The 72,089-nt window shown below is 44.7% G+C and overlaps 2 protein-coding genes and 1 long non-coding RNA gene across 5 annotated transcripts in view; all 3 read right to left on the bottom strand.

The window, feature by feature from the left end:
- Nucleotides 1–1,143, bottom strand: part of LOC121577259 (apoptosis-associated speck-like protein containing a CARD) — a 2,251-nt gene extending 1,108 nt beyond the window's left edge. Inside the window, exons 1-3 of the mRNA XM_041891024.1 lie at nucleotides 1,056–1,143; nucleotides 654–936; nucleotides 173–235 (exon numbers count right to left, since the gene is read on the bottom strand). Of these exons, the coding sequence (XP_041746958.1) occupies nucleotides 173–235; nucleotides 654–927 (337 nt within the window). The 5' untranslated portion in view covers nucleotides 928–936; nucleotides 1,056–1,143. The remainder of the gene's footprint in view (nucleotides 1–172; nucleotides 236–653; nucleotides 937–1,055) is intronic.
- A 29,432-nt stretch (nucleotides 1,144–30,575) lies between these two features.
- LOC121577258 lies at nucleotides 30,576–32,645 on the bottom strand. Its single transcript, XR_006002592.1, has 3 exons — nucleotides 32,502–32,645; nucleotides 31,279–31,447; nucleotides 30,576–31,089 (listed from the first exon to the last, which is right to left on the bottom strand). It is a non-coding gene; the product is annotated as an uncharacterized LOC121577258 (long non-coding RNA).
- A 4,391-nt stretch (nucleotides 32,646–37,036) lies between these two features.
- On the bottom strand, nucleotides 37,037–66,364 carry LOC121576585 (protein FAM107B). Of its 3 annotated transcripts, XM_041889831.2 has the most exons (5): nucleotides 66,196–66,364; nucleotides 57,378–57,496; nucleotides 53,538–53,712; nucleotides 51,060–51,216; nucleotides 37,037–38,090 (listed from the first exon to the last, which is right to left on the bottom strand). In XM_041889831.2, the coding sequence occupies exons 3-5, from the start codon at nucleotides 53,663–53,665 to the stop codon at nucleotides 37,971–37,973; spliced, it is 405 nt and encodes a 134-aa protein (XP_041745765.1). In that variant the 5' UTR covers nucleotides 53,666–53,712; nucleotides 57,378–57,496; nucleotides 66,196–66,364; the 3' UTR covers nucleotides 37,037–37,970. The 3 variants fall into 3 exon arrangements, with proteins under 3 accessions (XP_041745765.1, XP_041745764.1, XP_041745763.1); XM_041889830.2 differs by lacking the exon at nucleotides 57,378–57,496 and having other exon boundaries at nucleotides 66,196–66,363; XM_041889829.2 differs by lacking the exons at nucleotides 57,378–57,496; nucleotides 66,196–66,364 and adding an exon at nucleotides 57,231–57,370.
- Nucleotides 66,365–72,089: the final 5,725 nt, after the last annotated feature.

Genomic DNA, 72,089 nt, shown 5'->3' with positions numbered 1-72,089 from the left:
CATACTTTTGTCTTGCAGATGTACCTTTAGGTCATCTATTTATCATGCCTCTCAGTGTGAATCTGGTCAATTACATAAATTATTTAATCCCATTATTTTGTAATAACTTCTCAAAACACTAGTTAAGTAATATTTCTGCATTTATCCCATGCAAACAAGGCAGGTACATTACCATACTGCTTTGTCTCCATGTCTGAAGATTGAACCTGGCTAGACTGGGGAGTAGCAGCTTGACCTGGTGAGAGAGAGAGAGACTCTCCATGACATGGTTTGTAAAGAATCAACAGGTTCTGTATTTGTAGCCTGAGTTGAATAAAGCGCAAATTGATGTATGGCATGCTGAATTTCCTGCTTTTACTTCCTGGCAAAACTAGGCCTACACTCAGGGGCAGCTTCCTGAACACAGATAAAAAGCCTACACCTGGACTAAAAAGCAAGATCAATGGAGAATCTCCATTTAAAAATTCATTTTAGTCCAGGAGTAGCTTAATTATCTGTGTCCAGGAAACTGCCTCTCAATGTTCAACTATCAACAATAGACAAATACATATTTACTATTATTAACTTTACAGTATGTGAACAAACGATTAAAATGCACATATGAAAGTACATTTGTTGCATACAGTATTTGTTTTCAGTGAGTTATGAATTACCTTTTTCACTGTCTGTCTTTAACTTATCTGCTAGAGCAAACATTCCCATGACTTCCAGGATCTTCCGTGTGATCTTCACAGCACCTTCGTTCATATAGGCCTGCACCATCTTAGTCACTGTGTCTTGCCTCTTAGCATCCTCTAGATTGGCGATTGACATGGGAGTGAAGCCTTCCAGTGTTTCCTGCATCAGGTGCCACTGGAAGGTCTGAAACGTAGCCTTGTCTAGTTTTTCTAGGGTAGCCAGCAGCCGCTGTGGAACGGGTGTGCCCATTGTAGATCACTAGAATAGGTCAGAAATTAATATATTAATTCACAAAACTTTACTACAAGCAAAAAATTGACTCAACCATATTGACACGTTGACAATCTTTATTTTACCCATTACACCCAGGTACTTACAATGTGTCTGTGCTGGACAGATTGCACCCCGTAACTCCTTTGTCTCCAAAACGTGTTCTTCAGTTTTTTACTTTCAGTTATATCTTTACATTCTCCACCCCTTTTTAGTTGAGTCAGAGGGGGTGGAGTTCCAAGTACACAGTCAAGACTTTATATACAGAAATGTAATGGCATATTGGTTTTGCATTACTTGGTTTTGTAGTGTTTGAGACCTGATGAACTATCAGTATGATAAACTATTTTATTCAGAGCAAATCAACTTCTACAAAACAAAACACACACAGATTAGCTTTCTAAATAAACCAGAAAATGTATAGTTATTTACGTTTTTTTATCAAAGATAGCTGGCTGACACATTGTAGTCTACCCCACTGGTCTCAGGTCTACAGGCTTCACCAAATACAACAGATCGATTCAATACCAAATGCACATTTACTTTTCTGGATGGAAATGTTATTCTACATAATCTGGTCAGTGACTGCCATCTAGTGGTGATCATAACCAGCCATAAAATTAAGCAATATATGTCACAACAGGTGTAAATATAGGGGTCATCACAGTGTTATGACCATATTATGACAAGTTATGTCAGCTGTTATGACATATTATGATATGGTTATGACTGTGTCATAACGCGTTATGACGCTGGGTATCAAGTAAAGTGTTACCACATTTTTTGATAATAAAACATTTGATGTTTCCATTGCGTGAACGATGGAGGATTGGCTGATTTCCAGTTTTATATACTGAACAAAATATAAACGCAACATGCAACAATTTCAACGATTTTACTTAGTTACAGTTCATATAAAGAAATCAGTCAATTGAAATAAATCCAATAGGCCCTAATCTATGGATTTCACATGACATGGCAAGGCCGCAGCCATGGGTGGGCCTGGGAAGGCGTAGGCCCACCCACTTGAGAGCCAGGCCCACCCACTAGGGAGCCAGGCCCAGCCAATCAGAATGAGTTTTTCCCCACTAAAGGGCTTTATTACAGACAATAAAGGGCTTTATTACAGACAAAAAAGTTCACTGCTTCAGTGTTATGAGATATTTTTGTCAGATGTTACTACGGTATACTGAAGTATAATTACAAGCAATCCATGCTCCGAATGGCGCCGGAGAAGATTGCTGCCGTTTTACAGCCCTCTAACCAATTGTACCATTATGTGTGTTTTTCCGCATTATTTGTAATTTATTCTGTACATAATGTTTCTGCCATCGTCTCTTATAACCAAAAGGAGCTTCTGGATATCAGGACAGCGATTACTCACCTCGTATTGGACGAAGATTTTTTCTTCAACAAGTCGGACGCGAAGGATATCCTACAGACACCCGACAAGGCCTAAATCCCCGTCATTCGCATGAGAAAGAGACTGAGATATTGTGGACGTAGGTCGGGGTGCCTTGTAAGGATCCGACGGCGAGCGAGTAAACTGCCTCTTCCATCAATCCTATTAGCCAATGTTCAATCATTTGAGAATAAATTAGATTACGGTTATCCTACCAACGGGACATTAAAAACTGTAATATATTATGTTTCACCGAGTCGTGGCTGAACGACGACATGGACAACATACAGCTAGCGGGCTATACGCTACATCGGCAGGATAGAACGGCTGACTCCGGCAAGACAAGGGGTGGTGGTCTGTTTATATTTGTAAACAACAGCTGGTGCACAAAATCAAATACTAAGGAAGTCTCGAGGTTTTGCTCGCCTGAGGTAGAGTATCTTATGATAAGCTGTAGACCACACTATTACCAAGAGAGTTTTCATTTATATTTTTCATAGCTGTCTATTTACCACCACAAATCAATGCTGGCATTAAGATTGCACTGAATGAGCTGTATAAGGCCATAAGTGAACCGGAAAACGCTCATCCAGAGGCAGCGCTCCTAGTGTCCGGGGACTTTAATGCAGGGAAACTTAATCAGTTCTACCTAATTTCTACCAGCATGTTAAATGTGCAACCAGAGGGAAAAAAAACTCTAGACCACCTTTACTCCACACACAGAGACACATACAAAGCTCTCCCTCGCCCTCCATTTGGCAAATCTGACCATAACTCTATCCTCCTGATTCCTGCTTATAAGCAAAAACTAAAGCAGGAAGCACCAGTGACTCAGTCAATAAAAAAGTGGTTAGATGAAGCAGATGCTAAGCAACAGGACTGTTTTGCTAGCACAGACGGGAACATGATCTGGGATTCTTCAGATAGCATTGAGGAGTACACCACATCAGTCACTGGCTTCATCAATAAGTGCATCGATGATGTCGTCCCCACAGTGACCGTATGTACATACCCCAACCAGAAGCCATGGATTACAGGCAACATCCGCACTGAGCTAAAGGGTAGAGCTGCCGCTTTCAAGGAGCGGGACTCTAATCCGGACGCTTATAAGAAATCCCGCTATGCCCTCCGACGAACCATCAAACAGGCAAAGAGTCAATACAGGACTAAGATTGAATCGTACTACACCGGCTCTGATGCTCGTCGGATGTGGCAGGGCTTGAAAACTATTACAGACTACAAAGGGAACAAAGTGTCAGTACACAAGACTTCCAACGATTATTCTAGAGCATGCATGAGAGCACAGCGTGGATAACTATCTTTACATCCTCACAGACGTGTACTCCGAGCATGTGCTGACCAACTGGCAAGTGTCTTCACTGACATTTTCAACATGTCCCTGACTGAGTCTGTAATACCAACATGTTTCAAGCAGACCACCTGCTTAGTGCCCAATGACACTAAGATAACCTGCCTAAATGACTACCGACCCGTAGCACTGACGTCTGTGGCCATGAAGTGCTTTGAAAGGCTGGTCATGGCTCACATCAACACCATTATCCCAGAAACCCTAGACCCACTCCAATTTGCATACCGCCTCAACAGATCCACAGATGATGCAATCTCTATTGCACTCCACACTGCCCTTTCCCACCTGGACAAGAGGAACACCTACGTGAGAATGCTATTCCTTGACTACAGCTCAGAATTCAACACCATAGTGCCCTCAAAGCTCAGCACTAAGCTAAGGATCCAGGGACTAAACACCTCCCTCTGCAACTGGATCCTGGACGTCCTGACGGGCCGCCCCCAGGAGGTAAGGGTATGTAACAACACATCTGCCACACTGATCCTCAACGCGGGGGCCCCTCAGGGGTGCATGCTCAGTCCCCTCCTGTACTCCCTGTTCACCCATGACTGCATGGCCAGGCACAAACTATCATGGTCCAAACACACCAAGACAGTCGTGAAGAGGGCACGACAAAGCCTATTCCCCCTTGGCATGGGTCCTCAGATCCACAAAAAATTATACAGCTGCACCATCGAGAGCATCCTGACTGGTTGCATCACCGTTTGGTATGGCAACTGCTCAGCCTCAAACCGCAAGGCACTACAGAGTGTAGTGCGTACGGCCCAGTACATCACTGGGGCCAAGCTTCCTGCCATCCAGGACCTCTATACCAGGCGGTGTCAGAGGAAGACCCTCAAAATTGTCAAAGACTCCAGCCACCCTAGTCTTAGACTGTTCGCTCTGCTACCGCACTGCAAGCGGTACCGGATTGCCAAGTCTAGGTCCAAAAGACTTCTCAACAGCTTCTACCCCCAAGCCATAAGACTCCTGAACAGCTAATCATGGCTACCCGGACTATTTGCACTGCCCCCCCCACCCCCAACCCCACCCCATCTTTTTACGCTGCTGCTACTCTGTTCATTATTTATGCATAGTCACTTTAACTCTACCCACATGTACATATTACCTCAACTACCTCAACTAGCCGGTGCCCCCGCACATTGACTCTGCACCGGTACCCCCCTGTATATATAGCCTCCCTACTGTTATTTTATTTTAACTTCTGCTCTTTTTTTCTCAACACTTTTTTGTTGTTGTTTTATTTTACTTTTTTATAAAAATAAATAAATGCATTGTTTGTTAAGGGCTGTAAGTAAGCATTTCACTGTAATGTCTACACCTGTTGTATTCGGCACATGTGGCCAATAAAATTTATTTTGATTTGATTTGAAATACTCCTCAGTTTCATCAGCTGTCCTGGTGGCTGGTCTCAGACGATCTCTCAGGTGAAGGAGCCGGATGTGGAGGTCCTGGACTGGCGTGGTTACACGTGGTCTACGGTTGTAGGGCCGGTTGGACATACTGCCAAATTCTCTAAAAGGTAGAGAAATTAATATTAAATTATCTGGCAACAGCTCTGGTAGACATTCCTGCAGTCAGCATGCCAATTGCACCCTCCTTCAAAACTTGAGACATCTGTGGTACTGGGTTGTGTGACAAACTGCACATTTTAGTGTAGCCTTTTATTGTCCCCAGCACAAGGTGCACCTGTGTAATGATTATGCTATTTAACAGATTCTTGATATGCCACACCTGTCTTGTGGATGGATTATCTTGGCAAAGGAGAAATGCTCACTAAAAGGGATGTAAACAAATGTGTGCACCAAATTTGAGAGAAATAAGCTTTTTGTGCGTATGGAAAACTTCTGGGATCTTTTATTTCAGCTCATGAAACATGAGACCAACACTTTGCATGTTCTGTTTATATTTTTGTTCAGTATACGTTTAAAGATAATTGATGAGAAGAGTATTGTCCAACCCATTGGGTATCTCACTGCACCCTCATATGTAATGTCTTGAAATATACAGACAGACAAATTAAAAGTACATTTACATTGCAATACCTTTGATATTCATCTTTCCAACTCCGACCATAACTTTAGATTTTAAGTAGCATTCCCAGAAGTCATGAGTTATTGAGTCATTAGTAGTTTTATACTTCAGACATGACTCTGCTGTTGTGCTGTAGAATTTGTGAATTTTGTCTCTTGTATTATAAATTCTATACATTCATTTATACTGGATTAAGTGTAAATTTTTGTTAACTGTAATCTCGTTAGTTATGTTCCAACATTTTCAATCTTGGTTCCAATAGATTATATTTTTTCTAAGAAATTGACAGTTGTATATTTGGGTTTTGTATAGCTTACCTATCATATGAATATCATTTTCTGACTCAAATAGGAGTCCCTCAAGATTGCTCTGAAGTCCAAAAGATTTCAAATTTGAATTTTGTTATATAACACTTTTAAGTTGGATGTTTTGAAAATATCTACATTGGTCAACACAAAATTGCTTTTTAAAACTGTCATTGAAATAAATGTATTTCCTATTACCAAGTCATTTACGGTTTCTATGCCTTTAGTTTACCATATGGGACAATTTATTGATGAATTCTGAAAAGCTATCCAAGGATTGTTCCATAAGGTTATGTTTCTAGGGAGTGATATTGGTTCTTGTAAAATACATTACATTTTCTTCCAAATCATTATAGTGTTCTTAACTATGAAGTTGTTAATGTTCTGAGCTTTATCCTTTGAAAATGCTGGGGTTGAGCATGCGCATCTTCAATATGTACCCATTGTTCCTCTTTAGTGCATTTAACTATATGTCACAAGTAGAGAGTTGATACAATTCCAAGTCTGGAAGGTTAAATCCACCCTCAGATTTAGGAAGATGTCAAACTTTCCTTTTTATACTAAGAATTTTATTTCCCTGTATAAAGTCTGTTATGACCGAGTATACATTTTTAAAGAATGTCTTCAGTGGGGTAATTGGTATTACCCATGCCATTCTAAACAGGTGTATTGTACCTGTAAGATTTATGGGAAGATTATTCCATTTAATTAGATCTGCTTTCATATTGTTGAGAAATTGAATAAAGTTATATTTATATTTGTTGTTAAGCATCCTGAATATTGAAAATGTATTGTGGTCCACTTAAAGGATTGCTGTAGATCATGAGTTATTATTTATATTTTTCCTATTGCCATTATTTATATTTTCCTCATTGATTTTATAACCTGAGATGTTTAGCAAAGGGGGCATTGAGTTTTAAATATTGCTCAGGTATATCAGGAGATCATCTGCAAATAAGTTTAGTTTATATTCATGTTTACCAATACTGATAAATGTTATGTTTGGGTGCTGTCTAATTCTTTCTGCAAGTGTTCAATTGCCAGTGCAAACAGGAGGGGGGAGAGGGGGGCATCTTTGTCTAGTGCCCCTTTCGAAAGCAATTTCATCAGATAATGTATTATTTGTGTACATTTTTGCTTTAGGACATTTATACAATATATACATTCATTATTTCAGCTGGAAAGTTGAATAGAAAAGGCCAATCAAGACAATCATTTAGCAGACGCTCTTATCCAGAGCAACTTACAGTTAGTGCATACATTATTTTTTCATACTGGCCCCCCGTGGGAATCGAACCCACAACCCTGGCGTTGCAAACGCCATGCTCTACCAACTGAGCTACATCCCTGCCGGCCATTCCCTCCCCTACCCTGAGCCAATTGTGCGCCGCCCCATGGGTCTCCTGGTCGCGGCCGGCTACGACAGAGCCTGGATTCGAACCAGGATCTCTAGTGGCACAGCTAGCACTGCGATGCAGTGCCTTAGACCACTGCGTTAGACCACTGCACCACTCGAGACAATCAAAAGCCTTTTCGGCATCAACAGCCATTATTGATCAATCTGTATCTTGTTTTTTTGCGCATTTACTAAAACATGTTCTTGTATTTGTTGGTAAGTGTCTATTTTTAATAAACCCTGTTTGATTGATATTTATCAAGACTGGTAAGACTTTTACCATTCTATTGCTTATAAGCTTTGTTATTATTTTATTGTGACATTTTATTAAACATATGTGTCTATAATCAGCAGGGGACTCTCCAGATGTTAACTGAAATAACTGTTTGACACATGGAACTAGGAAGTACAGAATTAAATTAAATGTGTGTTGTCAGTTGTGTAAATAGGGGGGCTACTTTGTCCCAAAATGTTGAATGGGAAAGCTATCCATTTCTGGTGCTTTTCTCCGTGCTAATGTTTTAAGTGTATCTAATACAGTGGGGGGAAAAAGTATTTAGTCAGTCACCAATTGTGCAAGTTCTCCCACTTAAAAAGATGAGAGAGGCCTGTAATTTTCATCATAGGTACACGTCAACTATGACAGACCAAATTAGATGAAAAAAACAGAAAATCACATTGTAGGATATTTTTTTTTTTTTTTTTTTTTGAATTCATTTGCAAATTATGGTGGAAAATAAGTATTTGGTCAATAACAAAAGCTCAATACTTTGTTATATACCCTTTGTTGGCAATGACACAGGTCAAACTTTTTCTTTAAGTCTTCACAAGGTTTTCACACACTGTTGCTGGTATTTTGACCCATTCCTCCATGCAGATCTCCTCTAGAGCAGTGATGTTTTGGGGCTGTCGCTGGGCAACACGGACTTTCAACTCCCTCCAAAGATTTTCTATGGGGTTGAGATCTGGAGACTGGCTAGGCCACTCCAGGACCTTGAAATGCTTCTTACGAAGCCACTCCTTCGTTGCCCGGGCGGTGTGTTTGGGATCATTGTCATGCTGAAAGACCCAGCCACGTTTCATCTTCAATGGCCTTGCTGATGGAAGGAGGTTTTCACTCAAAATCTCACGATACATGGCCCCATTCATTCTTTCCTTTACACGGATCAGTCGTCCTGGTCCCTTTGCAGAAAAACAGCCCCAAAGCATGATGTTTCCACCCCCATGCTTCACAGTAGGTATGGTGTTCTTTGGATGCAACTCAGCATTCTTTGTCCTCCAAACACGACGAGTTGAGTTTTTACCAAAAAGTTCTATTTTGGTTTCATCTGACCATATGACATTCTCCCAATCCTCTTCTGGATCATCCAAATGCACTCTAGCAAACTTCAGACGGGCCTGGACATGTACTGGCTTAAGCAGGGGGACACGTCTGGCACTGCAGGATTTGAGTCCCTGGCGGCGAAGTGTGTTACTGATGGTAGGCTTTGTTACTTTCGTCCCAGCTCTCACCAGCATTACGACCAGGAATACGACTTTCCCGAAGTGGATCCTTAGTTTGCTCTCCCCAGGGCAACTGAACTGATTCCAGCGGCTGACCCACAACATTGCCGGCGGAGGAGAGGCACTCAGAGCGGCCTGCTGGTTCGACTTAGGAGGCGCGCACACCACCCACTGCTTCCAAGTATACTACTTGATAATGTTCAGTCTCTGGTTAACTTGGTCAACGAGCTCCGGGCAAGGATTTCTTTCCAGTGAGACATCAATGCCTGTTACATACTTTGTTTCACGGAAACAAGGGTCTCTTGAGATATTCTGTCGAAATCGGTCCAGCCAGATTAGTTCTCAGTTCATCGCGCAGACAGGAATAAATATCTCTCCGGGAAGCAGAAGGGCGGAGGTGTGTGTTTCATGATTAACGACTCATGGTGTAATTGTAGTAACAGACAGGAACTCGAGTCCTTTTGTTCTCCCGACCTAGAATATCTCACAATCAAATGCCGACCGTATTATCTCCCATGAGAATTTTCTTCGGTTATAGTCACGGCCGTGTATATCCCCCCTCAAGCCGATACCACGACAGCCCTCAAAGAACTTCACTGGACTTTATGCAAACTGGAAACCACATATCCTGAGGCTGCATTTATTGTAGCCGTGTATTTTAACAAAGCAAATTTGAGGACTAGGCTGCCGAAGTTCTATCAACATATCGACTGTTGTACTCGCGCTGCTAAAACCCTCGACCATTGCTATTCGAACTTCCGGGATGGTTATAAGGCCCTCCCCCGCCCTCCTTTTGGCAAATCTGACCACGACTCCATTTTGCTCCTCCCTTCCTATAGGCAGAAACTCAAACAAGAAATACCCGTGCTAAGGACTATTCAACGCTGGTCTGACCAATCGGAATCCACGCTTCAAGATTGTTTTGATAACGCGGACTGGGATATGTTCCAGGTAGCTTCTGAAAATAATTTAGACAAATGCACTGAAACGGTGACTGAGTTTATCAGGAAGTGTATAGGTGATGTTGTGCCCACTGTGACTATTAAAACCTACCCTGACCAGAAACCGTGGATCGATGGCAGCATTCACGCAAATTTGAAAGCGCGAACCACCGCATTTAACGATGGCAAGGTGGCTGGGAATATGGCAGAATACAAACAGTGTAGCTACTCACTCCGCAAGGCAATTAAATTGGCAGAACATCAGTATAGAGACAAAGTGGAGTCGCAATTCAACAGCTCAGACACAAGACATATGTGGCAGTGTCTACAGACAATCACGGACTACAAATGGAAAACCAGCCACGTCGCCGACACTGACGTCTCGCTTCCAAACAAGCGAAACACCTTCTTCGCCCGCTTTGAGGATAACACAGTGCCACTGATGATGCCCACTACCAAGGACTGTGTCCTCTCCTTCTCCGTGGCCAACGTGAGTAAGACATTTAAGCATGTTAATCCCCCGCAAGGCTGCCGGCCCAGACGGCATCCCTAGCCGCGTCCAGCTGGCTGGTGTGTATGGACATATTTAATCTCTCCCTTTCACAGTCTGCTGTTCCCACATGCTTCAAGATGGCCACCATTGTTCCTGTACCCAAGAAAGCAAAGGTAACTGAACTAAATGACTATCGCCCCGTAGCACTCACCTCTGTCATCATGAAGTGCTTTGAGAGACTAGTCAAGGATCATATCACCTCTACCTTACCTGTCACCCTAGACCCACTTTGCTTACCGCCCCAATAGTTACACAGACGATGCAATCGCCATCACACTGCACACTGCCCTATCCCATCTGGACAAGAGGAATATCTATGTAAGAATGCTGTTCATTGACTATAGCTCAGCATTCAACACCATAGTACCCTCCAAGCTCATCATTAAGCATCGAGCCCTGGGTCTGAACCCCGCCCTGTGCAACTGGGTCCTGGACTTCCTGACGGGCCACCCCCAGGTGGTGAAGGTAGGAAACAACATCTCCACTTCGCTGATCCTCAACACTGGGGCCCTACAAGGGTGTGTGCTCAGCCCCCTCCTGTACTCCTTGTTCACCCATGACTGTGTGGCCAAGCACGCCTCCAACTCAATCATCAAGTTTGCAGACGACACAACAGTAGTAGGCTTGATTACCAACAATGACGAGACTGCCTACAGGGAGGAGGTGAGGGCTCTGGGAGTGTGGTGCCAGGAAATTAACCTCTCACTCAACGTCAACAAAACAAAGGAGATCATCGTGGACTTCAGGAAACAGCAGAGGGTGCACCCCCCTATCCACATCGACAGGACCGCAGTGGAGAAGGATTTGATTTGATTAATTTGTAAATCGGGCGGTGCCGGTACAAAAAGAAGTGAGCACAAGAGGGGGGTGACATTGGGAGCTCTTAGGTACCGGAATGCATGAGAACCTTTATAATAAAGCATTGCATACATATCATTGCATTTGCATAGTTGCATAGAGAAGTAGAGTAGAGGCACTTACAGAAGGTGCACACATGAGGAACATTTTTAGTAGCCTAGGGTATGGGAAACATTTTGCCTTTTTTAAACGCATTTCATGCAATCTATGTCATTTTACATGACTGGAGACCAGCAGAATATTTATTTCTACCACACAAATGATCTAAATGACAGGCTACTTTGACACTGACAAACTGAGCATCGGAGATCAATAAAAACAACCTTCTTGAATACATAAATTACCTAGGTGTGGAGACACATATTGTAGGATACAATATGAGTAGGAAATTATAGTCCTAAAAATGCTTTCCAGTTTCACTGACTTACCCAATGATGCACAGCTCACTTGCCGGTGATGGCCAATGCGTTCGTAAAAAACAACTCACTCTCTTGTATTACTTTGTAAAATAATATTTGGAAGTTGGTCAAATATTTTGGTAGTTGCAGTTTCATGTCTATCAGAGCAGAGAGATGTAGAGAGATCATAGAAAGTGAATGTCATTCTACTTCTGTGACAGATACAGGCGTGCGTCTCACACAGCAACGCGTTGGTCTCAAATATACAGTACCAGTCAAAAGTTTGGAAACACCTACTCATTCCAGGGTTTTTCTTTATTTTTACCATTTTCTACATTGTAGAATAATAGTGAAAACATCAAAACTATGAAATAACACATATGGAATCATGTAGTAAGCAAAAAAGTGTTAAACAAATCAAAATATATTTTAAATTTGAGATTGTTCAAAGTAGCCACCCTTTGCCTTGACGACAGCTTTGCACACTCTTGGCATTCTCTCAAACAGCTTCACCTGGAATGCATACGCCCAACCAACCTCCTAACTTTAGTTTCTGTCTTAACCCCCTAGAGTCGATTGACATACTGGTGCATCAATCTAAGTAACATAATAATAATAAAATAAAAAAACTCCATCAGTTTTAGCTAGATATATTTTTATATTTTTTATTGGATGCGTCTCAATCCACCGCAACCACGGATGTCGCACTTCCACATCTTTGGTGAAAGGTGGCAGAGCTAGAGAGGTATTTGTCAGACCATGAGACATCCCGAAAATTGGTCTTCTCATGAAAACGTCTGTAGCGTCTACAAACTATACTGTACAAAAATATGAACTCAACATGCAACAATTTCAACGATTTTACTGAGTTACAGTTCATATAAGGAAATGTCAATTAAAATAAATAAATTAGGCCATAATCTATGGACTGCACATTACTGGGAAGGGACGCAGCCATGGGTGGGCGTAGGCCCACCCACTTGGGAGCCAGGCCCAAAGGTATTCAGACCCTTTACTCAGTACTTTGTTGAAGCAACTTTGGCAGCGATTACAGCCTTGAGTCTTCTTGGGTATGACGCTACGAGCTTGGCACACCTGCATTTGGGGAGTTTTTCCCCATTCTTCTCTGCAGATCCTCTCAAGCTCTGTCAGGATGGATGGGGAGCGTCGCTGCACAAATATTTTCAGGTCTCTCCAGAGATGTTCGATCGAGTTCAAGCTGGGCCACTCAAGGACATTCAGAGACTTGTCCCGAAGCCATTCCTGCGATGTCTTGGCTGTGTGCTTAGGATCATTGTCCTGTTGTAAGGTGAACCTTCGCCCCAGTCTGAGGTCCTGAGCGCTCTGGAGCAGGTCTTCAACAAGGATCTCTCTGTACTTTGCTCGGTTCATCTTTCCCTCGATCCTGACTAGTCTCACAGTCCCTGCCGCTGAAAAACATCCCCACATCATGATGATGCCACCACCATGCTTCACCGTAGGGATGGTGCCAGATTTCCTCCATACGTGACGCTTGTCATTCAGGCCAGAGTTCAATCTTGGTTTCATCAGACCACAGAATCTTGTTTCTTATGGTCTGAGAGTCTTTAGTTGCCTTTTGGCAAACACATGTGGGCTGTCATGTGCCTTTTACTGAGGAGTGGCTTCTGTCTGGCCACTCTACCATAAAGGCCTGATTGGTGGAGTGCTGCAGAGATGTTTGTCCTTCTGGAAGGTTCTCCCATCTCCACAGAAGAACTTTGGTGCTCTGTCAGATTGACCATCGGGTTCTTGGTCTCCTCCTTGATCAAGGCCCTTCTCCCCCGATTGCTCAGTTTGGCCGGGTGGCCAGCTCTAGGAAGATTCTTCGTGGTTCTAAACTTCTTCCATTTAAGAATGATGGAGGCCACTGTGTTCTTGGGGACCTTCAATGCTGCAGAAATGTTTTGGTACCCCTCCCCAGATCTGTGCCTCGACACAATCCTGTCTCGGAGCTCTACGGACAATTCCTTCGACCTCATGGCTTGGTTTTTGCTCTGACATTCACTGTAAACTGTGAGACCTTATATAGACAGGTGTGTGCATTCCAAATCATGTCCAATCAATTGCATTTACCACAGGTGGACTCTAGTCAAATTGTAGAAAAGTCAAGGGGTCTGAATACTTTCCAAATGCACTGTAGGAGTACTGTATCTCTGATTGGCTATGGAGCACCGGTCTGCATAGACTCCGGTCCTGGATGAGACAGATGTTTTTATTATGTTTTATTTACGGCATTGTCTATTAATTGTTCAAACGCGTGGTCACTTTCCCACTCTATATTGCTATTGAAGTGTAATATTCTTCCTGGGGGTGTATGGAACAGATTTTAATACAATTTCCTGTTGATAAAATGCTGTCAGTTCCACTTTAAATTAGCAGAGGATATTCTAAATGGGCTGCTTGTAAAAATGTCAGGTCTGTATGGGTTGCTGGTCTCTAAGCGGAGACAGTTATAATGTGTTTGATACCATTCCATTTACTCCATTCCAGTCCTTATTATGAGCCGTCCTCTCCTCACCAGCCTCCTGTGATTCCCACACGCTATTTTTCAAAATCTTATATTGCAAAACCATTAAAGATTCAGATGTCATGGTTTTTGTATGACTTCTCTTGTCTGGTGCTAAATCCCAGTCCAGGTCCTAGTTCGCTGTCTTCTGTATACAATCTGAACAATGAAGCAACCAGGAAAAGACATGATCTGATTCCAAAAAATATATTTTTTTTCAAATTGTTGTTTGACAACAGTGGTGTGATAGGGACAATATTTCTGAGGTAATGTGTGAGATTTAAACATATACATGTTTGAGAGACAACAGTAAGATTTGAAAAAAAGTGAGTAGAGGGCCAGCACGTTTCTAGAAGTTCAGACCATGACTGTAGAAGCCGCTCGTTATGACTTTATATCTGGCCAACCCCACCTGGAGTCATGTGGGAAAAGAAAGAGAGATAATCAGTTGTGTGCATGGTTCAAATAACAGAGGGGCTAGGAACTTTGCAGCCCAATAACAAACCATCACCTTTTCCAATCAAACTCGTCATATACAGTGGGGAAAAAAAGTATTTAGTCAGCCACCAATTGTGCAAGTTCTCCCACTTAAAAAGATGAGAGAGGCCTGTAATTTTCATCATAGGTACACGTTACTATGACAGACAAATTGAGGGAAAAAAATCCAGAAAATCACATTGTAGGATTTTTAATGAATTTATTTGCAAATTATGGTGGAAAATAAGTATTTGGTCACCTACAAACAAGCAAGATTTCTGGCTCTCACAGACCTGTAACTTCTTCTTTAAGAGGCTCCTCTGTCCTCCACTCGTTACCTGTATTAATGGCACCTGTTTGAACTTGTTATCAGTATAAAAGACACCTGTCCACAACCTCAAACAGTCACACTCCAAACTCCACTATGGCCAAGACCAAAGAGCTGTCAAAGGACACCAGAAACAAAATTGTAGACCTGCACCAGGCTGGGAAGACTGAATCTGCAATAGGTAAGCAGCTTGGTATGAAGAAATCAACTGTGGGAGCAATTATTAGGAAATGGAAGACATACAAGACCACTGATAATCTCCCTCGATCTGGGGGCTCCACGCAAGATCTCACCCCGTGGGGTCAAAATGATCACAAGAACGGTGAGCAAAAATCCCAGAACCACACGGGGGGACCTAGTGAATGACCTGCAGAGAGCTGGGACCAAAGTAACAAAGCCTACCATCAGTAACACACTACGCCGCCAGGGACTCAAATCCTGCAGTGCCAGACGTGTCCCCCTGCTTAAGCCAGTACATGTCCAGGCCCGTCTGAAGTTTGCTAGAGTGCATTTGGATGATCCAGAAGAGGATTGGGAGAATGTCATATGGTCAGATGAAACCAAAATATAACTTTTTGGTAAAAACTCAACTCGTCGTGTTTGGAGGACAAAGAATGCTGAGTTGCATCCAAAGAACACCATACCTACTGTGAAGCATGGGGTGGAAACATCATGCTTTGGGGCTGTTTTTGTGCAAAGGGACCAGGACGACTGATCCGTGTAAAGGAAAGAATGAATGGGGCCATGTATTGTGAGATTTTGAGTGAAAACCTCCTTCCATCAGCAAGGGCATTGAAGATTAAACGTGGCTGGGTCTTTCAGCATGACAATGATCCCAAACACACCGCCCGGGCAACGAAGGAGTGGCTTCGTAAGAAGCATTTCAAGGTCCTGGGTGGCCTAGCCAGTCTCCAGATCTCAACCCCATTGAAAATCTTTGGAGGGGAGTTGAAAGTCCGTGTTGCTCAGCGACAGCCCCAAAACATCACTGCTCTAGAGGAGATCTGCATGGAGTAATGGGCCAAAATACCAGCAACAGTGTGTGAAAACCTTGTGAAGACTTACAGAAAACATTTGACCTGTGTCATTGCCAACAAAGGGTATATAACAAAGTATTGAGAAACTTTTGTTATTGACCAAATACTTATTTTCCACCATAATTTGCAAATAAATTCATAAAAAATCCTACAATGTGATTTTCTGGATTTTCTTTCCTCATTTTGTCTGTCATAGTTGACGTGTACCTATGATGAAAATTACAGGCCTCTCTCATCTTTTTAAGTGGGAGAACTTGCACAATTGGTGGCTGACTAAATACTTTTTTCCCCCACTGTATAGTCAACATACCAGCTGATTCCAGGGGAGCAGGGAGAGTAATACACATACAGTGGGGAAAAAAAGTATTTAGCCAGCCACCCATTGTGCAAGTTCTCCCACTTAAAAAGATGAGAGAGGCCTGTAATTTTCATCATAGGTACACGTCAACTATGACAGACAAATTGAGAAAAAAATTTCCAGAAAATCACATTGTAGGATTTTTTATGAATTTATTTGCAAATTATGGTGGAAAATAAGTATTTGGTCACCTACAAACAAGCAAGATGTCTGGCTCTCACAGACCTGTAACTTCTTCTTTAAGAGGCTCCTCTGTCCTCCACTCGTTACCTGTATTAATGGCACCTGTTTGAACTTGTTATCAGTATAAAAGACACCTGTCCACAACCTCAAACAGTCACACTCCAAACTCCACTATGGCCAAGACCAAAGAGCTGTCAAAGGACACCAGAAACAAAATTGTAGACCTGCACTAGGCTGGGAATACTGAATCTGCAATAGGTAAGCAGCTTGGTTTGAAGAAATCAACTGTGGGAGCAATTATTAGGAAATGGAAGACATACAAGACCACTGATAATCTCCCTCGATCTGGGGCTCCACGCAAGATCTCACCCCGTGGGGTCAAAATTATCACAAGAACGGTGAGCAAAAATCCCAGAACCACACGGGGGGACCTAGTGAATGACCTGCAGAGAGCTGGGACCAAAGTAACAAAGCCTACCATCAGTAACACACTACGCCGCTAGGGACTCAAATCCTGCAGTGCAAGACGTGTCCCCCTGCTTAAGCCAGTACATGTCCAGGCCCGTCTGAAGTTTGCTAGAGTGCATTTGGATGATCCAGAAGAGGATTGGGAGAATGTCATATGGTCAGATGAAACCAAAATATAACTTTTTGGTAAAAACTTCACTGATATATTTTCTTCTGGAATAGGCTATCTGCTATTTGCAATACCATGTTAACCCTCTGAATGTTATCATGCACAAACTGCACACCTGAGCGTCCACCTTCATAAGAGTAAATACATTTCGATTTAAAAAACAATTCTAATAAAACATGGAAACTATTACTGGAGATCTCATATGGAAAAATACTTATCATTTCGTATTAAAACTAGTATTATTTCTGAGCTTAACCCACATCAATGCCACATTACCATGCTCCTTTGTAAAATCTTTGGTTGTAGACTCGGCCATGCTAGAGCGGGAAGTTGCAGGATTATCTGGTGAGAGAGAGAGAGAGAGAGAGAGAGAGAGAGAGAGAGAGAGAGAGAGAGAGAGAGAGAGAGAGAGAGAGAGAGAGAGAGAGAGACAGAGAGATCTCCATCAGAAATGACTGTCTGTCTTTCTGCACAACAAAACAAACAAATAAACAAAACAAAATCATATCAAGTGATATTTCACAGACAATACTTGGGTTGTCAGACAGGACAGACAGATAGGAGAACACATAATAACAAATGGGCATAAGCTGCAATTGTCTTTCGGGAGGTGACCATATACATGTAGGATAAATTATATTTTGTTTCTATTCGGATCACATCCTGTCTAAGGTTATAAAAAGTGTCCAGACTTTTTTCCGTCTATTGACCAAAATGTTGGTTTAAGATAAATGAGTATGCAAGACTGCACATTCACTTACCAATATTGAAGTTTTTCTTATGTACCTGGAGCAATATAAGGAGTGCAAATTACTCTGTTTTTAATATCTGATCTATTTGACAAGCTATTCTCTCACACTCTTATGCGTGGAAGTTAAGAGAAGTGAGAGATATAGAGAGTAAGGGTAGAGCAGAGAGAGAGAGAGGTGGAGAGAAGATAATGAAAATATTATTTTACCTTTGTCAATCAGTTTTGAGGTAAAGCTATCAGCCATATCCTACAGCAGTAAGCAGAAAGTCAATGTCACGTTCGTTGTGTAAAAGATCGGACCAAGGTGCAGCGTGATATGTGTACATAGTAGTTTATTATATAAACACCGACAAAATAACAAATCCAACAGAATGTGAAGTTCAAAAGGCTAAGCATCCAACAAGCCAAACAGAAACAAGATCCCACAACTAAGGTAGGCAACATGGCTGCCTAAGTATGATCCCCAATCAGAGACAACGATGGACAGCTGCCTCTGATTGGGAACCACACCCAGCCAACATAGAAATAGATAACATAGATCTACACATAGATATTCACACCCTGACCAAACCAACTAGAGATCTCTATGTCAGGGACTCATTAGGGGAGGGTCCGGGTGGGCATTTAGCCTCAGTGGCGGCTCCGGCTCCGGGCGCGACGTCAACCTTACTGTCCTCTCCTTTTCTGGCTCCTCGTTGCACACCTGGTCCGGTCTGATCCCTGGCGCAATGCTTCCCCTCTCAGTCCTCCCACGATGCACCAAGCCCTGTCTGGACCCTGGTGTGGGAGGCCCCGACCCTGAAGAGGGGTTGACATCTGGTTCTGGCTCTGCAGTCCTCCCGCGATGCACCAAGTCCTGTCTTGTCCCTGATGTGGGAGAGTAGACGACCGGACCCGGACTAGGCACCGGTGGAGCGGACTGCTCTGGCACTGGAGTGGAACCGCTGACCGGAGCTGAACTGGACCCCGGTGGAGCGGACTGCTCTGGCTCTGGACTGGAGCAGCTGACCGGGGATGGACTAGGACTGGTGGAGCGGACTGCTCTGGCATTGGACTGGAGCAGCTCACCGGATCAGGTCTAGGCACCGGTGGAGCGGACTGCTCTGGCACTGGAGTGGAGCAGCTGACCGGAGCTAGTCTAGGCACCGGTGGAGCGGACTGCTCTGGCACTGGAGTGGAGCAGCTGACCGGAGCTGGACTATGCACCGGTGGAGAGGACTGCTCTGGCACTGGAGTGGAGCAGCTGACTGGAGCTGGACTAGGCACCGGTGGAGCGGACTGCTCTGATCCCGGACTGGACCGTACCGGGTTGGGGACACGCACCACTAGTCTGGTGCGAGGAGCAGGCACGGGCCGTACCGGGCTGGGGACACGCACCACTGGTTTGGTGCGAGGAGCAGGTACGGGGCGCACTGGGCTGGCGACACACACCACTGGTTTGGTGCGAGGAGCAGGTACGTGCGTACAGGACTGGAGACACGCACCACAAGTTTGGTGCGGGGAACAGGTACGGGGCGTACCGGGCTGGCGACACGCACCTCTGGTTTGGTACGAGGAGCAGGTGGGGGCCGTACAGGTCTGGAGACATGCACCACTAGTTTGGTCATATTTCATATTGTCCATATTGATTACTCTTGAGGCATTTAGTGATGTACCTGTAGATGTCAAAGGCACGGATGGGTTTGTATGACAAACATTCCAAACTCAGGGGGCATGTAACTAGATGTGCCCCCGGCCTTCCCAGGGTACTCTTTGCTCATCTTGGAAACACTGTGGGACACCTTGGCCAGGCCAAAATCTGAGAGAGAGAGAGAGAGAGAGAGAGAGAGAGAGAGAGAGAGAGAGAGAGAGAGAGAGAGAGAGAGAGCTCAAAGACATTGCTCCTGCATTTTTAACAAAAAAATATAGATTTAGAGTTAGATAAAGTAGGATTTTTTGGCAGGGACATATACAGGATGCTACCCTCCACAACATAACCTTCATTCCAAACCAAAACTCCAAACCTACAACCTGATTTTGGACGGAATTACCTGGAAGGCTTTCTACTACCAAGGATTACTATTCCCAAACTATACAGCAAATGCTCTGGCAAACAAACAGAAACCTGAAAACACCATCCAACCTGGAACTGAGTGAGTAATGTTTAGTATGAACCTATTTTTCACTTTCAAAAACCAAGAAGAAAAATACATTACAATGATATATTTTACTTTATAAGGACTGAATGCTAAGGCTACCAAGCTTGCTAGTACAAAGAGATACAATTTCAATTAGCACTGACATGTGAAGTGAGAGGTGTCAAAGCCCTTGAGCCCAACAATGGCAGGAGAGTCGCACAGTCTACCCCAACCAAATGGAGAGGCCTTAGAAGCACCCCCCCGCTGTTCAGAGGTCATTCAAATACAGTACCCTCTGAATGTAAAAAACGACAAGACACGGAAAGAGTAGAAAATTAAACTTCTTTTGGGGAATCAGGAGACAGTTTTTGCTGATTTTTATAAAAATGGGAACATAAGCAACCTTATCTTCCACACAGACCATCCCCTGGCATGGCACAGTGCTATACTAGGTGGGGGGGTGTTAGCGATGGGTGGAAACTCAGGATACTGGACAACGAGGACTCTGAGTTGTCTGATATTAATCTCTATAAATCTGGAACCGTTCTGGTTCAAGGCAGCACCAGTTCCAGCTGGACTTTCACCTAATCAAAGAAACAGCTCAGCAGGAGAAGCTCTCCCTTGAGAAAGATACCCCCACCCCGAGCGGGTCAGACCAGACCTCTTAATTAAATAACCCCACAGAGCAACCCTAAGCAGAAAGTCAACTTCCCAGCACAGAGTACTACTCCCTCATTGAAATGAAGGATACATTCACCCAGCTGGAGGTAAGGCAGGTGGAGCTGGAACAGCAGGTGAACACACTCCAGTCAGCACAGACGCAGACAACAGTCCAGCACAACAACACCCCCTTAACTAGACCTGGAGAGCTGGAGGTAGAGAGAGACATGTCTGCACTCTGGACTGTGGTGAGACAACATCAACAGGAGAAAGAGCAGGAGCAGGAGAAGAACAGAGCACTAGAGGAGAGGATCAGAGTGCTGGAGGAGAAGATGAGAATGATGACGGGTGACATAGAACAACCCATTAGAGAGCTGGCCACCCCCGCAGAGAAGCCAGCAGAACAGCCCACCTCAGATCCTGGCCAAAGTCTCGACACCGCATCAGAACAGTACACCCTAGACCCTGACCATAGCCTTGACATCACAGCCAGACAAACAAATGAAGAACCCCAAGCCCTGGGGACCCCAACCCCTCTGAGCAACCCCTCTGTCAGACACCCTGATAGCCCTCATGACGACCCCCCCACACCCACTGAGGACATACACAAGCCACAGATTGTACTCCTTATGGACTCAAACGGGAAATACATACAAGAAAATAAACTTTTTCCAAAACACACAGTGTCTAAACTCTGGTGTCCAAACACCCAGTGCGCCCTAGACCTTCTGTCTGACTAGGATCACCCAGCCACATAATAATACACACAGGCACAAATGACCTGAGAACACAGCAGGAAAGGGTGGCCACAGCACTCAAGGGAGTGATAGAAAAAGCTTCTTCTACTTTCCCCAACGCACAAGTGGTTACCACGAAAATACTTCCACCTTCCTACCATACAGCGGGTAAACGCAAGTATTTCCCGTGACTGTGCATCAAAACCAAATGTCTACCTGGCCCACCACTCCACCCTGGACGTGAACAGCCTTTATGACCAGGTCCACCTACACAAGGCAGCAGTGCCCACCTTTGCCCGGACCCTAAAGGATATCACCCTCAACCGCAGACCCAACACCTCACACAGGAGCAACAGATCAACAGACACCCCGCCCAGACCAGCGAGACCCCCCCAGGACCTACACATAGAGGACCCCCGCAGAGAGACCTACATCCAGACCACAGCACCATCAGCCACATCTACACCCCCACCCCCACCAATTAACTACCCCCCGAAGTCAACCATGCCCACACCCCATTTAGGCCACCTCAGATCAGACCTATGCCCCTCCTACCCACCCCAAGCCCCCCACTCCCACAAAGAGGACCTCAACATGAAAGTCACACATACGCCCAGGCCGTGAGCAGGCAAATAGGCCCACCACCCACTCTTAAACTAGCCCAAGCCAATGGCATGTACCAGATGCTCAGCAGGCTCTGCTCACAATTACTGGCCTGAGGCCAAACCACACAACCAACAACATTAGACACTTTATGGAACACAAAGCCTTCACTATTTCATCCTGGAATATCCAAGGCCTGAGGTCATCTGCCTTTGGCCTAAAGAGCAGGAATCTGGACTTCACCAAAGAAATCGGAAATACAGACATTGTCATCCTACAAGAAACATGGTATAGAGGAGACGGACCCACTGGTTGCCCTCTAGGTTACAGAGAGCTGGTAGTCCCATCCACCAAACTACCAGGTGTGAAACAGGGAAGGGACTCAGGTAGTATGCTAATTTGGTATAGAGCAGACCTAACTCACTCTATTAAATTAATCAAACAGGAACGTTTTACATTTGGTTAGAAATTCAAAAGGAAATTATCTCAACAGAGAAAAATGTCCTCCTGTGTGCTACCTATATCCCCCCACTAGAATCCCCATACTTTAATGAAGACAGCTTCTCCATCCTGGAGGGGGAAATCAATCATTTCCAGACCCAGGGACATGTACTAGTCTGTGGCGACCTAAATGCCAGAACTGGACAAGAACCTGACACCCTCAGCACACAGGGGGACAAAAACCTACCTGGAGGTGACAGCATTCCCTCCCCCATATGCCCCGCTAGGCACAACTACGACAACATAACCAACAAAAACGGGTCACTACTCCTGCAGCTCTGTCGCACACTGGGTATGTACATAGTCAATGGTAGGCTTCGAGGGGACTCCTATGGTAGGTACACCTATAGCTCATCTCTTGGCAGTAGTACTTTATCACTGACCTCAACCCAGAGTTTCTCAGAGCGTTCACAGTCAGCCCACTGAGACCCCTATCAGACCACAGCAAAATCACAGTCTACTTGAACAGAGCAATACTCAATCATGAGGCATCAAAGCCAAAGGAACTGAATAATATTAAGAAATGCTATAGATGGAAGGAAAGTAGTGTTGAAACCTACCAAAAAACAATTAGGCAACAACAAATTCAATCCATTCTAGACAACTTCCTGGACAAAACGTTCCACTGTAATAGTGAAGGTGTAAACTTGGCAGTAGAAAACCTAAACAGTATATTTGACCTCTCAGCTTCCCTATCAAATCTAAAAATCTCTAACAGAAAACCAAAGAAAAGTAACAACAGTGATAAATGGTTTGATGAAGAATGCAAAAACCTAAGAAAGAAATTGAGAAACCTATCCAACCAAAAACATAGAGACCCAGAAAACCTGAGCCTATGCTTTCACTATGTCACACCCTGGCTCTGGGGACTCTATATGTTGAGCCAGGGTGTGTAGTTTCTATGTGTTTTGTTCTATGTTTACAGTCTAGTTCTTGTATTTCTATGTTGGCCAGAATGGTTCCCAATCAGAGGCAACGAGTGTCAGCTGTTGCTGGTTGTCTCTGATTGGGAGCCATATTTAAACAGTCTGTTTTCCCTTAGTGTTAATGGGATCTTGTTCCAGTTGGTTTTGTGTTTGTACCGTGGACTTCACGTATTGTTTGTTGTTTGGTTTATTGTGTGTGCACTTAATTAAATAAGATGTACAAATCTCACGCTGCGCCTTGGTCTACTCTCTCTAACGATCGCGACAGAAGATCCCACCATACCAGGACCAAGCAGCGTGTCCAGGAGCAGGCAGCCTGGACGTGGGAGCAGATAATGGACGGGCAGGGGTCCTGGACCTGGGAGGAAATCCAGGCCGGGATGGATCGCCGTCCATGGAGGGAGACGGTAGAGGCTCGACGGAGAGAGGAGCAATGGCGTCAACAGGGTCGTCGTCGGACGGACGAGAGGCAACCCCCAAAAAAAATTAGGGGGGGGCACACGGCATGGGCGACGGGGCAGCAGGAGGCAGCTACAGGGCGTATTAGGAGGTTAGGTGAGGAGGCCACCAGGTTAAGGGGGCAATTGGTGCAGAGGGAGCAGGAGTTAGTGGTGCAGAGGGTGGAGCTACTGGAGGCGATAAGGGAGAAGGTGAGAGTAGAGGCACGGCGAGAGGATCTGTGTAGGCAGCTGAGGGAGCGGAGGGTTATGACGAAACCCAGTCCCGCTCCTCACACCAACCAAGCCAAGGGTGCGCGTCGCCAGCCCGGCCCGGCCTGTTCCTGCTCCTCGCACCAAGCCTACGGTGCGCGACGCCAGCCCAGCCAGGCCTGTTCCTGCCCCTCGCACCAAGCCTACGGTGCGCGTCGCCAACCCGGCCCGGCCTGTTCCTGCTCTTCGCACCAAGCCTACGGTGCGCGTCGCCAGCCCGGCCTGTTCCTGCCCCTCGCACCAAGCCTACGGTGTGCGTCGCCAGCCCGGCCCGGCCTGTTCCTGCCACTCGCACCAAGCCTACGGTGCGCGTCGCCAGCCCGGCCTGTTCCTGCCACTCGCACCAAGCCTACGGTGTGCGTCGCCAGCCCGGCCCGGCCTGTTCCTGCCACTCGCACCAAGCCTACGGTGCGCGTCGCCAGCCCGGCCCGGCCTGTTCCTGCCACTCGCACCAAGCCTACGGTGTGCGTCGCCAGCCCGGCCCGGCCTGTTCCTGCCACTCGCACCAAGCCTACGGTGCGCGTCGCCAGCCCGGCCCGGCCTGTTCCTGCCACTCGCACCAAGCCTACGGTGCGCGTCACCAGCCCGGCCCGGCCTATTCCTGCCACTCGCACCAAGCCAGGGGTGCGAGTCGTCAGCCTGGTAACGCCCGTTTCTTCTTCACGCACCAAGCCAGGGGTGCGACGCCAGCCCGGCCGGGCCTGTTCCTGCCACTCGCACCAAGCCTACGGTGCGCGTCGCCAGCCCGGCCCGGCCTGTTCCTGCCACTCGCACCAAGCCAGGGGTGCGAGTCGTCAGCCTGGTCCGGCCTGTTCCTGCCACTCGCACCAAGCCTACGGTGTGCGTCGCCAGCCCGGCCCGGCCTGTTCCTGCCACTCGCACCAAGCCTACGGTGCGCGTCGCCAGCCCGGCCTGGCCTGTTCCTGCCACTCGCACCAAGCCTACGGTGTGCGTCGCCAGCCCGGCCCGGCCTGTTCCTGCCACTCGCACCAAGCCTACGGTGCGCGTCGCCAGCCCGGCCCGGCCTGTTCCTGCCACTCGCACCAAGCCTACGGTGCGCGTCGCCAGCCCGGCCCGGCCTGTTCCTGCCACTCGCACCAAGCCAGGGGTGCGAGTCGTCAGCCTGGTAAGGCCCGTTCCTGCTCCACGCACCAAGCCAGGGGTGCGACGCCAGCCCGGCCGGGCCTGTTCCTGCCACTCGCACCAACCCTACGGTGCGCGTCGCCAGCCCGGCCCGGCCTGTTCCTGCCACTCGCACCAAGCCAGGGGTGTGAGTCGTCAGCCTGGTCCGGCCTGTTCCTGCCACTCGCACCAAGCCTACGGTGTGCGTCGCCAGCCCGGCCCGGCCTGTTCCTGCCACTCGCACCAAGCCTACGGTGCGCGTCGCCAGCCCGGCCTGGCCTGTTCCTGCCACTCGCACCAAGCCTACGGTGTGCGTCGCCAGCCCGGCCCGGCCTGTTCCTGCCACTCGCACCAAGCCTACGGTGCGCGTCGCCAGCCCGGCCCGGCCTGTTCCTGCCACTCGCACCAAGCCTACGGTGCGCGTCGCCAGCCCGGCCCGGCCTGTTCCTGCCACTCGCACCAAGCCAGGGTGCGAGTCGTCAGCCTGGTAAGGCCCGTTCCTGCTCCACGCACCAAGCCAGGGGTGCGACGCCAGCCCGGCCGGGCCTGTTCCTGCCACTCGCATCAAGCCTACGGTGTGCGTCGCCAGCCCGGCCTGTTCCTGCCACTCGCACCAAGCCAGGGGTGCGAGTCGTCAGCCTGGTCCGGCCTGTTCCTGCCACTCGCACCAAGCCTACGGTGTGCGTCGCCAGCCCGGCCCGGCCTGTTCCTGCCACTCGCACCAAGCCTACGGTGCGCGTCGCCAGCCCGGCCCGGCCTGTTCCTGCCACTCGCACCAAGCCTACGGTGCGCGTCGCCAGCCCGGCCCGGCCTGTTCCTGCCACTCGCACCAAGCCAGGCGTGCGAGTCGTCAGCCTGGTAAGGCCCGTTCCTGCTCCACGCACCAAGCCAGGGGTGCGACGTCAGCCCGGCCGGCCCGTTCCTGCCCACTCGCACCAAACCACGGTGCGCGTCGCCAGCCCGGCCCGGCCTGTTCCTGCCACTCGCACCAAGCCAGGGGTGCGAGTCGTCAGCCTGGTCCGGCCTGTTCCTGCCACTCGCACCAAGCCTACGGTGTGCGTCGCCAGCCCGGCCCGGCCTGTTCCTGCCACTCTCACCAAGCCTACGGTGCGCGTCGCCAGCCCGGCCTGGCCTGTTCCTGCCACTCGCACCAAGCCTACGGTGTGCGTCGCCAGCCCGGCCCGGCCTGTTCCTGCCACTCGCACCAAGCCTACGGTGCGCGTCGCCAGCCCGGCCCGGCCTGTTCCTGCCACTCGCACCAAGCCTACGGTGCGCGTCGCCAGCCCGGCCCGGCCTGTTCCTGCCACTCGCACCAAGCCAGGGGTGCGAGTCGTCAGCCTGGTAAGGCCCGTTCCTGCTCCACGCGCCAAGCCAGGGGTGCGAATCGCCAGCCCGGCCGGGCCCGTTCCTGCTCCATGCACCAAGCCTACGGTGTGCGTCGCCAGCCCGGCCTGTTCCTGCCACTCGCACCAAGCCAGGGGGTGCGAGTCGTCAGCCTGGTCCGGCCCGTTCCTGCTCCATGCACCAAGCCACGGTGTGCGTCGCCAGCCCGGCCCGTCCTGTTGCTGCCACGCGCACCAAGCCAACGGTGCGCATCGCCAGCCCGGCCCGGCCTGTTCCTGCTCCACTTGCACCAAGCCTAGGGTGCGCGTCGCCAGCCCGGTCCGGCCTGTTCCTGCTCCACCGCACCAAGCCAGGCGTGCGCGTCGTCAGCCCGGCACAACCCGTTCCTGCTCCACGCACCAAGCCAGGGGTGCGCGTCGTCAGCCCGGTCCGGCCCGTTGCTGCTCACGCGCAAACCAGGGGTGCGCATCGTCAGCCCGGTCCGGCCCGTTCCTGCTCCACGCACCAAGCCAGGGGTGCGCGTCGTCAGCCCGGTCCGGCCCGTTGCTGCTCCACGCACCAAGCCAGGGGTGCGCGTCGTCAGTCCGGCACAACCCATGCCTGCTCCACGCACCAAGCCAGGGGTGCGCGTCGTCAGTCCGGCACAACCCGTGCCTGGGTCACCGGTGCCTGAGCAGGTACCGGTCAGCTGCTCCACACCGGAGCTTAAGCAATCCGCTCCTTCGATGTCCAGTCCAGCTCCAGCTAGCGGGGCCAGACCGGACCAGGGGCGTTACGGGGGGATTATTGGAGGGTGGTGGGCAAGCCCGGAGCCGGAACCGCCTCTGAGGAGGAATGCCCACCCAGCCCTCCCCTGTTTGGTTTATGTTGAGGGGGGGTACTGTCACACCCTGGCTCTGGGGACTCTATTTGTTGAGCCAGGGTGTGTAGATTCTATGTGGTTTTGTTCTATGTTCACTGTCTATGTATTGTATTTCTATGTTGGCCAGAGTGGTTCCCAATCAGAGGCAACGAGTTTCAGCTGTTGCTGGTTGTCTCTGATTGGGAGCCATAGTTATACAGGCTGTTTTCCCACAATAGTTGTGGGATCTTGTTCCAGTTGGTTTTGTGTTTGTACCGTGGACTTCACGTATCGTTTGTTGTTTTGTTTATTGTGTGTGCACTTAATTAAATAAGATGTACAAATCTCACGCTGCGCCTTGGTCCACTCACTCTAACGAGCGTGACACACTATGGTGAATCACTAAAACAATACAGAAATACACTACGGAAAAAGAAGGAACAGCATGTCAGAAATCAGCTCAATGTAATTGAAGAATCCATAGACTCTAACCACTTCTGGGAAAATTGGAAAACACTAAACAAACAACAACACGAATAGCTATCTATCCAAACCGGAGATGTATGGGTAAACCACTTCTCCAATCTTTTTGGCCCTATAACAGAGAACAAACAGCAAAAAATATATACATGATCAAATGCAAATCTTAGAATCAACTATTAAAGACAACCAGAACCCACTGGATTCTCCAATTACATTGAATGAACTACAGGACAAAATACAAACCCTCCAACCCAAAAAGGCCTGTGGTATTGATGGTATCCTCAATGAAATGATAAAATATACAGACCACAAATTTCAATTAGCTATACTTAAACTCTTTAACATCATCCTTAGCTCTGGCATCTTCTCCAATATTTGGAAGAAGAGGACTGATCACCCCAATCCACAAAAGTGAAGACAAATTTGACCCCAATAACTACCGTGGGATATGAGTCAACAGCAACCTTGGGAAAATCCTCTGCATTATCATTTACAGCAGACTAGTTCATTTCTTCAGTGAAAACAATGTACTGAGCAAATGTCAAATTGGCTTTTTACCAAATTACCGTACGACAGACCACGTATTCACCCTGCACACCCTAATTGACAAACAAACAAACCAAAACAAAGGCAAAGTCTTCTCATGCTTTGTTGATTTCAAAAAAGCTTTTGACTCAATTTGGCATGAGGGTCTGCTATACAAATTGATGGAAAGTGGGGTTGGGGGAAAAACATACGACATTATAAAATCCATGTACACAAACAACAAGTGTGCGGTTAAAATTGGCAAAAAACACACACATTTCTTTCCACAGGGCCGTGGGGTGAGACAGGGATGCAGTTTAAGCCCCACCCTCTTCAACATATATATAAACGAATTGGCGAGGGCGCTAGAACATTCTGCAGCACCCGACCTCACCCTACTAGAATCTGAAGTCAAATGTCTACTGTTTGCTGATGATCTGGTACAGCAGCACCTATATCTTCTGCACAGATTCTGTCAGACCTGGGCCCTGACAGTAAATCTCAGTAAGACAAAAATAATGGTGTTCCAAAAAAGGTCCAGTTGCCAGGACCACAAATACAAATTCCATCTAGACACCGTTGCCCTAGAGCACACAAAAAAACTATACATACCTCGGCCTAAACATCAGCGCCATAGGTAACTTCCACAAAGCTGTGAATGATCTGAGAGACAAGGCAAGAAGGGCCTTCTATGCCATCAAAAGGAACATAAAATTTGACATATCAATTAGGATCTGGCTAAAAATACTTGAATCAGTTATAGAACCCATTGCCCTTTATGGTTGTGAGGTCTGGGGTCCGCTCACCAACCAAGAATTCACAAAATGGGACAAACACCAAATTGAGACACTGCATGCAGAATTCTGCAAAAACATCCTCCGTGTACAACGTAAAACACCAAATAATGCATGCAGAGCAGAATTAGGCCAATACCCGCAAATTATCAAAATCCAGAAAAGAGCCGTTAAATTCTATAACCACTTAAAAGGAAGCGATTCCCAAACCTTCCATAACAAAGCCATCACCTACAGAGAGATTAACTTGGAGAAGAGTCCCCTAAGTAAGCTGGTCCTGGGACTCTGTTTACAAACACAAACAGACCCCACAGAGCCCCAGGACAACAACAACAACAACAAAAACAACACAATTAGACCCAACCAAATCATGAGAAAAGAAAAAGAGAATTACTTGACACATTGGAAAGAACAAACAAAAAAACAGAGCAAACTAGAATGCTATTTGGCCCTAAACAGAGAGTACACAGTGGCAGAATACCTGACCACTGTGACTGACCCAACATTAAGGAAAGCTTTGACTATGTACAGACTCAGTGAGCATAGCCTTGCTATTGAGAAAGGCCGCCGTAGGCAGACCTGGCTCTCAAGAGAAGACAGGCTATGTGCACACTGCCCACAAAATGAGGTGGAAACTGAGCTGCACTTCCTAACCTCCTGCCAAATGTATGACCATATTAGAGACACATATTTCCCTCAGATTACAGCGATCCACAAAAAATTTGAAAACAAACCCAATTTTGATAAACTCCCTTATCTACTGGGTGAATAACCACAGTGTGCCATCACAGCTGTAAGATTTGGGACCTGTTGCCACAAGAAAGGGGCAACCAGTGAAGAACAAACACCATTGTAAATACAACCCATATTTATGTTTATTTATTTTCCCATTTGTTTATTTATACTATTTGCACATTGTTACAACACTGTATATATACATAATATGACATTTGAAATGTCTTTATTCTTTTGAAACTTCTGAGTGTAATGTTTACTGTTAATATTTATTGTTTATTTCACTTTTGTTTACTATCTACTTCACTTGCTTTGGCAATGTTAACATACAATAAAGCCCTTAAATTGAAATTGAATTGAACTGAATTGAATTGAATTGAATTGAATTGAATTGAGAGAGAGAGAGAGAGAGAGAGAGAGAGAGAGAGAGAGAGAGAGAGAGAGAGAGAGAGAGAGAGAGAGAGAGTCTTCAGTTTGTGTTCGGTTTATACATTTCAATTACTAGCAATATAACTCATGTCATCTAACTATATGTGGTAAATATCAATAATGATAATTATAATAATGCCTCAATAATACACTCCAACAAGCAATAATACTATTGAACCTCAGTTCAGGCTCGTGTTCCAACCAGTTAAAACCTAGTCAGAACCAGGAGCCTGGAACTTGCCTTGTCATTAAGGCTGACATCCAGCAGCACATTATTGGGCTTCAGATCTTGATGTAGAAGGGGTGGGATGAGGCAATGCAGGAAGTTCATGCTCAGAGCGATCTGGTGGGCCAAGCGGGAGGCAAGGGTGGATGGACAGAGAGGGTGTCCAGGAGGGATTCCAGTGTTCCCCTCTCCATGAACCATCACAAAACCCAGCTGGATTGAAAGGCCGCAACTGGGGGGACAATCCTTGTACACTCCAAGAATCCTTATCACATGGAGGCTTGCACCCTTGCGCATAATATCTGCCTCATTATGCAGGGAAGCGCTAGAGCTGGGGTAAAGTTAGGGGTGGGAAGGAGAGGACACGGGAGGGGGTGGACAGTGAGAGCGAGGGCAACACAGGAATATTGTCTTAACTTAAATGGTTGACATAATTATGAAAGACAAATCAGTTTATAATGAAATTTAAAAAGCATTCAACTTACATACAATCAAGTGTTTAAAGTATAGACATTTTTACCCATCATCATAATGTAGCAACTTGATGGTCACATCCAATCCTCAGTCCACATGTCTGGCTTTGTGGACTTGTCCAACCCCCCCTGCACCAATCACTTTCCATTTCTCCAGACTGTTGTTTCCAATTACTGGTGCCGGGCTGGACAGGTCCATCTGTCAATCAAGATGATCTGTAATGGCATTCAGTGTTTGCGTAAAATAAATTCCACATCAAGTCAAGTTGCATAAAATCCCATCAAGTCACATGGTATTGGTTCTCCTTTTTGAGACACTACTGTAGCTAACACTGTCCTTTATAAGATTGTTCCATACACTCTTAGAAAAACAATGTGCTATCAAGAACATAAAAGTGTTCTTCTGCTGTCCCGATAGGAGAACCCTTTCAATAATCAATTAAATGTATTTATAAAGCCCTTTTTACATCAGCAGATGTCACAAAGGGCTATACAGAAAACCAGCCTAAAACCCCAAACAGCAAGCAATGCCGATGAAGAAGCACGGTGGCTAGGAAAAACTCCCTAGAAAGGCAGGAACTTATGAAGAAATCTAGAGAGGAACCAGGCTCTGAGGGGTGGCCAGTCCTCTTCTGGCTGTGCTGGGTGAAGATTATAAGAGTACATGGCCATTTAAGGCCAGATTGTTCTTCAAGGTAGAACCATTTTCTGTTCCATGTAAAATCCTTTCCACAGAGGGTTCTACATGGAACCCAACAGAGTTCTACCTGGAACCAAAACGGGTTCGACCTAAAACCAAAAAGGGTTCTCCTATGGGTGCAACCAAAGAACCCTTTTGGAACCCTTTTTTCTAAGAGTGTACCTTAACAGTGCAAGTCATCCAGGTTTATCCTATCCTCTGATAAAGCAGTTTACTGGATTGCACATCATCAGTCATATTCAACATTTGCCCTGGACTACCAGTTTGTGTGATATGATAATAGCTGACTTATGTCCTGCCTCTCTAAAGCTCACATTGTCCCTGAAATAACCATTTCAGAAATCAGCAAACACAAATCAGATGTATGATTCAAGCATGTTACTCAGCTTCATATTACACTACATATCAATGTTGAGTTATCATTTAGTTTACCCTGGCACGGTCTCTCACCATGTTACTGTGCAGCAACTTACCTCCTGATAATGACAACATTCTTATTATGTGTATAAGATTAGGTAGTAGCTGAGTATCCATTGCTTTTTGTATTCATTATACTCTGGACGTACTTACCATATGACCGTGCTTGAGAAAATTATCTTCACAGTAGCTCTATTGTATTTAAAATGGAATCTTCACTTAAATTATTTTACTTTCACTGCAGTATCTGAGTTGTTTCCACCTCCTTTTGTTTATTTACATTTTACGTTTTTGTCATTTATCCAGAGTGACTTACAGTTAGTGAGTGCATACATTTTTTTCATACTTTATCAGAGGAGGGTGGAGTCAGAAGGGTTGGAGTTGTGCAGTCAGGACTTGTCTAATCTTCTCCACCAGATGGTTCTCTCTCCGGTATGAATTGAGCCTGGGGTGTTAGCATTGAATGCAGTGGCATGTTGTAGCATGCATATTTGTGTAATATTTGACACTACACGAGCCATCCATTTTTATTTGAAAAGTATCCGATTTATTGATTGTGCTATATAAGCTAGGTTTCCATCAAAATTGATTTTCATGTGAATATTCCATAATCCGGATAAAGAAAATATGCCCATTTTCCCACCAGTGGTGTTTCCACCAAACATACTTGTTTTGCGGATAAAAATCGGTGCGTGATGACTGAAAAAAATCAAAAGTTTCCATTGTATTTTCGACTCTGGTCTTGGCACGCGTGCTCTAGCCAACTGCTCGCAGACAGAAACAGTGTGGGTTGTCTTTGCAGGTAGGCTAGTGTACATGATGAGATTATTAAGAGTGAGAGTATTTTTATTTGTCAAATGGCAGTCAAGCATCGATCATCATGTCACCAGAATAAGACCCTCAATAGTTTTTGAAAAGGAGCATCAAGGTTGGCGTACACTTTCACCACCCTATACCTGTTCATCATAAGTTATTTCATCTGTAGCGTAATAAACTTTATGGTTTCCCAAGTTGTATGGACCACACACCATATCATCACATGACTCCAAGTTTACTTCGATATGATGGTTATTATATCAATATTTGCGCATTAAGGGTTTTTCAATGACATTTCTCGCATACTAATATTTACCAATACAAAAAGATCCCACCAAATCGAATGAACAAATTATCTGTCGGCAAAGTGGTCCTCTGTAGCTCAATTGGTAGAGCATGGCACTTGTAACGCCAGGGTAGTGGGTTTGATCCCCGGGACCACCCATACGTAAAAATGTATGCACACATGACTGTAAGTCGCTTTGGATAAAAGCGTCTGCTAAATGGCATATTATTATTATTTTCTAGAATTGTACCGAAATAGTTGTGATTTTTTAAATATGGGATGACTACTCCCATAAAAACTGTGGATGGAAACGTGGTTAACAATCACCATAGATGCATTAAAAAAAATCTGATCTGCCTGTACAGTACAAGTACAGAGCAGATTAAAATGATGGTTCACTAAAGTCTATAAAGTCGCTGTACAGGTTGTTTAACACTTTTTGGAACATACAAATTGCTGTCCCCCATTGATCACATTAACTTCTGGTCGGCTAAGCATTCTTTTGGAAGTAACAACATAACCTGTTTATGCACATAACACCTCTCTGGTTAAATCAGCAACAACATAAACAAATGCAAAACCATAAAACATTTGGACTATTAAATGTGGATGAACTATCCCTTAAAGGGAAACATTGTGAAAATAAGAGATTTTGATAAACAACACATAAACAGTTAAAATTCCTACCGACAAATATATATATATACACACACACACAGTCGGGAAAGAAAGTATTTACTCAGCCACCAATTGTGCAAGTTCTCCCACTTAAAAAGATGAGAGAGGCCTGTAATTTTCAGCATAGGTACACGTCAACTATGACAGACAAAATGAGAAAAAAAAATCCAGAAAATCCCATTGTAGGATTTTTTATGAATTTATTTGCAAATTATGGCGGAAAATAAGTATTTGGTCAATAACAAAAGTTTCTCAATACTTTGTTATATACCCTTTGTTGGCAATGACACAGGTCAAACGTTTTCTGTAAGTCTTCACAAGGTTTTCACACACTGTTGCTGTTATTTTGGCCCATTCCTCCATGCAGATCTCCTCTAGAGCAGTGATGTTTTGGGGCTGTCGCTGGGCAACACGGACTTTCAACTCCCTCCAAAGATTTTCTATGGGGTTGAGATCTGGAGACTGGCTAGGCCACTCCAGGACCTTGAAATGCTTCTTACGAAGCCACTCCTTCGTTGCCCGTGCAGTGTGTTTGGGATCATTGTCATGCTGAAAGACCCAGCCACGTTTCATCTTCAATGCCCTTGCTGATGGAAGGAGGTTTTCACTCAAAATCTCACGATACATGGCCCCATTCATTCTTTCCTTTACACGGATCAGTCGTCCTGGTCCCTTTGCAGAAAAACAGCCCCAAAGCATGATGTTTCCACCCCCATGCTTCACAGTAGGTATGGTGTTCTTTGGATGCAACTCAGCATTCTTTGTCCTCCAAACACGACGAGTTGAGTTTTTACCAAAAAAGTTATATTTTGGTTTCATCTGACCATATGACATTCTCCCAATCCTCTTCTGGATCATCCAAATGCACTCTAGCAAACTTCAGACAGGCCTGGACATGTACTGGCTTAAGCAGGGGGACACGTCTGGCACTGCACGATTTGAGTCCCTGGCGGCGTAGTGTGTTACTGATGGTAGGCTTTGTTACTTTGGTCCCAGCTCTCTGCAGGTCATTCACTAGGTCCCCCCGTGTGGTTCTGGGATTTTTGCTCACCGTTCTTGTGATCATTTTGACCCCACGGGGTGAGATCTTGCGTGGAGCCCCAGATCGAGGGAGATTATCAGTGGTCTTGTATGTCTTCCATTTCCTAATAATTGCTCCCACAGTTGATTTCTTCAAACCAAGCTGCTTACCTATTGCAGATTCAGTCTTCCAGCCTGGTGCAGGTCTAGAATTTTGTTTCTGGTGTCCTTTGACAGCTATTTGGTCTTGGCCATAGTGGAGTTTGGAGTGTGACTGTTTGAGGTTATGGACAGGTGTCTTTTATACTGATAACAAGTTCAAACAGGTGCCATTAATACAGGTAACGAGTGGAGGACAGAGTAGCCTCTTAAAGAAGAAGTTACAGGTCTGTGAGAGCCAGACATCTTGCTTGTTTGTAGGTGACCAAATACTTATTTTCCACCATAATTAGCAAATAAATTCATTAAAAAATCCTACAATGTGATTTTCTGGAGAAAAAAAATCTCAATTTGTCTGTCATAGTTGACGTGTACCTTTGATGAAAATTACAGGCCTCTTTCATCTTTTTAAGTGGGGAGAACTTGCACAATTGGTGGCTGACTAAATACTTTTTTCCCCCACTGTACTTATGTCATGCAATAAAATGCAAATTAATTACTTAAAAATCATACAATGTGAATTTCTTTAGATTCCATCTCTCACAGTTGTACCCATGATAAAAATTACAGACCTCTACATGCTTTGTAAGTAGGGAAACCTGCAAAATCGGCAGTGTATCAAACACTTGTTCTCCCCACTGTAGATGGTCTCGCTGCACTGGTGGTGGCGGTGGTCACACTTGTGGATGACGTAGATGGTCTCGCTGCACTGGTGGTGGAGGTGGTCACACTTGTGGATGACGTAGAGGGTCTGGCTGTAAAATTGCCACTTGTTGCCCTAGGCACAATGAATGGATCCAGAAAAGAAAGATAGGCCGCTGGCCTAAAGCTGCTGACCCAGACCTCTCTGCCCTGCTCGCTCTGATACCAGTCCCTGATTCCTCTCCACTTCCTCCTACAGTCTTCTTCTACATAGACATGAACATAAGCCAAACCATCACCTAGCATAACTATCTACCATCATTTCTATTACTATTTCTCACACACACACACACAATTATTTGGCCAAATTGTCAGGGGTAGTAACTAGCATAATTTATATGACTTTCTCTCTCTCACACACACACATTTCATTGGCTAGGTTAGCTAGCTAGGTTAGCTAGCTAGGTTAGCTAGCTAGGTTAGCTAGCTAGGTTAGCTAGCTAGGTTAGCTAGCTAGGTTAGCTAGCTAGGTTAGCTAGCTAGGTTAGCTAGCTAGGTTAGCTAGCTAGGTTAGCTAGCTAGGTTAGCTAGCTAGGTTAGCTAGCTAGGTTAGCTAGCTAGCCACATCTAGAAGAAGCTCACTGCGTGGACACTTGTCTCCAAGCAGCATTTATTGCGTTTATGTCCCAGTACCTGTCAGCAGTTGTGTCAAAAAGACACATTTTTGATGATACAACACGTGTAGATACCGGCATTCAGTATAGTTGCGTAGCTGCGCAAAATGTTATGCAGCATTGATGCAATGACGCTGTCGGTGTGATCAATGCTTTAGAGGGAACATTGCAGAGGAGTATTAAAATGTTACATTATATATATTTAAAAAGAAGACGTTGGGTCTGCAGAGGAACAGAGGAGAGGATCGTGTTGTCTTATCCAGAGTTTCCATGTCAATCGTTTCTGACTATCAGATTTTCAGAGAAGCACATGAACGCAGCAAAGAACCAAATACAATTATTGGAACACTTGACTCCCGTGTGCACATAGTTCCTAGTATCGTCTATAACATCATCTCTGTCGACCTCACATCCAAAGTAAGACTGATTTAATGTAACTTTTATTAATACAAAAAGAAAAATATATAGAAATTATTATAATTATAGAAAGAAAAGTCCACTCTCGCACTTGGAGGGGGTTCTAGTATTGCTTCAAATAGCATTAGCTGGGAAGTGGCATGTTGGAGATAAAAAAATAAAAAAGTAAGCTGGGTATTTTTTCACACAAACACTCATCCTGTCCTGTTCAGGTTCCACACACTAAGCTGTAAAACTAAACTGAGATGTCTATCTCTCGCACTCCCTACATAGGGCTAAAATACTACAAACATAAACATAAATAACAACAGCACATTAATTTGGCATTTTTACAAAACACAGCTTTAAGAGTCCATCCAGTGTCCGCTTTTCTATTCTGGGTTCTGAAAATGAAAACAACAACAATAACAGAAAGATAACTTTCTGTGGCCGGAGAGAGCGGCAGACAAGAGAGAGGGAATGGAAACTCTGTGTGGGTTCTGTTTGTCCCTGCATCAGGCTTCCCAAGAAGACTGGCTGGCTGGCGGTCCTTCACGTGTAGCATTTTCCGTGTTTTGTGTCCATGTTAAGTCTCCTCTCTCTGTCTGTGTGTTGTGTGGAGAGGATGATGTGAGTACTATAGTAGGCAGACAAAGCAGTCTGTAGTCTCTATAGGGGATTCTCTTCTCTGCAAAGTCTCTCTGTCTGTTGGTGAGAGAAGCTGAGGTGGTTAAGTTTCCTTGGTCTCTGCCTGAGGTGAGGGGAGAGCTGTAGCAGACAGAAAAAGAGGTCTCTAGTACTGGTGGTCTTTAGTAGGCAGACAACAGGGTCGGAGAAATCAGGAAGGCCACCTCAGATGACATGTGCCATAGACTCTGCACAAACACACACACAAACCTCTATGTTCACAGTTGCGCTCCCCTTCTCTCTCACACCCCCCCCCCCTGGTCCCTAAGTGGTACGTTCCTCCCCATTAGCCTCCTGCTTGGTCCTCCTCAGATTGCTCTTCATCTTCACAAACTCAGGGGTGTTCTCCTGCTCCTCCTCATCCTTCTGCTGGTCCAACTCCAGCTAAACACACAGACAGAGAAGTATGTTAGGTTAAATGTTAGTACAAGTACATTGTGTGTGTGTGTGTGTGTGTTGTGTGTTGAGCTGCCAGTATTGTATCAGGGTGATCTGTGTGTGAGATTAGGGCTGTAGTGGCCATAACATTTTGTCAGCCGGTGATTGTCAAGCAAATAACTGCCAGTCCCATGGTAATTGACTGTTAATTAACAAACACATTTAGCATCTCCTGGCTTCCACGCATAGCCTACAAGCCACTGATGCAAACCTTTGGAACTGCTACATTTTAAAAAGTCTAATAAATCCATGTAATATAGCCTACACAATCACAATAAATCCATTATTTGTTTTAAAACAGGTCTAAAGAAAATGTAGTGCATTTCAGAAGAACAGAATAGCATAATCTGAGTTGTCCTTATGTTGTTAGGCCCTGATCTGGCTATGCCATATGGCTATGGGCTACACTAGTTAATTTAGCAGACAAGATTAGCTTAGAATTCCGATGCATTATTTTATATTAATTTATAGTATGAAGAATACAACTGAACATAGCTGAATGAAATAGAAAGGATATTTTCTCCAAACTATTTGAGGGAGTGCATACATTCGGCTATTCTGTGTTGAGTGGTTAAGAAATAAAACTGGTCCTCCTATATGCTTAATTTAGAGTTATTTATGCAACTTTAGTTGAGATACAAACGTTGGGCTATATGTTTTGATTTGTAATACATTCTAAGGCTGCATGATGTGACTAATGATGATTTGAAAAAAGTCCCATGAGCTCTGCTTAGTTTTTTTGCACAGGCTGCACACACGTCATCAGTCTTTCATTCACAATTTGACAAGCCTCAAATTTCCCAGCGGCATCCCCTTTGTGTGGCCATAATGCCCCCTAAAAAAGTCCATGCCTTTTGCGGCCATTGGCCATTGTGCCCTTGGGCTGAATATAATAATTATAATTCCCTTCTCCCAAAGCACCTCTCACTCACATGGCTCTCTCAGATAGCTCAATTCTTATTAGCCAATGCCCGTCACGTGATCGGGTCCTTCTCACAGGCTACAAGTGAAGACAGACACATCGGGGACACAACTGCAGACTGTCCTTATCCAATTCCGAGGCGCATATTGAAGATGTTGGAAGAACTGTCCGCATTTACATCAGCTAACAAGATGAGTAGGCCTAACGAACAGCAAAAGCACTAGCCTACGTCAATCTATTATCCCCATATTACAAAAGTTTACCTATTCTATTCTTTGCGAGAAAGAAATATTCCAAACATAGTCTGGGAAAGTTGTGAGATGTGATAGATCCCAAATTAATACAACCACTAGCACTAAATAAGCTTTTTTAAGAAATGAGGCTCATGCAGCAGATCAGAAAGTTTTGCTTAAATTTTTTTATAAACTATTAGGCTATTTCTTACATTTTACATTTACATTTTAGTCATTTAGCAGACGCTCTTATCCAGAGCGACTTACAGTTAAGTGAGTGCATAAATTTTTTCTTACTGGCCCCCCGTGGGAATCGAACCCACAACCCTGGCGTTGCAAGCGCCATGCTCTACCAACTGAGCTACACAGGGCCTTCTTCACATTATAAGCACAGCAATGCGCACAGGGCAGTAGGCTATACGCGCAACTGTTCCAAAATGCAATTAATTAGCGGGAAAACACCATTCCCAAAAGTGACCGCAAATGCGATTATGCATGTAATGCTTTTATTATAAAGGTGCTTTTCTATGGTGAAAATGATCTTCCCCAAACTTGAAACTCATGTACTGTGTATGTATGCCAGTTAGGCTCTACACCCGTTGTAAAGCGAATTCATGTGGTTAATTTTAAGAAGTTATTTGGCCACTTTAGTTGTGATACTAACCTTATTAAAACATATAGGCCTACGGGCTAGGCTACAGGAGGTGTGGGACTATGATTTTAAAAAGTTGCATAAAAAAGGCATGCGCTGTTTTCCTTACTGCACACAAGCTGGGCATTATTCACAAGTGATAGGCTATTATTGTCACCCATCAGACTATTCTTGATTTAATATTGTCTTTACATATACTAAATAATATATGTGTGAAATTTGTTTTGATTTAGAATGGACCATCATGCACCTGTCTCGAAACAGGGGCAGGGGGAACAAATACATGTAATCTATGCACTTAAATAGTGAATGGAGGATGCTTTTAAGTGGTTCATTTTCTCTTCGCCTCCATATTATTTTCATGCCAGCCAGGTAGGCTATACTCCTGTTGTAAAGAGAAGCAATGTGCTTAATATTAGGAAAGTTGAGAAATAAGAAAGCTGATGGGATCCTCCTCTTTTTAATAGAGGCCATCAAAACTCTGTTTTTCACGCAATTGCATAGCCTATAGAAATGTTGCGAAACATGAGCTCATGGGCTCTCATGAAGTGCTGGATTAGATTTCGATTACATTTGCATTGATGTCAGAGTGATTAGAGGGACAATAGAGTGCTGAGTACCAGGCAGTTCGCAAGTTTGGTAGGCTACTAATGACCATCAGCTGCATCAGAGCTAGGAGAAGCCTAATTATCGTGACTAAACAGTCACGTGGAATTTGACTGCCGTCATGTCTCGTGACCGCCGGTGTGGCGGTAATACGGTCACTGTAACAGCCCTATGTGAGACCCACACAGTACACACCACAAGGACAAGACCTGAAGTGGGTCAAAACACTATCTTGAACAGGATGAGGACTTTCATGCTCTGATTGTACTGTAAGAACTGCTGCCATACAGGGTGCTGCTCCCCAACTCTCTGCTTATCTCTTTGTTGAGCTCTTTCACTCTGCTACCATCTAGCAGACAGAGCCGGTACAGGTGCATCAGAGCTGGGACTGAGAAACAGCTTCTATTGCCAGGCCATCAGACTGTTGAACAGCCATCACTAGCTGGCTACCTGCCCAGTACTCAGCCCTGCACCTTGAGACTAATGCCCCATGTATAGAGTCAATGAACGCTGGTCACCTAATATTCTGTTTATATACCGTTGTTTACACACTGTGTAATTGCAGTATACAGTGCATTCGGAAAGTATTCCGACCCATTGACATTTTCCGCATTTTTTTACGTTAAAGCCTTATTCTAAATATATATAATATTTTTATCTCAATCCACACACAATACCCCATAATGACTAAGCAAAAACAGTGATTTATACATTTTTGCAAATTTATAAAAAATACAAAACGGAAATATCACATTTACATAAGTATTCAGACCCTTTACTCAGTACTTTGTTGAAGCACCTTTGGCAGCGATTACAACCTTGAGTCTTCTTGGGTATGACGCTACAAGCTTGGCACACCTGTATTTGGGGAGTTTCTCCTATTGTTCTCTGCAGATCCTCTCAAGCTCTGTCAGGTTGGATGGGGAGCGTCGCTGCATAGCTATTTAGGTCTCTCCAGTGATGTTCGATCGGGATCAAGTCCGGGATCTGGCTGGACCACTCAAGGACAGTCAGAGACTTGTCCCGAAGCCACTCCTGTGTTGTCTTGGCTGTGTGCTTAGGGTAGTTGTCCTGTTGGAAGGTGAACTGTCGCCCCAGTCTGAGGTCCTGAGCTCTTTGGAGCAGGTTTTCATCAAGGATCTCTCTGTACTTTGCTCCGTTAATCTTTCCCTCTATCCTGACTAGTCTCCCAGTCCCTGCCACTGAAAAACATCCCCACAGCATGATGCTGCGGCCATCATGCTTCATGGTAGGGATGGTGCCAGTTTTCCTCCAGACGTGAGGCTTGGCATTCAGGCCAAAGAGTTCAATCTTGGTTTCAACAGACCAGAGAATCTTGTTTCTCATGGTCTGGGAGTCCTTTAGGTGCCTTTTGGCAAAATCCAAGTTTATTTGTCACATGCGCCAAATACAACAGGTGTAGACCTTACACTGAAATGCTTACTTACAAGCCCTTAACCAACAATGCAGTTTTAAGAAAAATAAGTGTTAAGTAAAAAATGGATAAGTAAAAAATATTTAAAGAGCAGCAGTAAAATAACAGTAGCCATTTTACTGTCATGTGCCTTTTACTGAGGAGTGGCTTCCGTCAGGCCGCTCTACCATAAAGGCCTGATTGGTAGAGTGCTGCAGAGATGGTTGTCCTTCTGGAAGGTTCTCCCATCTCCACAGAGGAACTCTGGAGCACTGTCAGAGTGACAATCGGGGTCTTGGCCACCTCCCTGACCAAGGCCCTTCTCTGGGCAGCCAGCTCTAGGAAGAGTCTTGGTGGTTCCAAACTTCTTCCATTTAAGAATGATGAAGGCCGCTGTGTTCTTGGGGACCTTTAATTGTAGCTAGCTTGTTGCTACCTGGATAGCTAACTAGACAATAGCTGGAACGACCTAGCGAACAGACGTGAAATGGCTGAATCGATTCAGTGGCTAGCTTTGCACTTAACTGGCTAACAGTAGCTACTAAGGGTAAGTTATAACCTACATTTGTGTTTTGTTTTTACATACTGGTAACCAGAGTCGTTCAAGGGAATTCGGGACATGGGTGACTAGTTAACGTTAGCATGGCTCTCTCTGTGTGTTCGTGCCGTGGGAAGAGGGTTTTTTTCGTTGGCAGAGAGCAATGGCTAGCTAGTATGCTAACTATTCTAGCTAACTAACTGGCTGAATAAGTTGACGACGGACTCACTCAAACTGTCAAAACTAACCCAAAACTTTACACAACGTTAGACACGGACACGAATAATCTGCTTGCCGTGTTAACACACTGGCGGTTTGTTGTAACCGAGTATTGGTGCTAAACCGTGTTATTGGAGCCTGGCATGCTAGTTGGCTATGGCGTCATAGGAATCGGTGTGCCCTGGACGGTTTTCACGGAAGAATACTGTACCAAGTTAGCTTCCTGAATAAACTAAGTTAGTCTATTCTAGTCTATATATATAATAGAATTATTGTAAAATGAACTCTGTCCATAAGGTGTAGATAGTAAGTATAGACCGGAAGTAGACGCCTGGGCATTGTTGTTCACTAATTTACTCCAAGTAGGGAAAGGATGGTGGGGTTGAAAAGTAATAAAGGGGAGTATACAGTGGGGAAAAAAAGTATTTAGTCAGCCAACAATTGTGCAAGTTCTCCCACTTAAAAAGATGAGAGAGGCCTGTAATTTTCATCATAGGTACACGTCAACTATGACAGACAAATTGAGAAAAAGAATCCCAGAAAACACATTGTAGGATTTTTTTATGAATTTATTTGCAAATTATGGTGGAAAATAAGTATTTGGTCAATAACAAAAGTTTCTCAATACTTTGTTATTTACCCCTTGTTGGCAATGACACAGGTCAAACGTTTTCTGTAAGTCTTCACAAGGTTTTCACACACTGTTGCTGGTATTTTGGCCCATTCCTCCATGCAGATCTCCTCTAGAGCAGTGATGTTTTGGGGCTGTCGCTGGGCAACACGGACTTTCAACTCCCTCCAAAGATTTTCTATGGGGTTGAGATCTGGAGACTGGCTAGGCCACTCCAGGACCTTGAAATGCTTCTTCACGAAGCTTCACTCCTTCGTTGCCCGGGCGGTGTGTTTGGGATCATTGTCATGCTAAAAGACCCAGCCACATTTCATCTTCAATGCCCTTGCTGATGGAAGGAGGTTTTCACTCAAAATCTCACGATACATGGCCCCATTCATTCTTTCCTTTACACGGATCAGTCGTCCTGGTCCCTTTGCAGAAAAACAGCCCCAAAGCATGATGTTTCCACCCCCATGCTTCACAGTAGGTATGGTGTTCTTTGGATGCAACTCAGCATTCTTTGTCCTCCAAACACGATGAGTTGAGTTTTTACCAAAAAGTTATATTTTGGTTTAATCTGACCATATGACATTCTCCCAATCCTCTTCTGGATCATCCAAATGCACTCTAGCAAACTTCAGACGGGCCTGGACATGTACTGGCTTAAGCAGGGGGACACGTCTGGCAATGCAGGATTTGAGTCCCTGGCGGCGTAGTGTGTTACTGATGGTAGGCTTTGTTATTTTGGTCCCAGCTCTCTGCAGGTCATTCACTAGGTCCCCCCGTGTGGTTCTGGGATTTTGCTCACCGTTCTTGTGATCATTTTGACCCCACGGGGTGAGATCTTGCGTGGAGCCCCAGATCGAGGGAGATTATCAGTGGTCTTGTATGTCTTCCATTTCCTAATAATTGCTCCCACAGTTGATTTCTTCAAACCAAGCTGCTTACCTATTGCAGATTCAGTCTTCCCAGCCTGGTGCAGGTCTACAATTTTGTTTCTGGTGTCCTTTGACAGCTCTTTGGTCTTGACCATAGTGGAGTTTGGAGTGTGACTGTTTGAGGTTGTGGACAGGTGTCTTTTATACTGATAACAAGTTCAAACAGGTGCCATTAATACAGGTAACGAGTGGAGGACAGAGGAGCCTCTTAAAGAAGAAGTTACAGGTCTGTGAGAGCCAGAAATCTTGCTTGTTTGTAGGTGACCAAATACTTATTTTCCACCATAATTTGAAAATAAATTCATTAAAAATCCTACAATGTGATTTTCTGGATTTTCTTTTCTCAATTTGTCTGTCATAGTTGATGTGTACCTATGATGAAAATGACAGGCCTCTCTCATCTTTTTAAATGGGAGAACTTGCACAATTGGTGGCTGACTAAATACTTTTTTTCCCCACTGTATATATAAAAAATTAAAAAAACATGGGGGATTGGAAGTGATGCAGACAATTACATTGATAGAAGATACAATCTATCTGCAATATTAAGCTGATCCATCCCCACCCCCGCAAAAAAAATAAAAAATAAAAAATTTAGTCTATTCCTAGAAAACATTGAACCGCTGTAGTTTACAACAATTATAATTTCTAAAGTGGAAGTTGGGAGAGTTATATTTGAGTGTTTCAGTGAAACGTAAGTGAGGGAGGCCCCGCTCTCTCGCTTTCCCAGATGTTTAGTTCATTTCATTCCGATCTCCTTTGCATTATTGTAGCCATTTTCTGTAGCCTGTCAACTATGTGTCTGTCTATCCCTGTTCTCTCCTCTCCGCACAGGCTATACAAACGCCTCACACCGCGTGGCTGCTGCCACTCTAACCTGGTGGTCCCTGCACGCACGACCCACGTGGAATTCCAGGTCTCTGGCAGCCTCTGGAACTGCCGTTCTGCGGCCAACAAGGCAGAGTTCATCTCAGCCTATGCTACTCTCCAGTCCCTCGACTTCTTGGCGCTGACGGAAACATGGATTATCACAGAAAACACTGCTACTCCTACTGCTCTCTCCTCGTCTGACCATGAGTTCTCGCATACCCCGAGAGCATCTGGTCAGCGGGGTGGTGGCACAGGAATCCTCATCTCTCCCAAGTGGACATTCTCTCTTTCTCCCCTGACCCATCTGTCTATCTCCTCATTTGAATTCCATGCTGTCACAGTCACTAGCCCATTTAAGCTTAACATCCTTATCATTTATCGCCCTCCAGGTTCCCTTGGAGAGTTCATCAATGAGCTTGACAAGTTACTTTCCTGAGGATGGCTCACCCCTCACAGTTCTGGGTGACTTTAATCTCCCTACGTCTACCTTTGACTCATTTCTCTCTGCCTCCTTCTTTCCACTCCTCTCCTCTTTTGACCTCACCCTCTCACCGTCCCCCCCTACTCACAAGGCAGGCAATACGCTTGACCTCATCTTTACTAGATGCTGTTCTTCTACTAATCTCACTGCAACTCCCCTCCAAGTCTCCGACCACTACTTTGTATCCTTTTCTCTCTCGCTCTCCTCCAACTCTACTCACTCTGCCCCTACTCAGATGGTAATGCGCTGTCGCAACATTCGCTCTCTCTCTCCCGCTACTCTCTCCTCTTCCATCCTATCATCTCTTCACTCTGCTCAATCCTTCTCCCTCCAATCTCCTGATTCAGCCTCCTCAACCCTCCTCTCCTCCCTTTCTGCATCCTTTGACTTTCTATGTCCTCTCCTCCCGGCAGGCTCGGTCCTCCCCTCCTGCTCCGTGGCTTGACGACTCATTGCGAGCTCACAGAACAGGGCTCCGGGAAGCCGAGAGGAAATGGAGGAAAACTAGACTCCCTGCGGACCTGGCATCTTTTCACTCCCTCCTCTCTACATTTTCTTCCTCTGTTTCTGCTGCTAAAGCCACTTTCTACCACTCTAAATTCAAAGCATTTGCCTCTAACCCTAGGAAGCTCTTTGCCACTTTCTCCTCCCTGCTGAATCCCCCCGTGGATGACTTAGTCAACCATTTTGAAAAGAAGGTTGACGACATCCGATCCTCGTTTGTTAAGTCAAATGACACCGCTGGTCCTGCTCACACTGCCCTACCCTATGCTTTGACTTCTTTCTCCCCTCTCTCTCCAGATGAAATCTTGCGACTTGTGATGGCTGGCCGCCCAACAACCTGCCCGCTTGACCCTATCCCCTCCTCTCTTCTCCAGACCATTTCCAGAGACCTTCTCCCTTACCTCACCTCGCTCATCAACTCATCCTTGACCGCTGGCTATGTCCCTTCCGTCTTCAAGAGAGCGAGAGTTGCACCCCTTCTCAAAAAACCTACACTCGATCCCTCCGATGTCAACAACTACAGACCAGTATCCCTTCTTTATTTTCTCTCCAAAACTCTTGAGCGTGTCGTCTTTAGCCAACTCTCTTGCTATCTCTCTCAAAATGACCTTCATGATCCAAACCAGTCAGGTTTCAAGACTGGTCATTCAACTGAGACTGCTCTTCTCTGTGTCACGGAGGCTCTCCGCACTGCTAAAGCTAAATCTCTCTCCTCTGCTCTTGTCCTTCTAGACCTATCTGCTGCCTTTGATACTGTGAACCATCAGATCCTCCTCTCCACCCTCTCCGAGTTGGGCATCTCCTGCGCGGCTCACTGGATTGCGTCCTACCTGACAGGTCGCTCCTACCAGGTGGCGTGGCGAGAATCTGTCTCCGCACCACCTGCTCTCACCACTGGTGTCCCCCAGGGCTCAGTTCTAGGCCCTCTCCTATTCTCGCTATACATCAAGTCACTTGGCTCTGTCTTATCCTCACATGGCCTCTCCTATCATTGCTACGCAGACGACACACAATTAATCTTCTCCTTTCCTTCTTCTGATAACCAGGTGGCGAATCGCATCTCTGCATATCTGGCAGACATATCAGTGTGGATGACGGATCACCACCTCAAGCTGAACCTCGGCAAGACGGAGCTGCTCTTCCTCCCAGGGAAGGACTGCCGCGTTCCACGATCTCGCCATCACGGTTGACAACTCCGTTGTGTCCTCCTCCCAGAGTGCGAAGAGCCTTGGCGTGACCCTGGACAACACCCTGTCGTTCTCCGCTAACATCAAGGCGGTGACCCGATCCTGTAGTTTCATGCTCTACAACATTCGGAGAGTACGACTCTGCCTTACACAGGAAGCGGCACAGGTCCTAATCCAGGCACTTGTCATCTCCCGTCTGGATTACTGCAACTCGCTGTTGGCTGGGCTCCCTGCGTGTGCCATTAAACCCCTACAACTCATCCAGAACGCCGCAGCCCGTCTGGTGTTCAACCTTCCCAAGTTCTCTCACGTCACCCCGCTCCTCCGCACACTCCACTGGCTTCCAGTTGAAGCTCGCATCTGCTACAAGACCATGGTGCTTGCCTACGGAGCTGTGAGGGGAACGGCACCTCCGTACCTTTAGGCTCACATCAGTCCCTACATCCAAATGAGGGCATTGCGTTCATCCACCTCTGGCCTGCTGGCCCCCCTACCTCTGCGGAAGCACAGTTCCCGCTCAGCCCAGTCAAAACTGTTCGCTGCTCTGGCACCCCAATGGTGGAACAAGCTCCCTCACGACGCCAGGACAGTGGAGTCACTCACCACCTTCCGGAGACATTTGAAACCCCACCTCTTTAAGGAATACCTGGGATAGGATAAAGTAATCCTTCTACCCCCCCTTACCCCACCCCCAAAAATTGTTATTGTAAAGTGGTTGTCCCACTGGCTATCATAAGGTGAATGCACCAATTTGTAAGTCGCTCTGGATAAGAGCGTCTGCTAAATGACGAAAATGTAGTGTAAATGTAATTCTGCAGACATTTTTTGGTACCCTTCCGCAGATCCGTGCCTCGACAAAATTGTCTCGGAGCTCTTTGGACAATTCCTTCGACCTCATGGCTTGGTTATTGCTCTGACATGCACTGTCAACTGTGGGATCTTATATAGACAGGTGTGTGCCTTTCCAAATCATGTTAAATCAATTGAATTTGGACTCCAATCAAGTTGTAGAAACATCTCAAGGATGATCAATGGAAACAGGATGCACCTGAGCTCAATTTCGAGTCTCATAGCAAAGGGTCTGAATACTTACTGTATGTAAATAAGGTATTTCTGTTTTTAATTTCAATAAATCTGCAAACATTTCTAATAACCTGTTTTCGCTTTGTCATTATGGGGTATTGTGTGTAGATTGATGAGTATAAAAAAATTAAAAAGTTTTGAATAAGCTGTAACGTAACAAAATGTGGAAAAAGTCAAGGGGTCTGAACACTATTCTCAATGTAGCTCATCCTAATATATCTACTGCTGTATATACCATTTTATTTTCCAAATGATATACTATCTATACACACACCACATACTTATATTCTGGATTCTCACACATGCTCACAAATATATGGATTGTTATTTCTTGATTTGTTGTTTAGATTTCTATTTTTATTATTTGTGTATTGTATTTGCGAGACATTCTACTGCACTGTTGGAGCTGTAACATACGCATTTTGCTGCACCTGACATAACACCTGCAAATCTGTGTACGAGACCAATAAACTTTGATTTGAGTTTTGATTTGATTTCTCACACTGTCATAAAGTGTCTTCATAAAGTATTGGGCCACCACGAGCCAGAACAGCTGCAATGCACCTTGGCATTAGGGTTAGGGGATATCCAGATTTTCATACAGTCATACCATTTCTGTACCATACCGGGGTATTTTGTTTTTCTATTTACAAAACTATTTAGGCAACAGGGATCTTGATAGAGGAGGGGATTGAATGTATCTGCTGTATCTAGCCACTTAGCCAGCAAGTTAGCAAACCAAATGCATAGCTGGAGCCCTGAGCTGGATAGAATTTATTTGACGTCTTAGATTTCTTATAGTAATACTTAACTTATAGTTATAAGTAGTGGTGTAGCACGCACCCCCAACCCCCCCCAAAATAAAAGTATATATATTTTTTCATGGTATTGAAAATCATACCCTCTGTATTTTGAAATACCCCAGTATACAGTATAAACAGTATATTGCCCAAGCCTACTTGGCATAGATTCTACAAGTGTCTGGAACTGTGACGGCCGCCCCCAGGTGGTAAGGGTAGGTAACAACATCTGCCACGCTGATCCTCAACACGGGGGCTCCTCAGTGGTACGTGCTCAGTCCCCTCCTGTACTCCCTGTTCACTCATGACTGCATGGCCAGGCTCGACTCCAACACCATCATTAAGTTTGCAGATGACACAACAGTGGTAGGCCTGATCACCGACAACAATGAGACAGCCTATAGGGAGGAGGTCAGAGACCTGGCCATGTGGTGCCAGGGTAACAACCTCTCCCTCAACGTGATCAAGACAAAGGAGATGATTGTGGACTACAGGGGAAAAAAAGAGGACTGAGCACGCCCCCATTCTCATCGACAGGGCTGTAATGGAACAGGTTGAGAGCTTCAAGTTCCTTGGTGTCCACATCACCAACAAACTATCATTGTCCAAACACACCAAGACAGTCGTGAAGAGGGCACGACAAAGCCTATTCCCCCTCAGGAGACTGAATAGATTTGGCATGAGTCCTCAGATCCTCAAAAAGTTCCACCCCACCCCCTCTTTTACACTGCTGCTACTCTGTTTATTATCTATGCATACTCACTTTAAGTCTACCCACATGTACATATTACCTCATTTACCTCAACTAACCGGTACCCCCTGTATATAGCCTCCCTACTGTTATTTTACTGCTGCCCTTTAATTATTTGTTATTTTTAACATATCTATTTTTTACTTAAAACTGCATTGTTGGTTAAGGGCTTGTAAGTAAGCATTTCACTGTAAGGTCTACACCCATTGTATTTGGCGCATGTGTCAAATGACATTTGATTTCATTTATTGGAGGGATGCGACACCATTCTTCCACGAGGAACTCCATAATTTGGTGTTTTGTTGATGGTGGAAAACGCTGTCTCAGGCCCTGCTCCAGAATCTCCCATAAGTGTACAATTGAGTTGAGATCTGGTGACTGAGACGACCATGGCATATGGTTTACATCGTTTTCATGCTCATCAAACTATTTAGTGACCACTCGTGCCCTGTGGATGGGGACATTGTCATCCTATGTGGGCATAGCCACGATAGCCAAAATAATGGCCTGCCCAGTATTTTTATACATTACCCTAAGCATGATGGGATGTTAATTGCTTAAAAGGCACAGTGCAGTCAAATGTGATTTTGCTGTGTTTTACATATATTTCCACACCTTGAGGTGTGAAAATTATGATAATGCCCTTTTCGTGTAAGAGCTGTTTGAAAATACATTTCAGCCTGTTTTGGTGGGATGGAGTTTTGGCCTGCCTGGTGATGTCTCCAGGCGATAAATTACTTAATAGACCAATAAGATAGTTCCAAACCTCTCTGCCAATAAAAGCTTGTTTTCCCTTTCCCACTCAGACCACTCCCAGACAGTCCGAGCAAAATTCTTGCTTGAGAAATTGCTCTTTGCTAAGAAGCGATTATGTTTTTCTTGACCATTTTAATTGAAAACAATCACAGTAAGGTATTTATTTGTTACCCAGAAATTATTTGATAGAGATAAAAACAGCTGCATTGGACCTTTATTTAACTCAGGAACCACACCTGTCTGGATGCACCTGCTTTCAATATACTTTGTATCCCTAATTTACTCAAGTGTTTCCATTATTTTGGCAGTTACCTGTAGGTTTACATTTGTTTGTAAATGTGTGTTTACCTGTTCTAGTTTCTGTTGTCTCTTCATTAATTCTATCTCCAGGTCACTCCTCTTGGTGTGGGCCTCCTGCTCCTCCCTCTGGGCCTTGAGAACCTGTTCTCTCTTCCTCTGCTCCAAAACCTTCTGGAGCTCCGGCTTGTTCTGGGGAGCCAGGCCCCTAGGAGAAACAACCAATCACAGGACCTGTTAGTACAAACATCCTCTTTCATAATATAGCTCTCCCTTTCTTTTACTCCAAATTCTGAGAAGTGGCTTGAGCTGTCCCCTTCTGCTAGATTTGACATGACATTGATGAAATAGGTGTTTCCATTTTGTTGTTACGCAACTGTGTCAAGTTGGGGGTTTTATGATTTCAATATTAAAACGGAGAACAGGGCCATCTGAGTACAAACACCCATTAGTGGGATGACCACAATATTACCGTCTATCAGAACTCTTGTTGCCTTTATAACTAATAAATGTTGTATCCAATTACATTACTTAATGTCCTAGTTTCTCCTTAAAATGTTGTTCAGTAGGCCAAAACAGGAAAATTGGGTGTTAGAGATCTAAAAGCACCTCCTCCATTCATTATAAAACTATAAATGTCTATATAATGAGTGAGGAATGTTTAGTTATCTGACCATTTTTTCCTGCCTGACCCGAGTAAGTGATTTCTAAAGAGGTTAGATGCATACACGTCTAAAATATGTGTTTCTAACAGTCTCTACTTTGTGCATGTGTGTGTGTGTGTTACAGTTAGAACATAGGTAGTTAGGGAAGAGTAAGAGACTCTCTGTGGGGGATGGTGTAGCATTGCGGTTGTTAAGAGCTTTGGGTCAGTAACCGAACGGTCGCTGGTTCGAATCCATGAGCCGGCAAGGTGTAATAATCTGCCGTTCTGTCCTTGAGCAAGGCAGTTAACCCCCAACAAGAACTGCTCCCTGGGCTCTGATGACGTGGACGTCGATTAAGGAAGCTCCCCGCACCTCTCTGATTCAGAGGGATTGGGTTAAATGCAGAAGACACATTTCAGTTGAATGCATTCAGTTGTGCAACTGACTAGGTATCCCCTTTCCCTAATCCTCCTTACATAGCCTTCCTTTCCATCTCTCTCTCTAAACCATCCCTCGCTCTCATCATCACCATGACTAATCCACTTTAAACTAAAACACTTCTCTCCATCCTCCTCTCCCCCAACTTTCCTCTACATCTTCTTCTTTCTCCTCATCTCCACAGAGAATACTAAAACCCAGTCAAAACATCTCTATGCTTTAAGATCTAAATAAAGAGAGAGGCTATATAGCACAGAAAGCAACATTGAAAGACATAGCACGGGGGGAAAATCTTCTCTCAAGTTCCCCCTCTCACCCTTTCCCACCTCTCCTTTCTTGCCTCCCTTCATACTCCAGAGTTCTGTGTTCATGCCCATAATCCACATGGTTCTGTGCAGGGTGCTAACAGACAGGGCACAGTGACGTAACAGCTGTCAACAGTACACACTGTGTGCTTATATATAGCATAACAACAAGCAACAAGGCTTTGGGCATTTGTCCATTCAGCATGAGAAAATACACTATTTGAGCCTCAGCACTGATGCTTTCAATCAAAGCCACACACAGTCATGCATGCAAGCACACGAGCATGCACGCATAACCAGTGTGAATTGCTGCCACGGTCCATTCTTTAATTTACATTTTCCCAAGTGGCAACTCAAGGTATTACAAAAACATTCAGCCAAAAATCTTTTTTCTCAATTCACCAAGACCCATCCATTTATTTTACCCACCCGCTCAGTGCAGAACTTTTCACTGGAAACAAGATTGTAAAAAAAAGATTGTTGCGTGCTTGTATTGCTATAATAATATTGAAAGTGTTCAGGCAGGAGGAACCTTTACATGCAGTAAGTGCAGTTTTATTATATTCTAGCAGTAAATACTATTTTTATATTTTCATGCATTTACATAACGTACTGTACTCGCCCACGGGGGTACCCCCAATACACGATGTAATAGCATAGCAACACGCTGCATTAGCACACAGTCACACACTTCTAACAACAGATCCAGGATCAGCTGACTCAACCCTCAACCCTAACCTTAACCAATAGACGGAAAACAACCCAAACACTGGATTATAAACAGAAACAGTAGGCAAGGATAAACCTTTGACAGATCAATAAAGTCTGTGTGCAGAGTTGAACGCCAGGGTTATATACTGTTCATATCAACCTCATGAATGACTTGGATCTCATCCATCCTCGGTCCGAGCCAGGATTTATGTCTACCATAACACAGTGATATGCCCACGTTGGGTCAGTCAAAGGAAGATAAACTGGTGTTGTATGAATAGAAACTTGTTTACAGTTTCCCTCTTGAGTAAGACGAGGATCAGGGTATAGACAACTGGGAAATAAAATGTAGAAGTAGCAGGAGAAATGGAGGGGGAAAATGAGAGGTGAAGTGTGTGTTGCCCCAGTGTTGTCCCCAGTCCCCTCACATCTTCTGGTTCATCATGAGTTCTCGATGGAGGTCCTGGTGGTTTCTGGAGCCCTTGACTGGGTTCAACAGCTTCTTGGGTTTGATCATCTCCTCATAGTCCCCCTCCAGATAGTCCGGCTCAGCCATCACACTCCTGCCCCGAGACAGAGACAGACTTGGGTCCACACACCGATCTTACGAGGGGAGAAGAGAGGATTCATTATGTTATTAATAATTTATTATACATCTCAATTCATTGATTCATTTACACACTGTAAAAGGTCAACTATACAGGCTCTCTCACACACAAACACAACCACAGTGAGGCGAAGACTTTTGGAGGATGGCCTGGTGTCAAGATGCTATCGAGACATCCATCTGTTTAATGCACCCAGACATTATGACCCCCACTACTGAATCTGGAGTTACATAATCATTCCCTTCCACCAGAGGATTGTTCTATTCTCCAGGCTGGGCTGGTTCCAAGCATAAGTGACATAAGCGGTCCCTTATGGCCGAATACCGACCGGGCACACAGGGCACGTGCCCAGGGACCCTGACCTCCAAGGGGCCCCCATTGATTTTGTTAGTCATTCTCAATCCGATATCATATTAACATGGCATAAGTCGTTACAAAATGTGTAGAATTGCAGAAAATATGCTTTAAAACTGCAAAATGTTCTCTATGACCCATGGTAAATGTGTAGTTAAAACTAAAATTCTTCCCTCCACCGTCAAGAGGGCGGCCACTCAAACGTTTTGCCGTAAGGTGAGGGGCCCCCAACCAAATCTCACTTAGGTCCCCCAAAAGGCTAGTGCCGGCGATGCTCACAGGTCTCACAGATACTGCTGGCAACAACTAGCCTATATCCATCAAAATATCACCTTCTTTATATGGATATACTGCATTTAAAATGCCATTCAGAGATGGAATTACTTGATTACACACATACAATACAGTCCCTAAGCTAATCAGATATAAAATCAAACAGGGAGTACTCCCATTACCTATTCTAATTTCTCACAAACTGATTTGAATATCCAAATATAAGGTTACGCATTTTCCATTAGTCCTACATAGATTTGATAATATATATAGATCATCAGAGTACAATTTCATGTAGCCACCAAATTAATGTACAATGTATGGGTAATATGTACAGTATCTGTATGCGTTCGTCTAAGACCATTTCCCCTTGGAGACAATTCCATATTATCATATCAAATGGCGCAGTGGTCTAAGGCACTGCATCGCAGTGCTAACTGTGCCACTAGAGATCCTGGTTCGAATCCAGGCTCTGTCGCCGCCGGCCGCGACCGGGAGACTCATGGGCGGCGCACAATTGGCCCAGTGTCGTCCAGGGTAGGGGAGGGAATGGCCGGCAGGGATGTAGCTCAGTTGATAGAGTATGGCGATTGCAACGCCAGGGTTGTGGGTTCGTTTCCCACGGGGGGCCAGTATAAAAACAATATGTATTCACTAACTGTAAGTCGCTCTGGATAAGAGCGTCTGCTAAATGACTAAAATGTAATGTAAATGTAAATCTTCGTATTGTACTTTACATTTGCATTGCATGAAAACTATTTATATGGTAATCACGACACAGACAGTCTGCATAACGATATTATACAACGGGTGGGTCTAATCCTGAATGCTGATTGGATAAAACTGCATTCCAGCTGGTGTCTATTCCGCAAGTTACCACCGGCTAAATCTATGACATTAAAATGCCTATTTACTCTGTTCCATCTGACTGCGCAAACCACCGTCTCATCCAACCCATTGTCCTTTCATTATAAGAAGTTGTAAAAAGTTACACTTCAACCGGTAACACATTTACGCATAAGACCGGTTAGAACGCGTCAAATAATTTTGACAAACAACAGGAAATCTAACAAACTTTCTAAAAACAAAAACAAATGTAATCCATTTTAGAATAAGGCTGTAATGTAACAAAATGTGGAAAAAGTGAAGGGGTCTGAAAACTTTCCGAATGCACTGTACACGGCGTCCCCTCACACACACAGTTAATATTTTAACAATTGACCTAGAAACTGTTTACAACGTTAAATAACTTATGACAAAGCTTGTCTCTTTCTCAGGAGTTTAAAGGTCAGCCAGGAGTGTAATTAACCGCATTCCAAGAATAGGTGCGTTTACGAATGGCTTTTGGAAGTAGGCCAAAAGCACCAAAATGTGATTTTATAACTGTGTGTATTACTTAGGTAGTGGTAACATTTCATAGACTATGACATAGGAAGCATTCTCATGATTTGTTCATCATCATCGTGCAGCGTAGACTACAAGGCCAAAAACACCCCATCTGAGATATAGGCCTGCTAGGCTACATACTATAATTATTTTCTTAATTGGAAATTTATAAATTGCATTTTTAGTCTGCGTGTAGACCTATGTTTTGAAGATACAACAACGAGAGTCTTAATATCACCAACACTGGGAAACAGCGAGCATGGAGCTGTAATACTGTATCGACAAGTCTGGGTCTCAATTTACTGTTGCGAGTTAGAGTAGTAGAATACACAAGGTGCAATTTCGATATTTGGTTGTGCATCAGCAGTTTCTCTTGTTATGTCAGTCACTGATAGTCACTCAATTAGCCCATGTCAGCTAACATTTTTTAGATTGGTAAATTAGTCTAATGGCCAGCTATCTGAACTTTTAGTAATTATGGTCGAATTATGCCCTGGGGGGGCACCTGTTGATTTTGTTAATCATTCTCACTCACTAAGGGCGGTTGGTGACAGGTGGTTGGGGGATTGGCGGCGCAACTGCGGCCACTAATGATGCTTTCAGATTTGTTGTGGCCCCCACCCCCATCAAAGTTGCCCATTCCTGGTACGGACCATTCAAAACAAGCACACTGAGGAGAGCTGTAATGTTTATATCTCAACACTAGAGGTCGCCGCTTCCTCACAACCCAGAGAAGAACAAAGAGCCAGTTACATAACAAAGAGGTGGATAAACAACCATGTCTCCCACACGTTTTGACTGATCTTTTTCTCAATGAGGGCCAGATGTACTGCACATTTGCATGTTTTCAGAGAGGAACAGTAGACAAAGGAAAACATTAAGACGTAATTTAGTTCTCATTATGTGAGACAGAAAACATTATTGTGTTTTACACCCCGTGGGGGTAAAAATGTTTGATTGTCATAAATCAAACATTAGTCCTGTGTATTTCACATGAAGGCAATATGCAGTGTGTGTTCAAGTTTTAGGTCACATGCACAAGTACAGTGAAATGCTTAACTTACAAGCGCTACTCAACAGTGCAGTATTCAATATCAAAAAAGTATAACTAATAAGAAAAAAAACACAAGAAATAAGAGAGGAAGCTATATACATGGTCAGTGCCAGTACCAAATTTACAATGTGCAGGGATACTGGAGTATTGGGGTAGATATGTACATATAGGCAGGGAATAAGGGAACATAACGGGTAGCAGGATCAATAATAATAGTAAACAGTTTGGCAGCAGCATAAGTGGTGGGTGGGTATGTGCGAGTGTGTCTATGTAAGTGTGTGGGTGTTAGGTGTGAGTGTGTGTGTGCAAGAGTGTCAGTGTAGGCGTGATACGCGGATATACAGTACATGTAAACAGGGCACACTGTGTGTTTGTGTGTATGCATGTCTGTACTGTGTGTATATGCTTTGTATGTGTGTTGCTGCTGAGTATATCAAAAGCAATACCCTTTAGTGTGAGCAGCAGGGGGTAGTGGAGCAAGCAGGCTGGGGGTATTGAGAAAGCATCCGTTCGCTTAACACATCTTGCGCCACTTCCTCTCTGCCCCAGGGGAAGAGGAAGTGACATAGGGGGTTGAAAGGGCCCAGGCTCACCCCCTAGTCCCAGACGGGCTGCATCTCATATTCTAAAGTGACTTCCTCTCCTCATCTCCTTTTCTTCATGATCAATCATCTGGCATGACCTGACTGATGAAATAGTGCTGGAAATCTACCTGTGTTTTTAGAAAGGATACAAGGGAAGGAAGCCATTTTAGAGTGTGGAGACACAGTATGAAAAAAAATGTATGCACTCACTAACTGTAAGAGCATCTGCTAAATAACTAAAATGTAAATGTCATGTCCTCTCCCTTCTTGCCTGGGACAGACAGACATTCAGAGAGCTGTGACCAATGTTCCCAGAATTTCTTTCCGGCACTGAGCAAATTTCAGGTCTGCTGAGCGCAAACTTGAAAGTTATGAAAATTCAGTGCAACTTCCAGCGCATTTACTGTGAACACTGAGGCTGTACCCGCTTTAAGTTACAGTTTTAACAGCGGCCAAGTAGGCTACTGTGGCTATTTGATCCTAATGTAGGCCTACCAGTGGCCTACCATAAAAAACAATAGAGAAAATGCATCCCATAACATTTTAACATGGAAATAGCTGTTCTATCATTCATCCTACATAAGCAGCCAATGTGTGGTGCTCAATGTAGGCCTACATTCCATGAGACTTAAAAAAATAAAAATAAAAAAAATTCAGGGCTTGACATTAACCTGTTTATCCACTTGTCCTTCAGACAAGGTGAAAATATTGTGTTGTTTAATGCAAGAAACCACTGTACAAAATAAAATGCATTATTATTCCTGTCCCATTATTACAGTGAATGAGGCAAATTATGCTACCCTCTATTGGCTACTTAGCCTATTCAAGCCTGTCTCAAAATACAACACTGCCCTTTAAGAAAAAGAAAAGCTGTTTACCTGACTCGCTTTTCAAAGATGTCGAGAAATTAACACGTTTTGTGCTCTTGTAGGAAGCAATTGCTGACTTCTATAACTGGGCTAATAACGCACTAACTAGCAAAGGATATGAACAAATGTGCACACATGGCTACATGCAGCTCTCGCTTTGATCTCAAAACAAGTGCATCTACTCATGACAGCTCATGCTGTAAACACAGTTCAGTTCAAAGTAAATGGCAGAGATCCATATATGGCAATGGTCTATTTGTATATAGGTCTACTGCAGCTCTGATTGGTTATGCTGCACCGGTCTGTGTAGAGTACGGGCTGAGTCGTGCGTGTCAATGCAATAGAATCCTACTGATGCGTTATGCCTACAACAAAATCTCTTGCATAGTTCATTTTGTTTCGGTATGTTGCATTGAAAGTGGCTAATACTGCATTGATTTCATCACAATTGCCACAGTAAAAGGGAAATGTTGATAAAGTTAAGTAACAGGGAAAACTCTAGAAAGTTCAATCTCGTGCTTCTCTCTGTTGGCTGATAGTTCTTCTGTGTGGCAGTCCTGGGGAGCTGCATGGCAGTCTTGGGCTGCGCGCCCATGCACGGGTGTGACATGCTGCCACAAGACTTGCTCACTGCAATACGGTCACTGAGAGAGCGAAAGAGAGAGTAAACACACATACCCTCCCATCTTATCCTGTGGGACATACAGCATCTGTCAACACCAAGACCGAAATATGATTTTAGGCCAAAGGAAATATAAACAGCTTTCAGCAGTGTGTGCGTGCGTGCGCGTGTAGAGGACTTTTTAGAAGTGCACTTCCTGCTATTCCAGGCATCCCCATTACAGCAGCTCTTTCATGTTAATAGGTGTAGGAACCAGATGGTCTCAAGTGTGAGTCTCCAGTTAGCCCTGACAACCTCACTACAGAGGAACTAATACTCTGCAAAAACACTGCTATATGGTCAGACGACACTGTCGTACACAGAGGAGAGAAGTAAAACCTCAGTCTTCATCTTCTTACTCTTTCCATGTCACCCCTGCCACAACCTCTACGTTAATATGATCTCACATGCTATGTGTGAGTGACACTGGGAAACCAGGGGGTGGGAGAGAGGGGTGAAAGGTCAAAATAAACAGAGAGAGATAGAGACATCGAGAGAAAGAGAGCGGAACTAGGCCATTCATTACAATCAGAGGCTGTCAACATCTCAAAGCAATACTTGTGAGTGAACTAATGGGTGAGTACTTTCTCATGGGTGTTCGCTTGTGTTTGCATTTATAAGAGTAAGAGAGAAAGAGAGAGCGGGAGGAAGGGATGGAGTGACTATGTGAGTGTGTATACAGTAGGTGTGTGTGTGTGTGTGAGTCCCTGAGTCTACACTTGCAGGCTGCATTAGAGCTAATTGAATGACAGTCTTGGCACTGCACACATACAGTGCTGCACTGGGCTATTGCATCAGAACTGATTGTCCTTCACTGGGACTGCATGAACTAACAGCTAACGCACGCACACACACACTTCCTGTTGTTGGCCTTGTGTCTATGAGTGTGTGAGTGATGACTGGTCTCCATGGTGATGGTGGAAAAACAGTTGAGAATAAGTTGAGATGATTTAGACCAAGAGACAAAAAATGAAGGTATAAAACCCTCTCTCTTTGTCCATGTGGTTCTGATGTCCTCGAGAGAGAGAGAAAGAGAGAGAGAGAGACCAGCTGGCGGCCTGCTTTACCATATGACCCCCTGCCCCCCACAACACACACACATTTAGCCATGAAGGAAACCCTGATTAAAAGACAGCGATATGCAGCCTTCTAACTGACAGAGGCAGATGGAGGGATGATGAGGTAGAGAAAGAGTTATATGTGGACCAGTGATGTTTAGCAGCTCAGATGTTGTTTCTCGCTCAGCACATCCACCCAGAATGAGTTTTGGGGGGCTGAGGTCTGGTTTGTATTTCCTGTCCCAGAGCGGGAATAGCAGAGAAGAGGAGAGCTGGAATTCTAGGGTCTCAGCCCTGAATGATTGCTGGGAAACACCCCTCCTCAGTGTCAAAGTAGGATGGGGCCTATACACAATCAGATGTTTCTCAGAATACACACCAACATAGAGCAGTGCGAGTCATGAAAGCGGGAGTCATGGGAGTCATGATCTATGTCAGACTCAGAGTCCTGGAACAGTGACACACCCAAATGGAACGTTTGTGAACTCTATTCAGCCCTGATGTCATTCCACAGGGAATAGTGAAAAAGTGAGACAGCCCAAGTACAACACACATCCTATAAGTGTCAGCCTAATGCTGAGAGATTATTACAGCTACCAGCCAAGAGACACATAACAACAATCATGTCTGCAGGCACAGAGAATGTTGGTGTTCTCAAACACACACAGTTATTTTCGCTTGCAGCGTGTGCAAACTGGTGTTTCTTGGGAATAAAACTGCAGCAGCAGGATTTCCCAGCCATGACCTAAGCATATAACTCACTATAGTCAGTGTACAGTACTTGATAGTATACTTGCTCATAAAATGTTTTCAATATTAGCCTACTCATAAGAGGGCTGAATCAGTTACGAGCGTCTTGAGTTAGGATAGATGTAGCTTTGCACATAAACGTTCTCTCCCTCTCTCTGCCACACCCATGCCTCTTCCTGTGTGGCAATCTGCACACTGTACATAGAGATGGCTCCACTTCCTGTGTACTCTATCACAATTTCCTGTTGATAGGAGTGTTATCTGTCTCATACTAAGTAACTAACCAACCCAAATAGCTAACTAACTAACTCACTGGTCCCAGTTCTACATTAAAAGCCAAAGTCTCTCTGAAGCCTCTAAAGATAAACTGTCTAGTTAAAATCAACAGCTTTTCTGAGGCACTGAGTGTGGTATTAAGCCACGAGCGGCAGCCTCTCTAAATTGGACACAAAATAGATTTGCTGGGAGGAAGAAAGGGAAGTCATGTTCCTCCCTCATTGTTAAGAGTTGTTTTTCAAGCAGAGGTTTGTGTTATCATACACACACATGTTGTGACAGGCAGGGTGATAGGCAGATTATAGAGTGAATGGAGCTCATTGAAAAGGCAGAGACATCAGTTTGAGTCACGCCATAGGAATGTGATGAACCTACAGAACTATTCTAATACTGGAGCACACCCGTACCCACACACCTCAGAGAACAGAGGATGGTAGAGGAGTGACAGACACAGATGGCTGTGTAACCATACACCTGTCCTCCAGACAAGTGAAAATCAAAGCACATACACACAACCCTGGACACCTGCCCCACAAAATAAAATGATAGGGTTGGGGTAGACAACTGTCCACTCTCCTGTCACCCTGACACAATGGCTGCTCTATGGGCCAGATATACACCCTCACAGTTGGCACCAACACATGCTCACATATGAATGCTGTATATCTGACCAACCAGATCTCGTCACTGTATTTCAGACACCACTGCCAGGAGCTGTAACATAGCAACACACAATACATAGACAAAAATGTTTTTCTATCCTTTTTGTCAACAAGCTATTTATCAATTACGGCACTGGAAGTCTTCCCCATTATAATAACTATGGACAGTTAGTTGGCCTACTCGGACTTCAGTTTGACCGACCTCAAAGACTACAGTAATGCGGTCATGTAGCTCCATTCTGAACAGAGACTGTCTGTGTGTGTGTGTTACTAATAAGACAGGATCATGTCGTGATTCAGCCTAGGAGGTCTTAATCTAATTAATGTACCTCAGACTCCCAATCTCCGGTATACTTTAACCTGACAAGCTCTCTTACTGTAGGGAGGGGTGCTTTTAGTCTCTCTCTGTGTGTGTGTGTGTGTGTGTGTATAAAATCAATTTTCTGTGAAATACAGAGTGGCCGGTACAGTAATGGTACTTTATTCTGATTGAGGCTCCGGGCCCTATGAAGGGAAATCAATGCAGAGCCATAGAGAAGCTGTGTGTGTGTGTGTGTTTCTGTTCCTTGCCATAAAACATTTTTCAGAGAGGTAGTGTATTAATATGTAATATTTAAAAAATAACTGTTTGTGATTAAAGGGATACTTCGGGATTTTGGCAATAAGGCCCTTTACCTACTTCCCTAGAGTCAGATGAACTCGTGGATACTGTTTTGATGTCTGCGTGCAGTTTGAAGTGGCTAACTAGCGTTACTGCAATGATTGGAAGTCTATGGGCCTCATTGTATGGTCCCCCCGGCTGTGCTTAAAAAACCTCAAACCTCAATACCTGAGCTGTGCAGCAATAATGCATATCGGTGTCATGGTAACCATAATGCCAGCTTGGTGTAAACAACTCCTTTGTGTTCTAGGGTTCTATCATTTCATCAATGCAGGAGATATTGCATTATGGCTTACAGGTTATGTAGCCTAGCCAAGCCTATTATACACAGAGATCACGTACGCACCTGCCAATTTGCACTCTGACACGGTCTAACTCCTACATATACAAAAGTATGTGGACACCCCATCAAATTAGAGGATTCGGCTATGACGGTGCCAAAAGTATGTGGCATCACCATCATAGGATGCGACCTTTCCAACAAGTCAGTTCGTCAAATTTCTGCCCTGCTAGAGCTGCCCCGGTCAACTATAAGTGCTGTTATTGTGAAGTGGAAACGTCTAGGAGCAACAACGGCTCAGCCACACAAGCTCACAGAACCGGACCGCCGAATGCTGAAGCGCGTAGTGTAAAAAATGTCTGTCCTCGGTTGCAACACTCACTACCGAGTTCCAAACTGCCTCTGGAAGCAACATCAGCACAATAACTGTTCGTTGGGAGCTTCATGAAATAGGTTTCCATGGCCGAGCAGCCGCACACAAGCCTAAGATCACCATGCGCAATGCCAAGCTTCGGCTGTAGTGGTTTAAAGCTTGCCGCCATTGGACTCTGGAGCAGTGGAAACGCGTTCTCAGGAGTGATGAATCACACTTCACCATCTGGCAGTCCAACGGACAAATATGGGTTTGGCGGATGCCAGGAGAACGCTACCTGCCCCAATGCATAGTGCCAACTGTAAAGTTTGGTGGAGGAGGAATAATGGTCTGGGGCTGTTTGTCATGTTTCGGGCTAGGCCCCTTAGTTCCAGTGAAGGGAAACCTTAACGCTACAGCATACAATTACATTCTAGACGATTCTGTGCTTCCAACTTTGTAGCAACAGTTTGGAGAAGGCCCTTTCCTGTTTCAGCATGACAATGCCCCTGTATACAAAGTGAGGTCCATACAGAAATGGTTGGTCGAGATCGGTGTGGAAGAACTTGACTGGCCTGCACAGAGCCCTGACCTCAAACCCATCGAACACCTTTGGGATGAATTGGAACGCAGACTGCGAGCCAGGCCGAATCGCCCAACATCAGTGCCCAACCTCACTAATGCTCGTGGCTGAATGGAAGCAAGTCCCCGCAGCAATGTTCCAACACCTAGTGGAAAGCCTTCCCATAAGAGTGGAGGCTGTTACAGCAGCAAAGGGGGGACCAACTCCATATTAATGCCCATGATTTTTGGAATGAGATGATCGACGAGCAGGTGTCCACATACTTTTGGTCATGTAGTGTATATCTCCCACATTGCACATACACCTTGTACATGCAGATTTTATAACGTCATAATAGATTTACAGTGTAGCCTGTGTTTTTAGTTTACAGTGTTATAGTGTACGTTGTATGTTATTCATTTAAATGCATTGTTTAAACTTTGTCTGTATATTCTGTATAGTGTCTGTATATTACCCATATCCACAAAGCATCTCAGAGTAGGAGTGCTGATCTAGGATCAGGTCCCCACCTGTACATATAAATTGTACTCATTATGATCTAAAAGGAGAAACTAATCCTAGATCAGCACTCCTACTCTGAGATGCTTTGTGGATATGGGTCCAGTTCTTTGTATCAGATTAGGAAGATTTCAATGGTAGACCGCAGAGAGGGGCTGTCACAGCATGAAGACCCCTACCGCAAACAATGAGAGCAGAGAGACACACACACTGCAGTTACAGCATACAGACTCACACACACCGATAGAGATAGACACAAACACACACACAAAGAAACACCCAGACCTACACAAATACAGAGGAAGATAAGCAATAAGGTAGACTTTCCTGCTCATAAATACAAATCATATGGGAGAAGGTACAGGAAATTAAAGAGAGAGCGAGAGAGAGCGAGCGAGCGAGCGTGTTAATTGTGCAGCATGAACAGTATGTCTGGGGCTCAGGACAGTCCGCTGACTAATGAACATAGTTGTCCTACTCCTACTGCATAGAGACATTACACAATGACTGATGTATATATAGGACCCTAAACACACACGTGCATTTTAGGGATGTATCAGATTACGCCAAAAGGAAAATGGCACCTGTAACTGCCCTACGGCCAGAGTCCATTCACAATACCGGAGACATTTACACATTCCTGAGATATGGACAAATTCCATTCCAGAATACCTGAGACCAACATTTCTTTGTGGGGTATTCCTGCATGCTGCAGTTGGTATTGTACAGTATATCCTTGATAATCACTGGGGATAATGATATGGAGAACCCCCATTCCAATGAGAACCCACTACCAGTGTGTGTGTGTGTGTGTGTGTGTGTGTGTATGTCCCTTAAAGGAAACATGATGAACAGAGAAAGAGCAAGACCAGGAGATGATGGAGAGAGTGAGATAGAGAGAAAATAGAGAAAGGGAGGGGGTAGTTCAAAGATCAGAAAACAGATGTAAAGTGTTTAGCAAACTCCCTTCTAAATGACTACCACGTGTCGGGCCTCTCCCCCACTCACTCTGCAACTTATTCATTCATACTATTCTATTTCTTATTTACATGTATTGTATCTCTCTTTCACTCAGTTCTCTCATCTCCTTCTCTCTTTCCCCCCTCTCTGGCAGTTGATTACTGAAAGTGAAGTTCAGAGAAATTACTCAAGACAACCATTTCCTCTGACCCAATAACTTACACAAACGTTTGGCATCGCAAGCAAGATTTAGTTCTGAGTTCCGAATGTATGTATACTCCAACTACTATCTGTAGAATAGAATACTTTATGGCCGTCAAGATGGAATCTCTCTCCTGTACCCACTGTGCTACGCTACAGTTCTGTCTAGTACATATGAGATATGTCTGGGTTGAGTGTGGGTAAAGTTTGACAAAAGTAGCTATCGGTCAGAAGGACCCTTGGCTATAACTGACCACAGGGACAAATATGCTTGTATAAAAGATCAATGTGGCTGTAAACACACACACACCAGGAGTGTCATGTCTCTCTGGTTGACAGTGAAAGGGAGTGAAAGGTGAGTGTGTCAGAGATGACTAGGGCCATGTGCTCCAGCCAGCAGAACTGAGTGATCCATCACTGTCTTTCTATGCTGTCACACACTGACACAATACACAATTGATTACTCAGACTTCAGCTATCCAACTCAAAACTAACAAAAGGCAACTAAGATGTAGGTAGCCCGCTTCAGTGACAATGTGTATAGCCTATAAGCCTATCTGTATATTATGTCAAATAGTTAAAGAAAAATCACTCACACGCATTGATTCATAAGTTTAGGGCATCTTACTTTCTCCAAGAGGTTCCATAAACTAATTGGTTAAACGTCCTGAAGTTTATAATGACTGGATTGATTGGAGGTAGACAGATGGGCGAATCAACGGTCTGATTCTGAATCTCTTCTGATTCTTACTTCACTGTCCCGTTAGCGAAACAACATGCACTTTTAACGCAACAATGAACCCCGAGTTTCTGTTTGGCAATATCTCCGTTTCTATAGCCTCAAATTGAACACTTCTTATCAGCGCGGCATTGTTTCAAGAAAATCTAACAAAACTAGATGGATAAATCGGGCACTACACGCGGCCCGATGAATAGGCTATAGCCAAAGCAGACACGCTGCTTTGTGTGTGCGCTCATGAAACAGACAGACAAAACGAAAACACACCCATACCTACCTAAACTCGATCCCGACGCTACTTCTCCAACTCGACTTGTTTAATAATTAAAAGGACAAAGTGGTTTTGAGCCTCATCAGTGCTTCTCCAGATCACTTCTCTGTTTAGGTGTGTCTGCGAATCTGCTTTTGTGCTTCTTGGAAACTGTTCAACTGCACACACATACATACACATTCGGCCAATAGAAAATGTAAATGAATGCCGGATGGGCGGGCCAATATGATGTCATGCTCCTCCTCTCTTTCTCTTTCTGCCCCGAGCTCTTAACGGGGTGTGGCAGGGTAGCGAGCGGCTGTGGCTGGGTCTGGAAGATGTACAGAGAGACACACACGGAGAGCATCCATCCGATACATACCAACCGATACCCATCCACATCAACTAGCTGCAGTGGAGAGGTTCCAAAAATTCAAGTTCCTAGGTGTGCACATCACTGAGGACCTGAAATGGTCCCTTCACACCAACAGAGTGGTGAAGAAGGTGTAACAACCTCAGGAGGCTGAAGAAATTCGTCTTGGCCCCTAAGACTCTCACAAACTTCTACAGATGCACCATCGAGAACATTCTGTATCACCGGGTGTCACAGGAAAGCCAAGAAGATCATCAAGGACCTCAGCCACGGCCTGTTCACCACGCTACCATCTACATTTTAGTCATTTAGCAGACGCTCTTATCCAGAACGACTTACAGTTAGTGAGTGCATACATTTTTATTTTTTCATACTGAACACTGGGTCTGCTCATCTACCTCATCCGGTTTAAGTTGCTGTTTGAAACCACTACTTTAACTGCCAGATTACAGTCTAGGCTACTATCTCCCCAGTCACCACATGGGAAGGTCCACTTATAGAGCCCAGGGGTCCAGGATTGTGTATGTTGGGGGGACTAAGGACTGAACATGTGGGAGGGGGTCATGGTGTAAACGTTATAAAATGGCAAGCTAGTTAGCAGTGCGCATCAGCAACGTCACTCGCTCTGAGACCTTGAAGTAGTTGTTTCCCTTGCTCTGCAAGGGCTGTGGCTTTTGTGGAACGATAAGTAATGTGTGTTCGATGTGTTCAGAGGGTCCCTGGTTCGAGCCCAGGTTGGGGAGAGGAGCGGGACGGAAGCAACACTGTTACAATGGCAAGAAGTCAAGTCAGACCATGGTGCTTTCTCACATTGGGAGAGGGGACCCACGAGTGTGTGTGTGTGTGTGTGGGGGGGTGCGTGCGTGCATGTGTGTGTGTGTGTGTGTGTGTGTATACAATGGGTCATGACAGGGGTCACCACTGACAGAGACAACACTCCCACCAGAGACCAGTGTTACTGCAGCCTCCCATCATTCAGGAAACAGATGGAGACAGAGAGAGACTGAGTAACATCATAGGAATTAAACACTGCTTTTACAGTGTAAGTACATAGTTATGAATATGATTAATCATGAGAGCAAGTAGAACTATGACAAATCATTGAGAGCATGTATTCCTTGATATTGTATTGCTAACAAGCATAGCTTCTGGCTAAAATGTTTGCATTCTTTGTACTGTAAAAGTTATAGTGGTTCGGTGAACCATGTTTTCATGATGAGTAAGCTTGCCTGAAATCTGAAGACATGCATTAGGTACCAATACTAATGCCTAGACTTTAGCTCAGTGAGCTAAGTCTGTATTATATTGCACAGACGACCCAGAATAAAATCCAGTCAGTTAGGCCTACATACAGTAGTCTTGCATTGTAGTCATTGATAATTCCTCACAACCCTGGTTAAATAAAGATTAAATAAAAATACTTGCATAACTTTATTTTCAGTTGTGGATTGTCATGGAAACGGTATGTGTAGGAAAGTAAGCATCGCGCTGATCACAGGCCTTATCACACACGTCTGTCAACTGCTTCCGTTCAGGGGTAAGGCTCAGTGGTTAACGGGAAGTTTGGGGGACTTTTTTGTACCCACAACTGAGAACTTATGTGGTTCCAATGGCAGTTGGTTGGAACGCAATGGGTAGCACTACGTATGTTTGATGATTCCGAAATGACCTGGTATTTACCTAGTATTTGTCTAGGTATGTACAGTGGGGAAAAAATTATTTAGTCAGCCACCAACTGGGCAAGTTCTCCCACTTAAAAAGATGAGAGAGGGCTGTCATTTTCATCATAGGTACACGTCAACTATGACAGACAAATTGAGAGAAAAAAATCCAGAAAATCACATTGTAGGATTTTTTATGAATTTATTTGCAAATTATGGTAGAAAATAAGTATTTGGTCACCTACAAACAAGCAAGATTTCTGGCTTTCACAGACCTGTAACTTCTTCTTTAAGAGGCTCCTCTGTCCTCCACTCGTTACCTGTATTAATGGCACCTGTTTGAACTTGTTATCAGTATAAAAGACACCTGTCCACAACCTCAAACAGTCACACTCCAAACTCCACTATGGCCAAGACCAAAGAGCTGTCAAAGGACACCAGAAACAAAATTGTAGACCTGCACCAGGCTGGGAAGACTGAATCTGCAATAGGTAAGCAGCTTGGTTTGAAGAAATCAACTGTGGCAGCAATTATTAGGAAATGGAAGACATACAAGACCACTGATAATCTCCCTCGAGCTGGGGCTCCACGCAAGATCTCACCCCGTGGGGTCAAAATTATCACAAGAACGGTGAGCAAAAATCCCAGAACCACACGGGGGGACCTAGTGAATGACCTGCAGAGAGCTGGGACCAAAGTAACAAAGCCTACCATCAGTAATACACTACGCCGCCAGGGACTCAAATGCTGCAGTGCTAGATGTGTCCCCCTGCTTAAGCCAGTACATGTCCAGGCCCGTCTGAAGTTTGCTAGAGTGCATTTGGATGATCCAGAAGAGGATTGGGAGAATGTCATATGGTCAGATGAAACCAAAATATAACTTTTTGGTAAAATCTCAACCCGTCGTGTTTGGAGGACAAAGAATGCTGAGTTGCATCCAAAGAACACCATACCTACTGTGAAGCATGGGGGTGGAAACATCATGCTTTGGGGCTGTTTTTCTGCAAAGGGACCAGGACGACTGATCCGTGTAAAGGAAAGAATGAATGGGGCCATGTATCGTGAGATTTTGAGTGAAAACCTCCTTCCATCAGCAAGGGCATTGAAGATGAAACGTGGCTGGTTCTTTCAGCATGACAATGATCCCAAACACACCGCCCGGGCAACGAAGGAGTGGCTTCGTAAGAAGCATTTCAAGGTCCTGGAGTGGCCTAGCCAGTCTCCAGATCTCAACCCCATAGAAAATCTTTGGAGGGAGTTGAAAGTCCGTGTTGCCCAGCGACAGCCCCAAAACATCACTGCTCTAGAGGAGATCTGCATGGAGGAATGGGCCAAAATACCAGCAACAGTGTGTGAAAACCTTGTGAAGACTTACAGTAAACGTTTGACCTGTGTCATTGCCAACAAAGGGTATATAACAAAGTATTGAGAAACTTTTGTTATTGACCAAATACTTATTTTCCACCATCATTTGCAAATAAATTCATTAAAAATCCTACAATGTGATTTTCTGGATTTTGTTTTCTAAATTTGTCTGTCATAGTTGACGTGTACCTATGATGAAAATTACAGGCCTCTCTCATCTTTTTAAGTGGGAGAACTTGCACAATTGGTGGCTGACTAAATACTTTTTTTCCCCACTGTATCAATGGGTACTTCCTCATACTTACTTCAAATAATGTATCACCATTTAAGAGTTTGTTTCCAAAACGCTATATCCACCAAAAAAAAAATCATCAGAAACAATTGCTTATTGGGAACCTTCATGTGTCTGTTAAAAATTACTGTTCTCAGATTTTTTATTCAGAGATTTAAAATGTGCATGAACATTTTAATTTTTTTGCAAAACGCTATATAGCCATTGTTTAGCTGGAATGGAATGTTTGTATCTTGTATATTTGACTGTGACATGTGGTTGTCTCTCCTAGATATCTTATAGTTTTGTTTAATCGCTTTGGTACTATTTTCACAAGTATGTGGTAGAATTTCACAACTCTTAGTACAAAACTCAAAACAGGTCATCAAAAGGCTGTACATCACACAGTAACTTTTTCACCAAACCTAATCAGTGTTTAATCTAGAAATACCTTTCATATAAAGTAACTGCCTTTCACAATGCAATGCTCACAATACTTTTCATATGATTCTCTCCTCATTTGTTTAAATACATTTGACCATCACATATCCAACTGCGCGTAATGGTTAATCACTTAACCATTTGGTAAACCTATAGATTTTAAACTGGTTTGTCTACTATATATGGATTTTGAGAACTACAGAAACAAAATGTGTGTTTGTAAAGTATAAAAGAGGGTGTGTGAGCACTTGCAATTTCTTTCAACATGGCGCAGGATAAACAGTATGGGAGAGGTAGAAATCAAAAAGCTCATGGACAAGGGCCTGTCAGAGAGGTGGGCATGGGCCCCGTCAGAGGTCAAAGTGGTGGGCATAGGCCACACCAAAGAGGTCAAAAAGGTGGGCATCGGCCCCATCAAAGAGGTCAAAGAGGTGGGCATGGGCCCTGTCAGAGGTCAAAGAGGTGGGCATAGGCCACGTCAAAGAGGTGGACATCAGAGAGAGGTAGGTAGATCGCAGGGAACTGTTATGTCTAATGAAGTCCGGGCCATTGTCGTTGACCATGTGATAAACAGAGACCTTACCATGGCAGACACTGCCAGATTAGTTCACCCCAATCTGAAAAGATCAACTGTCAATTCGACCATGAGAACATTTCTCCAAGAAAACCGGTAAATCTGCAGGATATGCACTATGCTTTACCATTACATTTACAGTAAATGACATATTGTAATGCATGTCAATTCAAAAACATGTTCCAGTATTCTTACAGTATGATCTATTGACAGTATACTCTGTTCTACCCTCAGAATTGACAGAAGACCCCATGGTGGTGGCCGTGGCTGTGTTTTTAGAGGGTGATGGTGCTTGATGTTGCTGTGAACCATAATAAGTATATCTTTGTTGGTGAAGCGGACTTCAACCTGGCCAAAACTCGGCACCTTGAGTTGAACTATATCGGCCAATGGGTGACCGTCCAAGTGCCTAGACAACGTGGGGGAAACATCTCCATATGCACAGCTATCTCTGAAGATGGTGTGGTAGGATGTAGGCCATTACTTGGATCCTACAATGCTGCACACCTCATTGTGTTTCTCAATAAAATTGAGAAGGCCAAAATTGCTTGTCTCATTCCAAAATCATGGGCATTAATATGGAGTTGGTCCCCCCTTTGCTGCTATAACAGCCTCCACTCTTCTGGGAAGGCTTTTCACTAGATGTTGGAACATTGCTGCAGGGACTTGCTTCCATTCAGCCACAAGATCATTAGTGAGGTCGAGCACTGATGTTGGGCGATTAGGACTGGCTCGCAGTCGATGTTCCAATTCATCCCAAAGGTGTTCGATGGGGTTGAGATCAGGGCTCTGTGCAGGTCAGTCAAGATCTTCCACACCGATCTCGACAAACCATTTCTGTATGAACCTTGCTTTGTGCACGGGGGGATTGTCATGCTGAAACAGGAAAGGGCCTTCCCCAAACTATTGCCACAAAGTCGGAAGCACAGAATCATCTACAGTTGAAGTCGGAAGTTTACATACACCTTAGCCAAATACATTTAAACTCAGTTTTTCACAATTCCTGACATTTAATCGTAGTAAAAATCCCCTGTCTTAGGTCAGTTAGGATCAACACTTTATTTTAAGAATGTGAAATGTCAGAATAATAGTAGAGATAATTATTTATTTCAGCTTTAATCACATTCCCAGTGGGTCAGAAGTTTCCATACACTCAATTAGTATTTGGTAGCATTGCCTTTAAATTGTTTAACTTGGGTCAAACGTTTCCGGTAGCTTCCACAAGCTTCCCACAAT

The sequence above is a fragment of the Coregonus clupeaformis genome, chromosome 11 (genome assembly GCF_020615455.1).
Source record: "Coregonus clupeaformis isolate EN_2021a chromosome 11, ASM2061545v1, whole genome shotgun sequence".
NCBI lineage: Eukaryota > Metazoa > Chordata > Actinopteri > Salmoniformes > Salmonidae > Coregonus > Coregonus clupeaformis.
Note: the sequence above shows the minus strand (reverse complement) of the source record. Positions and strands in the feature narration are given on the sequence as shown.

What these genes read in the sequence shown, in the direction of transcription:
- LOC121576585 (XM_041889829.2), bottom strand. Translation starts at nt 57,351, where the DNA reads ATGTCACTTCCTCTTCCCCTGGGGCAGAGAGGAAGTGGCGCAAGATGT. An exon ending in CCTGCTGCTCACACTAAAGG is followed by an intron (nt 53,713 to 57,230) that starts GTATTGCTTTTG and finishes TCCCCTCGTAAG; the next exon opens with ATCGGTGTGTGGACCCAAGT. An exon ending in CTCATGATGAACCAGAAGAT is followed by an intron (nt 51,217 to 53,537) that starts GTGAGGGGACTG and finishes TGTTTCTCCTAG; the next exon opens with GGGCCTGGCTCCCCAGAACA.